Here is a 72,089-nt window from a genome sequence, read left to right as displayed (position 1 = left end):
GGGCACTCATAGGGATGCCATCCAGTACCACAGGCAAGACTGGACGTCCTCCCACATATCTGTCGTGCCAGTTCGATGGGCCTGATGATCTTTTTCCTGGGGTTTGGCCCTCTACCCCAGGTTGTGCCAGTTTAAAGGACAGTACCTTGCCATATGTCCGGGTTGATTGCAGCGGCGGCAGATGGGTTGTCCGTCCTCGTTGTATCGGTCGCTGGGTCTTCCTCTGGCCGGTGGGGTCCTCCTTGGTCGACGCCACGGGATGTCCTCCGGTCCGGATGCCAGCTGGATCTTCCCTGGAGTGGAAACCTGTAAAGACTGCACAGTTCGGGTAAGCGCGGCAACGCTTTTAGCTAGCTCTTGGACCTGATGGTGCAGGTCTGGAGCCGGGTCATTGTTCAAAGCCTGCGCATCAGCTCCCACAGGCCCTGCCGACAAGGGTGCCGCCTCCTGGTGGTAAGTGGTAGTGGGGCGTCTGTGGGTCACAACGCCACCTGGTGCCGGTTCTCGGAGCACCCGGATGGCTCTGTCCTTGAACTGTGGAAATCCCAGATGAGGGTCCTGTAAGGCCATTGCCCGCAACTGGGTTCGGTGGGCATTGCAATATAAACCCTCTATAAATTGTTCAGTCAACAGCCTGTCCTCGTCTCCCACGCCGTCAGGGTCGGTCTGCTTAATGGCTCTCAGGGCCTCTTGTAGGTTCAGGGCATAGTCCCTTATACTCTCATGTGCCCGCTGTTTGCACCCGTAGAATCTAAGCTTGATCTCGGCTGAGGTGCGGGTATCAAAGGTGTCCCTCAGCCGGGTTAGTATCTCTGCGACAGTCCTCCTCCCAGGTGGCCAGGACTTTACCTCCCTTTGGGCTGCCCCGGTTAATTGGGCCACCAGGATGCTCACTTTTTGCTCCTCTGTGAGGGGATACACCTGGAAGAGGCTATCCAGCTTTTCTCTAAAGTCATGCAGGGTATGTGACTCCCCTGAGTACTGGGGTAGCCAGGCTGCCCCCGGAATATAGGGCATGGTGAAAGGCATGACCGCAACGGCGGTGGCGCTGGCGGGGGTTGAAGCGGTGAAGCTCTCCTCCGTATCCGACATCCTTCTCCCCCCTAGTGGACCGTGGCCTACCTTGCGATGATCCTCTTCCGTAGGCCGCGGCTCCGCAGTGGATCGTCAGGGTTGAGGACCTTCCGTCGCGCTCCTGTGACGTCGGCGTCTGCTGGGCTCCTTCCAGGACCTTACGCAACGTCCGGACGTGAGGCGGGGCTTCAGTTTCTCGCGCGCTTTCGGAGTCCACGCCCCTCTTCTTCCCGCGCGGCGTCCTCAAGATGGCGTCCAATGGCGGGAAAACTCCACCGATGGCGGGAAGGAAACGGAAGATGGCGCCGGATGGCGGGAATCTTCACCACAGGTAAGTTTGAACAGTCTTTTTCAGGCACGCAGTACCCGGTGGTTGCGGGCACGAAATCCTGCCGACTACGCCAAAAGTTGACGCACCCCTGGGCCTGTGTCGCGCAGCGTTGCGCACGCGGGAGCTTACCCGGAGCCGGATCTGTTGAGGGTTGTAGTCTCGTGGCGGTGACCCGGTCCGTGCCCAGGGAGTCAGACTAAGTGGCGCTGTATTAGCGGTAGATGTTGTACGACTACGCCACCCGTTGAATGCAGCGAAGGAGCTGCCGCTGCAGGGCAGACCGCTGAGGCCGGTGGTAGGATTGTGCAGCGTGATAGTATCACCCCCAACGGGAGGGGTATGGCCTCAGGGCAGCCGACGTGGATGATGGGGGTAGCAGGAACCACTCGGAGACGGTACGGTGTAGTTCAGGGTCTTTACTGGTGACAAAGATAGACCCTCCCGGAGTACTGGCTAGCGATTGGGGCCTGGTCAGTCCTTGAGCAGATGGGATCTCCCCTGGCCAGGCGGAGTTGTAGGCCTCCCAAACTAACTGTACTCTTCTGGCTACCTTGCTAGAGGCGGGTATAAGTAGCCCACGTCCCTGAGTGTACCGTGTGGTGCTCACCCGTATGGCCGGTGACTCGGGGCCTTCTAGTAGCTTCCGCTCCACGACGGCGGTGCTGGTCCCACGCGTGTGACCGTGCCTTCGGGTTTCTTGGCCAGAGGACCTGAAATCCCCTGCCGGTCGGTTTCTGCTGCTGGATAGGAGTTAGTCCCCACAGCCTCGGACTCCGGGTCCGGTGATAGCTTCTCAGTCAGGGCGAGCTCTGCAGCTGCCAGCCCCTGACTCCTTGTAGTACTGCTCCCACAGAGCTCCTGTTGTTTCTTCCTATGCTGCTTCTCTTCTCTGTCTCTACTTCTTCTCTACTCACTAACCCTGCCTCAGCCCTAGGTTTATATAGGGGAAGTTCTTCCCCTCCCAGGACTGGGCAGGAGGTGTGGCATGCACAGGATCCCTGACCAAGAGACCTCCCACCTGCTCTCAGACATAACATTGCCGTTACTGTGGAAACCAGACTCCTGGGGTGCCACACTTGCTTATTGTATTTTCGCTTGAGACCCAAGTCCTCTGGGGATGAATCCCAGCGCATAGGGTTCATAATGTCACTTTTGCGCAAAGAGCCTCAGGAGTGGGCCTTTTCTTTGCAACCTAGTGATACATGCTTCAGATCAGTGGATAGTTTTTGTTCTGCTTTGGGACTATTATATGATGATCCTGACCGTGTCGCGTCAGCTGAGACTGAGTTAAGACGTTTGAGACAGGGATCAAGTAATGTGGAAAAATATTGTACTCATTTCCGTCGTTGGTCTACTCAAACAGGGTGGAACGATTCTGCTCTGAAAAGTCTATTTCTTGCTGGGCTCAATGAAAGGGTTAAAGACCTGCTAATTGCTTATCCTACACCTGAAGATTTGCAACAGGCTATGCAATTAGCTATACGGGTGGATAGGAGACTGCGTGCAAGGGTTAATGAGAGCAAATCCTCTGCTATGTCAGTTTCTGGTTATGAGAATGTGTGTACTAACAGTGGTGAATCGATGGAGATTGGATCGGTGGCACCTCGCTCTCAAGAAAAAGACCATCGATTTTCTGAAGGCTTGTGTTTCTATTGCGGAAAATCTGGTCATTTGATTAAAGGCTGTGAGCTTCGTATGAAGAAAGAAAAAAAAATGGTCAGTCATGCCCATATTGCCTGTTTAAATTCCAAGGGTGTATTTTTAGCTGCTTCCACGATTGCTCAGGAAAAATTAATGGAATTTCGGGTGTTTGTTGATTGTGGATCTACTCTGAATGTAATTGATGGGGGATTCTTGGAAAGACTCAATTTAAAACCCGAACCTTTATCATCCCCCATTGCTGTGGTTTCTGTGGATGGTTCCCCTTTGAAGAATATTACTCTCAAGGTCTGTGAATTTCCTCTCACTATTAATGGTGTTCACCATGAGAAATTGGATTTGGTAGTTTTGAATAACTTGCCTTCTCCAGTAATATTGGGATTGCCCTGGTTAAAATTTCACAATCCTGTACTGGATTGGTCTACCAATGAAATTAAATCCTGGAGCCATAAATGTTATGACAAGTGTTGTAACGGGCGTATTGCAGCTTTGGATAGGGGAGAATTGCCTGTTCCTATTCAGGATTTTTGGAGAGTTTTTTCTGAGAAGGAATCGCAGGTTTTGCCTCCCCATAGAGACTATGATTGTTCTATTGAATTTGTCCCTGGAGCGACTCTTCCTAAAAGTCGTTTATTTAACCTTACTATTCCTGAGAGGAAGGCTTTGGATGAATACATACAGACAAGTTTGGCCGCCGGTCACATTAGGCCCTCTAAGTCTCCTGTGGCGGTTGGATTTTTTTTTGTAAAAAAAAAGGACGGCGGTTTACGTCCTTGTCTGGATTTTCGTGAGATTAACAAAATTACTGTACGCAATCCTTACCCACTGCCATTGATTCCTGATCTGTTTAACCAGTTAATGGGGGCCAAGTGGTTCTCTAAAATTGACCTTAAGGGGGCATACAATCTGTTGCGCATGAAGGAGGGTGACGAATGGAAGACTGCTTTTAACACTCCTGTGGGTCATTTTGAGAATCTGGTTATGCCTTTTGGTCTTACTAATGCTCCTGCATTTTTTCAGAATCTTATTAATGACATCCTTAGACCTTTGATCGGCAAAAATGTGGTTGTGTATTTGGATGACATTTTGATTTATTCGCCGGATCTGGAGTCTCATTGGCGGAGCGTACGTGAGGTATTACAATTGTTAATGGACAATTCGCTTTTTGCTAAGCTGGAGAAATGTGAGTTCGCTGTACAGAGAATTAGTTTTTTGGGTTACATTATCTCCAGCGAAGGTTTTGAGATGGACCCGGTTAAAGTTCAAGCTGTACAGGAATGGCCTAGGCCTATTGGTTTGAAATCGATACAGAGGTTTTTAGGTTTCGCCAATTATTACAGAAAATTCATAAAAAATTTTTCTAGTATTGTCAAACCTCTGACCGATCTCACCAGGAAAGGTGCTGATGCGGTTCAGTGGTCTTCTGAGGCCATTGAAGCTTTTGTGTATCTCAAGGAGAGGTTCACCTCTGCTCCCATCCTTATGCAGCCTGATGTGACTAAGCCGTTTTTGGTTGAGGTTGATGCTTCCTCTGTGGGGGTTGGCGCAGTATTGTCTCAGGATAACGGGGATGGATTACATCCCTGTGCCTTTTTTTCAAAAAAATTTTCGGAGACTGAACTGAATTACGATATTGGTAATCGGGAATTATTGGCTATTAAACTCGCATTTGAACACTGGCGCCACTTCTTGAAAGGTGCAGAATTTCCCGTTCAGGTTCTTACGGATCATAAAAATCTGATATATCTTGATGCTGCCAAGCGCCTGAATGCCCGTCAGGCTAGGTGGGCACTGTTTTTCTCGCGGTTTAATTTCTCCGTTACTTACATCCCTGGTACTAAGAATGTTAAGGCGGATGCCTTGTCTCGCAGTTTTTCTCCCATAGTCGGTGCTGAGAAAGAGGAGAACATTTTACAAGAAGGTGTTGTGATAGCTGCTTTGGACTCCGTTTTGGAAGATGAGATTCTTAAAGCACAGGAGAATGCCCCATCTAACACTCCTCATGGGAGGTTGTTTGTGCCTGGGACCTTTGGGAGAGATTTGTTTGTTGAGTGTCACGAATCTCGGTTGGCAGGTCATCCCGGAATCTCTGAGACCAAGAGACTGGTGGGTCGCAGTTTTTGGTGGCCTGGATGGCAGAAGGAAGTCATTAAGTGGGTGCGTCAATGTACTATATGTGCTAGATCTAAGTCCTCACATACTCCTGCTGCGGGGTTGCTTTGTCCTTTGGAGGTTCCCAGTGCTCCTTGGACACATTTGGCTATGGACTTTATAACTGACCTTCCCCCCTCTGAGGGTTTTACTGTCATCTGGGTGGTCGTGGACCGTTTTAGCAAGATGTGTCACTTGGTTCCCTTCGTCAAACTGCCCTGCGCTAAAACTCTCGCTAAGGCCTTTGTCAAGGAAATTGTCAGACTTCATGGCGTTCCTACTGACATTGTTTCTGATAGGGGTCCTCAGTTCGTGGCTCGTTTTTGGCGTGCCTTTTGTGACAGGTTGGGAGTTCATCTGTCGTTCTCGTCCGGATATCATCCTGAATCTAATGGCCAGACAGAAAGGAAAAACCAGGATGTTGAGCAGTTCTTGCGTTGTTTTGTGGCAGACAATCAAGAGGGGTGGTCTGAGTTTCTGCCACTTGCTGAATTTGCTCTGAACAATCATACATCTTCTTCTGCTGGTTGTTCGCCTTTTTTTTGTTGTTCTGGGAGACATCCGTCGTTTGGGTCGTTCTCCAAGTTGGGATCTGCCGTGCCTGAGGAGGAGAATTTTTCCGGTGATTTGGAGAGAGTTTGGACGGATGTGCGTGGTAATCTTCAGGAGGCCAACAGAAAATCTAAAGACTACTTTGATAGGAAACGACAGGAGGTTTTGTTCGCTGTTGGTGACATGGTTTGGTTGTCCTCTAGGAATCTGCGGTTGAGGATTCCTTCTAAGAAATTGGGTCCCAAGTTTGTAGGGCCCTTTAAGGTGCTTCAGGTTGTCAACCAATCTGCTGTTAGGTTGGAGGTTCCTACCTCCTGGAGAATTAATCCGGTATTTCATGTCTCTCTGTTAAAAAAAGCTGTTGTATCGGATGGTGACGCCTCTGCCTCTGTTCCTCCGGTGGTGGAGGACAGGGAATATGAAATTTCTCGCATCCTTAACTCTAGACGATTTAGAGGTAGTTTGCAGTATCTGGTGGCCTGGAAAGGTTTCGGACCCGAGGATAACTCTTGGGTGAGGTCAGATGATGTTTCCGCGTCCAGACTTATCAGAGCGTTTCACAGGAGATTTCCTGATAAGCCTGGTCCTAGGGGATCCGGAGGATCCTCTTAGAAGGGGGGGTACTGTTAGAACCTTGCTCTTAGGTTTTTTCCTTTGCTGGTCACATGACCTCGTTGGCCTATTTAATCCTGCTCCGCCCTTCTGGCTTTGCTGGACTTCATTGTATAACTACTTTCTAGCTAGCCTGTGCTCTGTATCTAACTCTGTTAGTTTGCTTGGTCTACGGACCTCAGTGTTCTATATATTTTGTTTGTTTGTCTGTCTGCTACTATTTCTGTTAGGAGGTGTCCCATTTTCCTCCCAGTCCTTAGTACTTGTAGGGATTCCTTCCCCACATCTATAGGTCTCCGTACAGACTAGCTTAGGACTTTAGCAGGTCTGATCGCAGGATCAGGTTCCCTGTTACATCGTAGGGATTCAGCTGAGTTCTATCGTAGGGACAGATTTCCTCTCTTTCCTTAGCTCTGGTAGCAGAACATAACAAGATCCTTGCCCGACTGGGGGTCAATACATACATGAGGGCTCAGCGTGTGTTTTCGTGGGCCTATGTGGAGACCCGACCCGCCCGGTCTCAGGCTTATGACCTCCTGCAGCTGGTAAAGAGGTGGCTCCAGCCTGAGACTTTGTCTCCAGCCCAGATAGTGGAGAGGGTGGTGGTTGACCGGCTGGTGAGGACTCTGCCAGCCGCTATCCAACGTTGGGTGGGGCAAGAGGACCCCGGCACATTCGACCAGGTGGTCAGCCTGATCGAGCGCTACTCGGCCACTCAGGACTTTATCCTGGACTCTGACCCCTCGCGGCTGTCACGCCAATCCCTGCCACCCCAGGAGTCTGGAAAGGGGTCGCATCCCTCTGCTGGGGACAGTCAGCACCGTACCCGTGCTGAAGGGGAACCTCGGAGTGAGAGTGGCAGGAGACCGATTCCCTCCCAAACTGTCATAAGACCTAACAGTACCTCCACCCTTAGGTGCTGGTGGTGTCAGGGGCCGGGACATGTGGTTGCTAATTGTCCCCTGACTACGGAACCCATGGACTGCGGATATAGTCGCCGGGTCTCAATGTATGCCCAGACTGTCTGCACAGCGAGCACCGACCCCCGGGACAGTGAACTCCAACTATGCCAGGTACTGGTTAATGGGTACCCCACGGAGGCCCTCCTGGACTCAGGGAGCCTCATGACTCTGGTATATGGGTCGCTGGTGGCAGGAGACAACCCCAGTGGACAGCCAGTCGGGGTTGTGTGTATCCATGGGGATCTCCGAAAGTACCCAACTGCGGATGTAGTTTTGTCCACGCCATGTGGAGATATAAAACATGTGGTGGGGGTGGTAAAAACTCTTCCCTATGGGACTGTGTTGGGAAGAGACTTGCCCCTGTTCTGGACTCTGTGGAAAAACAAAATCCACTCTCCCCCGGTAAAATGTATTACAGGCGCTGTACCCGACGAACCTGCCGTAGGGGTGTCCAACCTAGGGACAGAGTGTGACCCCGATAGGTTTCCCTTAGAGGTGCTGGCAGGAGAGGTCGAGGAGACCCCATCGATCCCCGAGCTGGAAGTGTCCCGGGACACATTTGGGATGGCTCAGCTACAGGATCCCACCCTGACTCAGGCGCTGGAAAGGGTGGTAGAGGTAAACGGCGTAGCCCAACAGCCCGGTGCAGATACTGAATTTCCACGCATGGTAGTCAACGGTGAGTTGCTCTATAGGATAGATAAGATCAGGGACGAGGTCGTGGAACAGTTGGTGGTACCTCAGTCGTACCGTCGGGTGGTTCTAGATTTGGCACACACACACTTGCTGGGTGGACACTTAGGGGTAAAAAAGACGCAAGAACCTATCTTGAAGCGGTTCTTTTGGCCTGGGGTTTACGCGGAGTTCAAAAGGTACTGCGACTCCTGCCCCAAATGTCAGTTGACCACACCCACTGCAAGTTTCCGTAGCCCATTGGTACCCCTGCCAGTGATAGAGGTACCTTTTGAACGGATTGCAATGGACTTGGTAGGACCCATTGTAAAATCCGCCCGTGGCCACCAACATATACTGGTGGTCGTCGACTATGCCACCCGGTACCCGGAGGCTATACCACTACGCCACACCTCGGCAAAACTGATTGCACGGGAGCTGTTTGCCATGTTCTGTCACCTTGGACTACCTAAGGAGATCCTGACAGATCAGGGAACCCCTTTTATGTCCAAAGTGACAAGGAAACTGTGCAAATTGCTAAAAATTAAACAATTGCGCACCTCGGCGTACCACCCTCAAACCGACGGGCTAGTAGAACGGTTCAATAAAACCCTCAAGTCCATGTTAAAAAAAGTGGTTTCTAAGGACGGAAGGGATTGGGACATGTTGCTACCCTATTTGATGTTCGCTGTCCGTGAGGTACCCCAGGCTTCCACAGGGTTCTCTCCCTTTGAGTTATTGTACGGCAGACACCCTAGGGGTCTGTTGGACGTAGCCAAAGAGACATGGGAACAAGAGCCGACTCCACATAGGAGTATAATTGAACATGTGGCTAGTATGCAGGACCGGTCGCGGCGGTCATGCCCATCGTGAAAGAACATCTGGCAGATGCCCAGGCAGCCCAGAGACGCACATATAATAAAAGAGCCAGAGTCAGGTCTTTTAACAAGGGCGATCGGGTGTTAGTACTTGTACCCACAGCCGAGAGTAAGCTCATGTTCAAGTGGCAAGGGCCATATGAGGTTCGAGAAAAAGTGGGGGTGGTAAATTACTGGGTGTATCAGCACGGAAGGAGGAAACCTGAACAGCTTTACCATGTAAACCTGCTAAAGCCTTGGAAAGATCGAGAGTGTTTAGTTACAGACGTCACCCCGGGCATATCGCCAGAGAGTTCTCTATCTTCAGCCAGGGAAGCGTCCGAAAGGGAGGTCAGGGTAAGTGATGCCCTCACTAAACAGCAGCGACTTGAGGCTCGCTCGCTGGTGCAGCACAATACCGATGTGTTCTCAGAGCTACCGGGTAGGACTACGGTTATCCAGCATGACATTGTCACCGAACCTGGGGTAAGGGTGCGAATAAGACCGTACCGGGTACCCGAAGCCCGGAGGCAAGCCATCACGGCTGAGGTAAAACAAATGCTTCAGTTAGGCGTCATCGAGGAATCACGGAGTGAGTGGGCTAGCCCCATCGTACTGATTCCAAAACCAGACGGATCGTTACGCTTCTGTAACGATTTCCGGAAATTGAATGAAGTGTCAAAGTTTGACCTCTATCCAATGCCCAGGGTGGACTAGCTGATTGAGAGACTGGGGCAGGCCCAGTACTTTACCACGCTCAATCTCACCAAGGGTTACTGGCAGGTACCTCTCACAGATTCGGCGAAGGAAAAGACCACCTTCATAACTCCGGAGGGTCTATACCACTATGTGGTCTTACCTTTTGGGTTACATGCGGCCCCGGCTACATTCCAGAGGTTGATGGACATAGTGCTCAAGCCTCATTAGGAGTATGCATCCGCGTATCTAGATGATATTATCATCTTTAGCACCGACTGGCTGTTACGGATTCGAATGGCGGAACCTCTGTGCTGCGGTGCAAGGAGGGACCCAGAGGGGCATAACTATGTATCAATTCGGAGCGACCTAAGTTGTACGGGGGCTCAATCGACTCCGTGACCAGGAAGGGTCCGAGCAGAGGACGACCTTGTAAGGGAGAAGGTGACTCCCACGGTACAGACGGCAGGGACTGACCGGTATAGCAGATGGGCACAGTAGGCAGGCTGACGAGTGATCTGGGTGGATGGACTGGCAAACACGGCAGGCGACAGGCGGGAGCCTCTAGGTAGGCTGTCAGGTGGTCACGGCAAGTGACGGGCAGCAAATGACAGCAGGAGCCTCCAGGTAGGCACGGCAGGTAGCAGGCAGGAGCCTCCAGGTAGGCACGGCAGGTAACAAGCAGGAGCCTCCAGGTAGGCACGGTAGGTAGCGGGCCGGTGCTTCCAGGTAAGCAGGCGGGCAAAACCCATAGACAGACTGGCGGACTGAACGGAAGACAGTCTGTCGGGCTGGAGAGTAGTCAGGCTGGCGGACTGAACTGGTAGTCAGGCTGGCAGGCAGGACTAGTAGTCAGGCTAGCAGCGGGACCTGAGGGCTGAAGCAGAGGTAAGTACTCTGTGCAACAACTATTGCTTGGGAACCTCCATTTTGGAGGAGGCGCCTTATATATGGGAGGACCTCCGGCAATTGGCCGGGGACTCCTTAGGACGGCGCGTGCGGCCCCTTTAAGAGGGAGGGAGCGCGCGCCCTAAGCACAGTGCCCGGGAAGCTGCGCGCGCCGGCAGCAGCTGGAAGAGGAGCGCTGGAGGACGCCGGGCGGGGAGCGCAGCGGTGAGAGGGACAGCATCTCAGCCTGGCAGGAGGCAGAGACGCCGATGCTACAGTACCCCCCCCTTTACGCCCCCTCTTTTTTAGGCCAGAAATTTTTTTTTTAAGGAGAAGCGGGGCATGAAGGTTCTCCCTGGGTTCCCAAGTTCTCTCCTCTGGGCCAAACCGCTTACAATCCACTAGAAAAAAGGTTTTTCCTCTTACCCTCTTAGTGGCCAGAATGTTCTCTACCTCAAAAACGTCTTCAGCGGAAACCGGAGCAGGGAGAGTACCTGGATTGTTGGAAAAAGAATTAAACACAACTGGTTTGAGGAGAGATATGTGGAAGGAGTTGGGAATCCGCAAGGTGGCCGGGAGTTTTAACTTGTAGGCTGTAACATACCTGGCGGCGCCCTTGCATGGTGGTCCATCTCCCACTGTGCAAGAGCGCGCACTTGATCTCCAGTCCAGAATGTCTCTCTGGCTTCCCTCCATGCTGTCTGTTTGTGTCTGTTTCTGCTGCTTAAGGGCGGCGCCCGATCACTTCCTGCTTTTTGTACCTGCTGTGGGTCACACCCCTTGTGCATCCTCAGCCTATTGCTGTCTGTCACCTGGTATATAACCCAGCTGCGCCAATCAATCCCTGCCTGAGCATTGTGTTTCATTCAGTGTGTGCTTGCACTCTGAAGGTGCCTGGTCCCGTTCTGTGTTTCTCTTGTCTGCCTATCCTGGAGGCTGTATTTCCAGGAATGTCTGAACACGCTCCTAGCCTGTTCCTCCCGCCTTCTAGGGGCCGATTACCTAGACCCGCTCCTGTATCTTGTCTGTCCTGTCTGAACACGCTCCTAGCCTGTTCCTCCCGCCTTCTAGGGGCCGATTACCTAGACCCGCTCCTGTATCTTGTCTGTCCTGTCTGAACACGCTCCTAGCCTGTTCCTCCCGCCTTCTAGGGGCCGATTACCTAGACCCGCTCCTGTATCTTGTCTGTCCTGTCTGAACACGCTCCTTGCCTGTTCGTCCCACCTTCTAGGGGCCGATTACCTAGACCCGCTCCTGTATCTTGTCTGTCCTGTCTGAACACGCTCCTTGCCTGTTCCTCCCGCCTTCTAGGGGCCGATTACCTAGACCCGCTCCTGTATCTTGTCTGTCCTGTCTGAACACGCTCCTTGCCTGTTCGTCCCGCCTCTCTGGGGGCCGTATTCCCAGACCCGCTCCTGTATCCCGCTGCAGTGTCGGTCTCTTCCGTACACTCAGTTCCAGTCTGAACTCTCTCCTATCCTTTACCTGTTTTGCCTCTATGTCCATTCCTTTCCTTTTTCTGCAGAGTCTGAACTCGTACCTAACTCCTGCTTGTTGTCTCTGTACTCCCGTTTGTGAGTTTGTGGTCCACTCGCTACTTCACTGCAAGTACCCTGTGGGTATCTGGCTCTGCCTTTCCCTTCCTGTCTGTTCCGTGTGAACAGAGCCCTGTCTCGTCCTGCTCTGCTCTTGCTCACCGCTCCAGGCGGTCTCGTCCTGCTCTGCTCTTGCTCACCGCTCCAGGCGGTCTCGTCCTGCTCTGCTCTTGCTCACCGCTCCAGGCGGTCTCGTCCTGCTCTGCTCTTGCTCACCGCTCCAGGCGGTCTCGTCCTGCTCTGCCCTTGCTCACCGCTCCAGGCGGTCTCGTCCTGCTCTGCCCTTGCTCACCGCTCCAGGCGGTCTCGTCCTGCTCTGCCCTTGCTCACCGCTCCAGGCGGTCTCGTCCTGCTCTGCCCTTGCTCACCGCTCCAGGCGGTCTCGTCCTGCTCTGCCCTTGCTCACCGCTCCAGGCGGTCTCGTCCTACTCTGCCCTTGCTCACCGCTCCAGGCGGCCTCGTCCTGCTCTGCCCTTGCTCACCGCTCCAGGCGGTCTCGTCCTGCCCTGCTCTCGCTCACCTCTCTGGGCGGCCTCACTCTGCTGTGTTTGTCCGCCACATCTGTGGTTCTGTTCCTGAGTCCCAGTGTGTACTGGGTCCTATCCCGCCTGTGTTCCTACCTGCTAGTGCCTTCCTGTCTGCACTCTAGCCGTGCTTGCCTGTACCCCCCTGCCTGCATACCCACCTGCCTGCATACCAGTCGTGCCTGCCTATTCCCACCAGTCTGTGTGCCAGCCTAACCAGTCTGTTCCTGTATTCCCCTGTGTGGGTCAACAGCCGTGTCCAGGGTCTGTCCTGGAGTAGCACCTGGTCCCTCTGCTCGGTTCCTCCTTGGTGCACTGGCGTCGTATGCCGTCGTGCGACCCTGGTCGGATCGGGTGAATACCTAGTTACGCCCCTCCCGGCATTCACTCTCCGGCACGGTCCAGCGGAATCACACGCACACGCCGCTCAGCCCGGGCATGTGCATTACAGCATGCTCAGGCCATGGTTCCCTTTGAGCCCCACGGCCTTCGCTCTCTGAGACGTTTTCCAGCGAATACATGCATTAAAAATAAATAAATACAATTTTTTTTTCTCTAGCTGAGTTCCTGGCTAATTACGCATCCGTCCAGATGGATCTATCTGCTCTCGTTCCTGCGTATCCGCCACCTTACTATGGGGATCCAAGACAAAGTCGTGCATTTGTGGAGCAATGCATGCTACACTTCAAGTTCTACCCTCTATGTTTTCCCACCGATCGGGTTAAGGTGGCATTTATTATGTCTAACCTAGCGGGTGATTCCTTGGAATGGATCAACCCCCTATGGGAAACACAGGATCCTATCGTCCTGGACATAATGGCCTTCCTGGTGGCCTTTCTAATGGTCTTCGATGATCCTAACCCGGAGGCTCCTGCTGAAGCTTCACTTCCCAATATCCCGGAGCAGCCCCGATGGGTAATGTGTGTGGGTAGCGCAATAGTCCTCCAGCCCAATGAGACTACTGCCCACCCAGAATCCTCACAGGGTGACTACGCTCTCCGGAATACTTCTCCCAACCTCAAGAGGCAGTCCAGACGTGCTAGACGTAGAGGCAAGCCGTCACGCCAGGGTCTGTCCTCCCTGAGACCTCCTGACCCCAACCTTGAAGTCCCTACTGAAGCTTCATCTCCCTGTATCCCGGAGAAGCCCCAACGGGTAATGTGCGTGGGTAGTGCACCAGTTCTCCTGCCCGAAGAGACTACTGCCCATCCAGACTCCACACAGGAGAACTTCCTGCACCCGGCATCAGATGCTTCACCCACTTTAACCGGTGTGCATGTCCAAGGATGCTCCGAAGCTGTGATTACCTCAGAGTCTGTGCACCTCTACTACCTGGCGGAGGACCCCCAGTTGCCTCCTGAATCCTCCGGGATACCACTCGATGACAAATGGAGAGAGACTTCTCTACACCTGGTACTCGATACTTTGTCCGCTCCGTCCTGTGAGCCTGACAAAGGGTACCCCAAAGTGGTAGTTACCTCCGAGTCTCTACACCCCTCCGACCAGACGGAGGACCTCCAGTTGTCTCCAGAACCCTTCGGGGTGCTACCTGGTAGCGAAAGGACAGAGACTCTCCTATACTCTGTACCTGATACCTCGCTCGCTTCGTCCAGTGAGTCCAACCTAGTGTACTCTGAAGCAGAGGTTACCCATGAGTCTCTACACCCCTCCGACCAGGCGGAGGACCTCCAGTTGTCTCCAGAACCCTTCAGGGTGCTACCTGGTAGCGAAAGGACAGAGACTCTTCTATACTCTGTACCTGATACCTCGCTCGCTTCGTCCAGTGAGTCCAACCTAGTGTACTCTGAAGCAGGGGTTACCCATGAGTCTCTACACCCCTCCGACCAGGCGGAGGACCTCCAGTTGTCTCCGGAACCCTTCAGGGTGCTACCTGGTAGCGAAAGGACAGAGACTCTCCTATACTCTGTACCTGATACCTCGCTCGCTTCGTCCAGTGAGTCCAACCTAGTGTACTCTGAAGCAGAGGTTACCCATGAGTCTCTACACCCCTCTGACCAGGCGGAGGACCTCCAGTTGTCTCCAGAACCCTTCGGGGTGCTACTTGGTAGCGAAAGGACAGAGACTCTCCTATACTCTGTACCTGATACCTCGCTCGCTTCGTCCAGTAAGTCCAACCTAGTGTACTCCGAAGCAGAGGTTACTCCCGAGTCTCTACACCCCTCCGACCCGGCGGAGGACCTCCAGTTGTCTCCAGAACCCTTCGGGGTGCCACCTGGTGGTGAATGGACAGAGACTTTCCTATACTCGGTACCCGATACCTCGCCTGCTTCGTCCAGTGAGTCCGACCTAGTGTACTCTGAAGCAGATGTTTTCTCCGAGCCTCTGCACTCTTCTGACCCGGCGGAGGACCTCAAGTTGTTTTCTGAATCCTCCGGGGTACCACCAGATAACAAAGAGACAGTGATTTTTCCTCATCCTGTACCTGATAACCCGTCTATTTCTTCCTGTGAGCTTGACAAGATGTACCTCAAAGCAGAGTTTACCCCCAAGTCTCTGCTCCCCTCCAACCCGGTGGAGGACTTCCAGTTGTCTCCTGTACCCTCTGGGGTGCCACCTGAAAATATGTGGAGAGAGACTTCCTTGTGTGCTGTTCCTGGTACTCCACCCGTTTCGTCTGTTGCTGAGGATGGCTGGATAGGAGGTAGCATCCTAGCTAACCAGATGAGACCAGTTTTTCCTGTGGACAGTGGGAGTGATCTCCTTGAAGTGAAGGATTGGCCCTCGAATTCCCTGCGGAAGATTCTGGCAGGCCTGAAGAAGAGGGGGTGTAAGGGGGGGGGTACTGTAACATACCTGGCGGCGTCCTTGCATGGTGGTCCATCTCCCACTGTGCAAGAGCGCGCACTTGATCTCCAGTCCAGAATGTCTCTCTGGCTTCCCTCCATGCTGTCTGTTTGTGTCTGTTTCTGCTGCTTAAGGGCGGCGCCCGATAACTTCCTGCTTTTTGTACCTGCTGTGGGTCACACCCCTTGTGCGCCCTCAGCCTATTGCTTTCTGTCACCTGGTATATAGCCCAGCTGCGCCAATCAATCCCCGCCTGAGCATTGTGTTTCATTCAGTGTGTGCTTGCACTCTGAAGGTGCCTGGTCCCGTTCTGTGTTTCTCTTGTCTGCCTATCCTGGAGGCTGTATTTCCAGGCCTGTCTGAACACGCTCCTAGCCTGTTCCTCCCGCCTTCTAGGGGCCGATTACCTAGACCCGCTCCTGTATCTTGTCTGTCCTGTCTGAACACGCTCCTAGCCTGTTCCTCCCGCCTTCTAGGGGCCGATTACCTAGACCCGCTCCTGTATCTTGTCTGTCCTGTCTGAACACGCTCCTAGCCTGTTCCTCCCGCCTTCTAGGGGCCGATTACCTAGACCCGCTCCTGTATCTTGTCTGTCCTGTCTGAACACGCTCCTTGCCTGTTCGTCCCGCCTTCTAGGGGCCGATTACCTAGACCCGCTCCTGTATCTTGTCTGTCCTGTCTGAACACGCTCCTTGCCTGTTCCTCCCGCCTTCTAGGGGCCGATTACCTAGACCCGCTCCTGTATCTTGTCTGTCCTGTCTGAACACGCTCCTTGCCTGTTCGTCCCGCCTCTCTGGGGGCCGTATTCCCAGACCCGCTCCTGTATCCCGCTGCAGTGTCGGTCTCTTCCGTACACTCAGTTCCAGTCTGAACTCTCTCCTATCCTTTACCTGTTTTGCCTCTATGTCCGTTCCTTTCCTTTTTCTGCAGAGTGTGAACTCGTACCTAACTCCTGTTTGTTGTCTCTGTACTCCCGTTTGTGAGTTTGTGGTCCACTCGCTACTTCACTGCAAGTACCCTGTGGGTATCTGGCTCTGCCTTTCCCTTCAGGTCTGTTCCGTGTGAACAGAGCCCTGTCTCGTCCTGCTCTGCTCTTGCTCACCACTCCAGGTGGTCTCGTCCTGCTCTGCTCTTGCTCACCGCTCCAGGCGGTCTCATCCTGCTCTGCTCTTGCTCACCGCTCCAGGCGGTCTCGTCCTGCTCTGCTCTTGCTCACCGCTCCAGGCGGTCTCGTCCTGCTCTGCCCTTGCTCACCGCTCCAGGCGGTCTCGTCCTGCTCTGCCCTTGCTCACCGCTCCAGGCGGTCTCGTCCTGCTCTGCCCTTGCTCACCGCTCCAGGCGGTCTCGTCCTGCTCTGCCCTTGCTCACCGCTCCAGGCGGTCTCGTCCTGCTCTGCCCTTGCTCACCGCTCCAGGCGGTCTCGTCCTGCTCTGCCCTTGCTCACCGCTCCAGGCGGTCTCGTCCTGCTCTGCCCTTGCTCACCGCTCCAGGCGATCTCGTCCTGCTCTGCCCTTGCTCACCGCTCCAGGCGGCCTCGTCCTGCTCTGCCCTTGCTCACCGCTCCAGGCGGTCTCGTCCTGCCCTGCTCTCGCTCACCTCTCTGGGTGGCCTCACTCTGCTGTGTTTGTCCGCCACATCTGTGGTTCTGTTCCTGAGTCCCAGTGTGTACTGGGTCCTATCCCGCCTGTGTTCCTACCTGCTAGTGCCTTCCTGTCTGCACTCTAGCCGTGCTTGCCTGTACCCCCCTGCCTGCATACCCACCTGCCTGCATACCAGTCGTGCCTGCCTATTCCCACCAGTCTGTGTGCCAGCCTAACCAGTCTGTTCCTGTATTCCCTTGTGTGGGTCAACAGCCGTGTCCGGGGTCTGTCCTGGAGTAGCACCTGGTCCCTCTGCTCGGTTCCTCCTTGGTGCACTGGCGTCGTATGCCGTCGTGCGACCCTGGTCGGATCGGGTGAATACCTAGTTACGCCCCTCCCGGCATTCACTCTCCGGCACGGTCCAGCGGAATCACACGCACACGCCGCTCAGCCCGGGCGTGTGCATTACATAGGCCACTGGGTTGATTTGTTTGAGGACTTCAAATGGACCGATGAACCGAGGATCCAACTTATAGGAGGGTATTTTGAGCCGAACATGTTTGGAGGAGAGCCAAACCTTGTCTCCCGGACGGAATTGAGGCGGATCCAGACGTCTCTTGTCAGCATGTTTCTTCATCCGCTCGGAGGACTGAAGAAGTGCGGACCTAGTATTTTCCCAAATGGTGGAAAATTCGCTGACCAGAGACTCCGCAGCAGGGTTGTCCACAGAAGCGGAGACGGGAAACGGAGTCCGGGGATGTTGACCATAGACTACAAAGAACAGGGACTTGGAAGTAGATTCACTCTCATGGTTGTTGTAGGAGAACTCGGCCCATGGTAGGAGCGCCACCCAATCGGTATGGTGAGCGTTAACAAAGTGCCGGAGGTAGCTGGTAAGGATCTGGTTGATACGCTCCACTTGGCCATTGAACTGTGGATGCTAAGCGGAGGAGAAATCCAGGGTGACATCCAGCAGCTTACACATAGCTCTCTCGAACCCCTCGATCCGACACAATGTGGAGGGGTAGGCCATGGAGACCGAAGATGTGAAGGAAGAAGTCCTTAGCCAGCTCCGATGCAGACGGGAGACCAGGCAGAGGGATGAAGTGGGCTACTTTAGAAAAGCGGTCGGCGACCACCCAAATGACTGTACAACCGGCAGAAACAGGGAGATCTGTAATAAAGTCCATAGCAATGTGCTGCCACGGGGCAGCAGGTACGGGAAGAGGCAGGAGGTGACCGGCTGGAAGATGTCTAGGAACTTTGTTGCGGGCACAGGACAAACAGGTCGAGACGAAGTCTACCACATCCTTGCGCAGAGTAGGCCACCAGTAATGCCGGGCAATAAGCAGGAAGGTCTTCTTCTGACCGGCATGGCCGGCTAGTTTAGATGAATGACCCCAGTGAAGAATCTTCTCCCGATCTGGAACCGCTACAAACGTCTTACCGGGTGGGAGACCAGTCAGAGCCAAGGGGGCCATACTCATCACTTTGGAGGGGTCGATGATGTGCATAGGCTCCTCCTCTAGATCGGAGGACAGGAAGGATTGGGACAAGGCGTCAGCATTAATATTCTTGTCCGCCGGGCGGAAATGTAGGATAAAGTCGAAGCGAGCGAAGAACAAAGACCACCGGGCCTGACGCGGATTAAGTCTTTGGGCATTCTGGAGATATGCTAGGTTTTTGTGATCAGTATAGATCATCACCAGGTATAGAGCCCCTTCAAGCAAGTAACGCCACTCCTCCAGCGCCAATGGGATGGCAAGTAGTTCTCGGACTCCTATGGAGTAGTTGCGCTCACTTTGGAGGGGTCGATGATGTGCATAGGCTCCTCCTCTAGATCGGAGGACAGGAAGGATTGGGACAAGGCGTCAGCATTAATATTCTTGTCCGCCGGGCGGAAATGTAGGATAAAGTCGAAGCGAGCGAAGAACAAAGACCACCGGGCCTGACGCGGATTAAGTCTTTGGGCATTCTGGAGATATGCTAGGTTTTTGTGATCAGTATAGATCATCACCGGGTATAGAGCCCCTTCAAGCAAGTAACGCCACTCCTCCAGCGCCAATGGGATGGCAAGTAGTTCTCGGACTCCTATGGAGTAGTTGCGCTCAGACGAGGAGAAGAGTTTGGAGAAGAAGCCGCAGGTTACCATTCTCCCGGATGAAGATTTTTGGGTGAGCACCGCTCCGGCTCCGGAGGAGGAAGCATCAATCTCCAGGAAGAACTGTTTGTTGCAGTCCGGACGGTGCAGCACTGGGGCAGAGGAGAAGGCTTGTTTTAAGGAAAGAAACGCCTCTTCGGCTTCGGGCAGCCATTCCTTGGGATTTGCTCCCTTACGGGTGAGCGCAGAGATGGGAGCAGTCCGGGAAGAGAAGTTCGGGATGAAGAGACGGTAGTAGTTGGCGAAGCCCAGGAATCGCTGAATCGCCTTCAACCCCTCCGGTCGGGGCCACTTTAAGACAGCAGAGAGCTTCTCGGGGGCCATTTGTAGACCTGTCTGGGAGATAATATAGCCCAGGAATGGAAGGGAGGTCTGCTCGAAGAGGCACTTCTCAAATTTGGCATAGAGGTGATTCTGCCTGAGCCTAAGCAGAACCTGACGAACTTCCCTCCGGTGTGTGGGAAGGTCCGGAGAGAAGACCAAGATGTCGTCCAGGTACACCACCACGTAGGAATATAGAAGGTCACGTAAGATGTCATTTACTAATTCTTGGAAGACGGCGGGAGCATTGCAGAGACCGAAGGGCATCACACGGTATTCATAGTGACCGTCCCGGGTATTTAATGCCATCTTCCACTCATCTTCTTGATGGATCCGGACCAGGTTATATGCCCCACGTAGATCCAGCTTGGTAAAGATCTTAGTGCCCTTAAGGTGGTCAAACAACTCGGAAATGAGCGGCAGGGGGTATTTTGTTTTTGACCGTGATTTGGTTGAGTCCTCTATAGTCAATACAGGGGCATTGTGAACCATCCTTCTTCTTGACGAAGAAGAATCCGGCTCCAGCCGGGGAGGTAGATTTCCGGATGAATCCCCCCTAGCCAGATTCTCCTCAATGTACTCAGACATGGCCCGGGTTTCAGCCGACGACAACGGGTAAATACGCCCACGGGGTGGAGTGGCACCGGGTACCAGGTTGATTGGGCAATCATATGGCCTATGAGGTGGCTGTGTCTCTGCTTCCTTTTTGTCGAAGACATCTGCATAGGACCCGTAAGGTGCCGGTAAACCGGGTAGATTAGCCGGGGTGGGTGGAGGACGAACCGAGCGGACCTGGACCAGGCAGGTCTTATGGCAATCCTGCCCCCAACGGAGTATTTCACCGGATAGCCAATTCAGCACAGGTTCATGTCTCTGAAGCCAGGGAAGACCTAGCAATAGGGAGTGAGAGAGTCCGGGAAGCACATGGAAAGAGATCCTCTCAGAGTGTAGCATTCCCACCTGCAGGGTAATAGGTTCTGTGATGAGCAGGATGGTCACCGGAAGGAGTCTTCCATCCACGGAGGCGACTGCCAATTGTTCAGCCAGGGGTTTGGTGGGAATTTGATATCTCTCTACCAGGGACTGGGAAATGAGGTGCCCAGCAGCTCCGGAATCCAGATGTGCAATTTCAAAGTAGTGGTTCTCTCCCCAAGAGATAGAGACAGACAAAGTCAGGGATGGAGAGGATTTACTTTTGCCTAGGATGACCTCTCCGAGCGGACCTAGACACTGGAGTTTCCCGGCTTCACCGGGCAGGAACGGATGAAGTGCTCCTTACTGCCACAGTAGAAACAGCCTCCCTAGGTTCAGCTAGTTTCTAGGCGAGACTTGACCATCTTGGTCTGGTCAATCTGCATAGGTTCGGTCGAGCGTGCCCGGGGAATTGCTGGTTGTGAAGCCGGTTTCTGAAAAACAGGAGCAAGACGAGGAAATCTTGTCTCCCGGGCAACCTCCTTGGTTTGTTCTTGGAAACGGATGTCAATCCGGGTAGCTAGTGACACCAGGTCATCCTGGGTGGTAGGAAGGTCCCGACCAGCTAACTCGTCCTTAATCCAACCGGAAAGACCCTCCCAGAAAATGGACACCAGAGCCTCGTTGTCCCAGGCAAGCTCAGAAGCGAGGGTACTGAACCGTATGGCATATTGGCCCACGGTGAGACTCCCTTGGTGGAGACGTAGCAGAGAGGAGGCAGAAGAGGATTTTCGTCCTGGTTCATCGAAGAATCTCCGGAAAGCAGCGAGGAAAGATGATAGATCGGACACCATGGGATCCCCTCTCTCCCACAGGGGATTTAGCCATGCCAGTGCTTCTCCGGTGAGGTGAGACATGACGAACGCCACCTTGGCCCGGTCGGAGGGAAACTGATGTGCCAAAAATTCAAAGTGCAGCGTGCACTGGTTCAGAAAGCCCCGACATGAGACGGGGTCACCTCTAAAACGAGGAGGTGCAGAAAGCCGGGGGCCTGGGTTGGATGCCGTGGTATTGGTGGGCAGCGGCGCTGCCGGAGCGGGAGTCGCACGACTTGGGGCGGACACAAGTGGGATAGACAGCGTGTCCAGGCGGGAGTTGACATTCCGCAGAAAGTTCAGGATGGTTTCCTGTTGGGATCTCTGACGAGAAACCTCCTGGTACAGGTCAGAGAGCGAAGGAGCTTGGGGGCTACCGGGTTCCATGGCCCGAGCAAACTGTTACAGATCCGGATGGTGGAACCTCTGTGCTGCGGTGCAAGGAGGGACCCAGAGGGGGATAACTAGGTATCAACTCGGCTCAGTCGACTCCGTGACCAGGGAGGGTCCGAGCAGAGGGACCAGGTGCTACTTGTAAGGGAGCAGGTGACTCCCACGGTACAGACGGCAGGGACTGACCGGTATAGCAGATGGGCACAGCAGGCAGGCTGACGAGTGATCCGGGTGGATGGACTGGCAGACACGTCAGGCGACAGGCGCGAGCCTCTAGGTAGGCTGTCAGGTGGTCAGGGCAGGTGACAGGCAGGAGCCTCTAGGTAGGCTGTCAGGTGGTCATGGCAAGTGACGGACAGGAGCCTCCAGGTAGGCTGACAGGTGGTCACGGCAAGTGACGGGCAGGAGCCTCTAGGTAGGCTGTCAGGTGGTCACGGCAAGTGACGGGCAGGAGCCTCCAGGTAGGCTGACAGGTGGTCACAGCAAGTGACAGCAGGAGCCTCCAGGTAGGCATGGCAGGTAACAAGCAGGAGCCTCCAGTTGGCACGGTAGGTAGCGGGCAGGTGCTTCCAGGTAAGCAGGCGGGCAAAGCCCATAGACAGACTGGCGGACTGAACGGAAGACAGACTGTCGGGCTGGAGAGTAGTCAGGCTGGTGGACTGGACTGGTAGTCAGGCTGGCAGGCAAGACTAGTAGTCAGGCTAGCAGCGGGACCTGAGGGCTGAAGCAGAGGTAAGTACACTGTGCAACAACTATTGCTCGGGCACCTCCATTTTGGAGGAGGTGCCTTATATATGGGAGGACCTCTGGCAATTGGCCGGGGACTCCTTAGGACGGCGCGCGCGGCCCTTTTAAGAGGGAGGGAGTGCGCACGCACCCTAAGCACAGTGCTCGGGAAGCTGCGCGTGCCGGCAGCAGCAGGAAGAGGAGCGCTGGACGACGCCGGGCGGGGAGCGCAGCGGTGAGAGGGACGGCGTCTCTGCCTGGCAGGAGGCAGAGACGCCGATGCTACACTGGCATACGCACCTATCACAGGTACAAGCGGTGCTGGATTCTCTCAGAGCCGCGGGGTTAATGGCAAATCCAAAAAAATGTGCGATAGGGCTAGAGGAAGCCCGATATTTGGGGTATGTGATTTGCCGAGTAGTTATCAAGCCCCAAATCAATAAAGTTGAGGCCATGAAAAACTGGCCTAAACCGTCAAGTACAAAGCAGGTGAGGGAGTTCCTTGGCATCCTTGGGAATTACCGCTGGTTTATACCTAATTTTGCTGACCGATCTCTTGAAAGGAAAAAAATCGGCAATGGTTCGGTGGAACCCTCAGGCAGAAGAAGCTTTTCAGTCCATGAAGTTGGCTCTGTGTGGACAGCCGGTCCTCATCAGCCCCAACTTCAAGGAAACCTTCATTGTACAGACAGATGCCTTGGAGGTAGGCCTAGGGGCGGTATTGTCACAAAAAGTGAATGGTGAAGAGCACTCGGTCACCTACTTGAGTAGAAAACTTGTCCCGGCAGAGAGAAACTATAGCGTGGTAGAGAAGGAGTGTTTGGCTATTAAGTGGGCCTTGGAATCACTACGTTATTATTTACTCGGGCGTCAGTTCCGCTTGGTGACGGACCACTCACCCTTGGTATGGATGAGGAATGCCAAGGAGAGGAATGCTCGAGTCACCAGGTGGTTCCTGTCACTGCAAAATTTCAGTTTCCCTGTAGAACATCACCCTGGGAAGTTGCAAGCAAACGCGGATGCCCTGTCCCGGGCACACCCTGTATGGTGGCAAATGTTCAACCCCACAAGTTTGAACAGAGGGGGGGGGATATGTGAGGCAGTGACCAGGATCGTATACGAGGGATGTTATATATCCCCCAGAATGTGTACAAAGACCTATTAAATCCATTGGAGTGCATTGCAGTCACAGACGCAGCTGCTGCTGCGGCTGCGCCTGACAGATGCAGAGGCTTCCCAGGCGTGGGTTCAGCCACCCTCAATCCTGCTGAGCTTCCCTGCTATGCTCCTAGAAGGTTCCAACACTGAACAACACTATTCCTTAATGCAGGGTTTTTAAAGGACCTTTGGCAAGAGCCACTGGAAAACCCAGGTTGGAGGGAGGAGGCCACCCCACTGCCTTCCTGTAGCCTCCTCCAAGAAATGAAGGCCCTGCCGGGTTTTACTTAGTCTGCCTTAGCCAGATAGCCTGACCTGGTCAATACTCACCTTCATTCCGGCATTGCAGCCGCAGCTGTGTCTGTGACTACAATGCACTCCAATGGGTTTAATAGGTCTCTGTACACATTCTGGGGGATATATACTGTCCCTCGTATACGATCCCATTCACTGCCTCACAACATATATGTATCTATGTCTAATATGTTTGTATTGAAGTGTTTAATATGTGATGTATATGTATTTGTGTGCATATGTGTATGTGATGCCCGTATATTTATCTGTGGGTACATCCATGTATTCAGATATGCAGGGCCGGCGCTGGGACCCAGGATCATCAGAGGGGCCCACTCGCTGTCGAGGCCCAGGCCGCTTCCCCAGCATCTGTGCAGGACCGCCGGCACTTCACCTGACATGGCCATGCGCTGTTCGGCTGTGTCTGCTAGTAATGACGCAGCAGGGGCGACACTGTGCCTATAATTGTGCATGTGTCGCCCCTGCCTCGTCATTACTACCAGACACAGCCACACAGTGCACTGCGCGCGGCCATGTCTGGAGAAGTGCCGGCAATCAAGCAGCGCCAGTGGTACTACACAGATGCCGTGGAAGAGGCCCAGGCCCCAGCGGCGAGGGGGCCCCTCTGATGGTCCCGGGCCATGTTTGTGACACACCGGCGGCTCTGCACTGACACATGCCTGAGGAGCTGCTGGACAGGACACAGGCCAGGGGCAGGTGAGTGAGGCTTGTTTCCAGCTTCCCCAAACCCCATATTAAAAATAATTCTAATGTGAGTGTGTGAGTATATGTGTATGACTGTTTATATATATTTAGGTCTGTTTTATGTGTTTTTAAGAATCTGTTCAAATATGTACATTTTCCTGTATGCACATGTCTGCATATTGTATGTGTGCATATCTGTGTACCATGTGCATGTATGCCTGCTTACCATGTGCATGCATGTCTGTGTACTGTGTGTGTTTGCATGTCTGCGTACTGTGCGTGTGCGTGCATGTCTGCGTACTGTGCGCATGTCTACGTACTGTCCGTGTGCACATGTCTGCGTACTGTGCGTGTGCGCGCATGTCTGCGTACTGTGCGTGTGCGCGCATGTGTGCCTACTTTACGTGTGTGCATGTCTGTATACTGTGCGTATGTGTGCATGTCGGCATACTGTGCGTGTGCGCATTTCTGTGTACTGTGCATTCATGCATGTCTGCATACTGTGCGTGTGCGCATGTCTGCGTACTGTGTGTGTGCACATGTGTGCATACTGTGTGTGCACGTGCATGTGTGCGTACTGTGTGTGTGCACGTGCATGTCTGTGTACTGTGTGTGTGCATGTCTGCATACTGTGCGTATGTGTGCATGTCTGCGTAATGTGTGTGTGTGTGCATGTCTGCGTACTGTGCGTTCATGCATGTCTGCGTACTGTGCGTTCATGCATGTCTACGTACTGTGCGTTCATATGTCTGCATACTGTGTGTGCGCGTGCATGTCTGAGTACTGTGTGTGTGCGCGTGCATGTCTGTGAACTGTGTGTGTGTGCATGTCTGCATACTGTGCGTATGTGTGCATGTCTGCGTAATGTGTGTGCATGTCTGCATAGTGTGTGCGCGAAGATGTCTGCGTACTGTGTGTGTGCGCGTGCATGTCTGCGTACTGTGTGTGTATGTGCGTGTGCATGTCTGTGTGCTGTGTGTGTGTGTGCATGTTTGCATATGTGAATGGTGAGGGGGCAGGCTGGGCCCTTTGTTGTATACCTACAGTGGGGAAAAAAGTATTTAGTCAGCCACCAATTGTGCAAGTTCTCCCACTTAAGATGACAGAGGCCAGTAATTGACATCATAAGTAGACCTCAACTATGAGAGACAAAATGAGAAAACAAATCCTGAAAATCACATTGTCTGATTTGAAAAGAAATTTTTTTCAAATTTTGGTGGAAAATAAGTATTTGGTCAATTACAAAAGTTCATCTCAATACTTTGTTATATATCCTTTGTTGGCAATGACAGAGGTCAAACGTTTTCTGTAAGTCTTCACAAGGTTGGCACACACTGCATGGAGGAATGGGCCAACATACCAGCAACAGTGTGTGCGCCATGTGACACTCTCTCTCCCATCATTCCTCCTCTGCGTCTGACGCAGTGGCGTGATGACGAGCCACGCTGTGTCAGACAGTGGAGCTGGCAGCTGCTGAGGTGATGAGAGGAGACGCGCTGCAGAGACTGAAGCAGCGGGGGAACGAGGAGCGGTAAGTATGTATTTATTTATTTTTAAATCAGTGAGTACTGATAATACTGCAGGACTGGGGCCGCATTTTACCCTATGGTGGGGGGAGGCTGCATTTTACCCTATGGTTGGGGCCGCATTTTTAACCTATACGTACAGGACCAAGAGGAGTGCAATATATTGTGTGGAGGACCATGGCGAGTGCATTATACTGTGTGGAGGACCATGGCGAGTGCATTACACTGTGTGGAGGACCATGGCGAGTGCATTATACTGTGTGGAGGACCATGGCGAGTGCATTATACTGTGTGGAGGACCATGGCGAGTATATTATACTGTGTGGAGGACCATGGGGAGTGCATGATACTGCGTACGGAATCATGGGGAGTGCATTATACTGCGTACAGGACCATGGTGAGTGCATTATACTGTGTGGAGGACCATGGCGAGTGCATTACACTGTGGAGGACCATGGCGAGTGTATTATACTTTGTGGAGGACCATGGCGAGTGTATTATACTGTGTGGAGGACCATGGCGAGTGCATTATACTGTGTGGAGGACCATGGCGAGTGCATTATACTGTGTGGAGGACCATGGCGAGTCCATTATACTGTGTGGAGGGCCATGGAAAGTGAATTATACTGTGTAAAGGGCCATGGGGAGTGCATTATACTGCGCACGGGACCATGGGGAGTGCATTATACTGCGTACAGGACCATGGGGAGTGCATTATACTGTGTGGAGGACTATGGCGAGTATCTTATACTGTGTGGAGGACCATGGCGAGTGCATTATACTTTGTGGCATTTGTGCAGTAATGGCTTTCTTCTGGCGACTTGACTATGCAGTCCATTTTTCTTCAAGTGCCTCCTTATTGTGCATCTTGAAAGAGCCACACCGCTAGATTTCTGAGAGTCCTGAATTTCAGCTGATGTTATTTGTGTGTTTTTCTTTGCATCCCAAACAATTTTCCTGGCTGTTGTGGCCAAAATTTTTGTTAGTCTACCTGACCGTGGTTTGGTTTTTACTGAGCCCCTGATTTTCCATTTGTTAATCACAGTTTGAACGCTTCTGACGGGCATTATCAATTCCTTGGATATTTTTTTGTATCCCTTTCCTATGTTATACAGTTCCAACTACTAGTGTTGAGCGAGCATGCTCGACACTGCTCGGTACTCGCCCGAGCATCTCGCTACTCGGGATGTTCAGCGAGCACCGAGCATTTCCGGGTTACTCGGGCGGGAGCTCGGGTCTCCGCCCTGCACGTTTGGCGCTCTTTACAGAGCCAATGAACATGCAGGGATTGCCAGCCAGTCACTGTAATGCCGCAGCCATGTTGTTTGTGGGCATTACAGTGATTGGCTGGCCGCACAGCGTCACCTTGAGTATTTAAAACCAGGCGCCGCCATCTTGGACACAGTCGCCCGGGATCAGACAGTGTAGGGAGAGTACTACTGAGTTAGGGAGAGATATATAGTGCGAAATATTTAGTGTAGGGTCTCTAAAGGCTGCCAAATCAAACAAACAGTCCTTCTCAGGACTAATATCCATCCCAGATATCAGGCAGGCAGGCTGTATAGGAGACGCAGTGGTTATACCAACAAACAGTGCATTACAGTCCTGTGTGCTCCTGCTGGTCAAATTGCTAGACTTATCCCCCGGTCCCAGGGGCCAGGAAAAATCCTTTTTTTTTTATCTAAATCCTGAATTTTTTTTTTCTCAGTCAGACTGTACAAATACGCGTCTTATTAACCTTTTGGTATTCCCCCCCCCCCCCAAAAAAAAAAAAATTGAGTGTGTCTGTGACTGTTCAGACACCAATATATCTGTTTAAAATATTCTGGTGTAGGCCAGATGACTAGAAGTTTGGTTTTTCAGTTCCACGGTTCAAATCTCTGTATTATCCAGCTTTTGGTCTTTTTTACATAAAAAAAACAGTAATAATGTCTCCCTGACTGTTCACACACAAATATATCTGTTTAAAATATTCTGGTGCAGGCCAGATAACTAGAAGTTTGGTTTTGCAGTTCCACGGTTCAAATCTCACTGTTATCCTGCTTTTGGCCTTTTTTACATAAAAAAAAAAGTAATAGTGTCTCCCTGACTGTTCACACACAAATATATCTGTTTAAAATATTCTGGTGTAGGCCAGATATCTAGAAGTTTGTTTTTGCAGTTCCACGGTTCAAATCTCAGTATTATCCAGCTTTTGGCCTTTTTTACATAAAAAAAAAACAGTAATAGTGTCTCCCTGACTGTTCAGACACAAATATATCTGTTTAAAATATTCTGGTGTAGCCCAGATAACTAGAAGTTTGGTTTTGCAGTTCTACGGTTCAAATCTCAGTATTATCTAGCTTTTGGCATTTTTTCCATAAAATAAACAGTAATAGTGTCTCCCTGACTGTTCAGACACAAATATATCTGCTTAAAATATTCTGGTGTAGGCCAGATAACTAGAAGTTTGGTTTTGCAGTTCCACGGTTCATATCTCTGTATTATCCAGCTTTTGGCCTTTTTTCCTGTAAAAAAAAATGGGGCCGCATTTTACCCTATGGTGGGGGCTGCATTTTTACCCTATGGGGGGCTGCATTATACTGCATACAGGACCATGAGGAGTGCAATATACTGTGTGGAGGATCATGGCGAGTGCATTATATTGTGTGGAGGACCATGGCGAGTGCATTATACTGTGTGGAGGACCATGGCGACTGCATTATACTGTGTGGAGGACCATGGCGAGTGCATAATACTGTGTGGAGGACCATGGGGAGTGCATTATACTGCGTACGGAATCATGGGGAGTGCATTATACTGCGTACAGGACCATGGTGAGTGCATTATACTGTGTGAAGGACCATGGCGAGTGCATTATACTGTGGAGGACCATGGCGAGTGCATTATACTTTGTGGAGGACCATGGCGAGTGTATTATACTGTGTGGAGGGCCATGGAAAGTGCATTATACTGTGTGGAGGACCATAGGGAGTGCATTATACTGCGTACGGGACCATGGGGAGTGCATTATACTGCGTACAGGATCATGGGGAGTGCATTATTACTGTGTGGGGGATTATGGCGAGTATCTTATACTGTGTGGAGGACCATAGCGAGTGCATTATGCTTTGTGGCATTTGCGCAGTAATGGCTTTCTTCTGGCGACTCGACCAGGCAGTCCATTTTTCTTCAAGTGCCTCCTTACTGTGCATCTTGAAACAGCCACACCGCTATATTTCTGAGAGTCCTGAATTTCAGCTGATGTTATTTGTGGGTTTTTCTTTGCATCCCAAACAATTTTCCTGGCAGTTGTGGCCGAAATTTTTGTTAGTCTACCTGACCGTGGTTTGGTTTTTACTGAGCCCCTGATTTTCCATTTGTTAATTACAGTTTGAACGCTTCTGACTGGCATTATCAATTCCTTGGATATTTTTTTGTATCCCTTTCCTATGTTATACAGTTCCAACTACTAGTGTTGAGCGAACATGCTCGACACTGCTCGGTACTCGCCCGAGCATCTCGCTAGTCGGGATGTTCAGCGAGCACCGAGCATTTCTGTGTTACTCGGGCGGGAGCTCGGGTCTCCGCCCTGCATGTTTGGCGCTCTTTACAGAGCCAATGAACATGCAGGGATTGCCAGCCAGTCACTGTAATGCCGCAGCCATGTTGTTTGTGGGCATTACAGTGATTGGCTGGCCGCACAGCGTCACCTTGAGTATTTAAAACCGGGCGCCGCCATCTTGGACACAGTCGCCCGGGATCAGACAGTGTAGGGAGAGTACTGCTGAGTTAGGGAGAGATATACTGTATAGTGCGAAATAGTTAGTGTAGGGTCTCTAAAGGCTGCCAAATCAAACAAACAGTCCTTCTCAGGACTAATATCCATCCCAGATATCAGGCAGGCAGGCAGGCTGTATAGGAGACGCAGTGGTCATACCAACAAACAGTGCATTACAGTCCTGTGTGCTCCTGCTGGTCAAATTGCTAGACTTATCCCCCGGTCTCAGGGGCCAGGAAAAATCCTTTTTTTTTCATCTAAATCCTGTATTTTTTTTTTCCTCAGTCAGACTGTACAAATATGCGTCTTATTAACCTTTTGGTATTTCCCTACCCTCCAAAAAAAAAAAATGAGTGTGTCTGTAACTGTTCAGATACCAATATATCTGTTTAAAATATTCTGGTGTAGGCCAGAGAAATAGAACTGTGGTTTTCCTCTTCCACGGTTATAATCTCCTATTTATTACCCTTTTTCCATTGATAGTGCAAGTGTAAGCTATTTTACTTCATTTACAATGGGCAAGGCGCGTGGCAAGGGACGTGGAACTGGACATTCTGGTGATGGTGCGTGTAGAGGACGGGGCCGTGGCCAAGGTGAAAATGTGCCACAACCAACAGCCACATCTCGCTCCGACGTCTTGACCGAATTACTATGGAAGCACACTACAACACCAGTATTGCGAACTGATCAGTGTGAACAGGTTATTAATTGGATAGCAGATAATACTTCCAGTTACCTGGGCACCACCACCTCCGGTCTGTCTTCCACATGGTCAAGTTTTAGTAGCCGTGAGTCTCGACCGCATACTCCTCCTCACCCTGATGCTCCTTCCTCCCACCATGCCGAGTGTCGCCAGACAGCAACTGATCCCACACTTGGACACTCTGAAGAGCTGTTCACTGGTCCATTTCCAGATTTGTGCCCCCCGCCTGTTCCGCTTGAAGTGGTGGAAGAGGAGATCCCATGTAGCGATGCCCAAATATTTGAACAGCCACGGTCACAGGAAGTCGACGCTGGCAATTTGTCACAAGAGGTAGATGATGACGAGACACAATTGCCAGGAAGTGAGGAGGAGGATCGTGGTGTGCAAGTGGAAGAGGAGGAGGTGGTGGATGATCTAGTAACTGACCCAACGTGGCAGGAGGACACACAGAGCGAGGCCAGCAGCACACAGGGGGAGGGAGGCAAAGTACCCCAACAGGCAGGAAGAATAAGTGTGGTGGCCGCAGACAGAAGGCGGGCAACACCAACACGAGGGACGTTGCCAGTACAACCTGTAGGTCTTCAAGAGTCTGGAATTTTTTTTTAAAGACTCTGCTGATAACCCTAAAAGGCCATTTGTACCACCTGCCATTCCAGGTTCAGCAGGGGTGACAAAACTACCAGCCTGACCACCACCAGCATGATCAGGCACATGTCAGCAAAGCACCCGACTTTGTGGGTCAAACCCCAGGGTCCACGACCAGTGTCAGCGGGTGTCACCACTGCTTCTTCCACTGTTGCGAGTGTAAGAGAACCCCCTGTTGTGCGTGCAAGGCAATCCCCTGTCCATACTGCATGCAAAGATGCCCCCTCCTCTCAGTCTTCACTTGTTATGGCAGTTTCTCAAGAAACAGCATCAACGTCCACGTTCACGTCCCACCGCAGCGTTCAATTGTCCATATCCCAGACCTTTGAACGAAAGCGCAAATTCGCAACACCCCACAGGCCACAGTCCTAAATTCGCACATTTCACGACTGCTTGCGTTGGAAATGCTGCCTTTTGAGCTGGTGGAGACGAAATCCTTCCGCAACCTCGGTACTCGGCCCCCAGCCGACACTATTTTGCCCGGTGTGCCATCCCCGCACTACACAAGCACGTGTCCCAAAACATCTGCTGTGCCCTCAACAACGCAGTTACTAGGAGAGTCCACCTGACAACGGACAAGTGGACAAGTGCTTGTGGCCAGGGACGGTACATCGCCCTGACGGCACACTGGGAAACATAGTGGAAGCCAGGACCCAGTCGGACTTTGGGACGGAACACATCCTCCCCACACCGAGGATTGCGGGCTTTATGTCAGTCAGAGTTGCCCCCACAGTGTACAGCTCCTGCGCATCATCCTCCTCTTCCTCCTCATGTTCAGCCTCCATCTCAGATATCACCACATCAGTTACAAGCTGGAAGCACTGCAGTACTGAAACAAGCGGCAACAGGCGGTGCTGAAACATGCTGGCTCATGTGCTTAACCTCGTGGTTCAGCGGTTTCTTAAATTGTACCCGAGTTGCCAGATCTGCTCGTCAAAGTACGCCGCCTGTCAGGTCATTTTCGGAAGTCGGCTACAGCTTCCGCCGCCCTTGCTGTGTTGCAGCAGCGTTTGCAGCTTCCGGCACACCGACTGGTGTGTTATGTCCCCACACATTGGAACTCTACCCTCCACATGTTGCAAAGGATTTGTGAGCAGAAGAGAGCAGTTGTGGAGTACCAGCTGCAACAAGGCCATCGATATTCAGGTCAGACTCCACACATAAGACCTCAGGAGTGGACCTGGATGTCTGACATATGTACCATCCTGACAAACTTTGAGGAGTCCACCAAGATGGTGAGTGGCGATGACGCCATCATTAGCGTCAGCATCCCACTTGTCTGTCTTTTGAAACGCTCTCTGCAGAGTATTAAAGAGGAGGTATTGCAGCTAGAGTATGATGAGATGGATCAAGAAGCCGTAGCGGGCGATTACACACAGCCCAGCCTCATCTCATCCCAACGTGCATTGGGGGACAATGAGGGAGAGGAGGAGGATGAGGAAGAACAGGAGCTAGTATCATGCGCTGTAGACGGTAGTACCTGTACAACTGTCATACCGTTGGTTCAGCGTGGGTGGCCTGAAGACAGGGGGGAGGAGGAGGAGGAGAGCATGGTCAGTCATCATCTTGGTGAGGACATGGAAGTCTTGCCCATTACCAGTCTGGCACGCATGGCTGACTTTATGTTACGCTGCCTTAACCGTGACCCTCGTGTTGTCAAAATGTTGGGTGACAGTCATTACTGGTTGGTGACACTTTTAGACCCCCGCTACAAGGAGAACTTTCACTCTCTTATTCCTGAGGTGGAGAGGTATACAAAAATGGGGAAGTACCAGAAGGCCCTTGCTGCAGAACTGTTAAATTCCCATCTGAACACGCTAGCGGCAGAGGTCACAGTTCGTTGCCCAACCAAGGCGTACAAGCGAGAGAGAGGCAACTCCAATACAGCAGAGGCAGGGGAACTCTGTCAACGTTCTGGGACAGTTTTCTTAGACCCGCCCAGCTTACAGGCCCTGAGGCGAGGGGTACTCTCACAAGGAGTGGAAAGTTTCAAAAGATGGTGAGGGAGTACCTTGCCGACCGTACCAGCATCCTCCGTGATTCCTCTGTGCCTTTTAATTATTGGGTATCCAAGCTGGACACTTGGAATGAACTCGCTCTGTACGCCTTGGAGGTCCTGGCCTGCCCTGACGCTAGCGTGTTATCGGAGCGTGTTTTTAGTGCCGCTGGGGGAATTATAACTAATAAGCGCACTCGCCTGTCAACTGACAATGCTGACAAGCTGACCCTTATCAAAATGAACAAGGGCTGGATTGGGCCAGACTTCTCATCACCACCAAATGACAGCAGAGTAACATAAAGTCAAATCCACTGTGTTATTTCGGGAGGTGTATTCCCATGCACCTCTTCACACCCACACATTGGCATACGCTTCCTCATTTCGGCTGTATTTTGCTCTTCTCCTTATCCACAGCCTCTACCACCACTATACCACCAGGGTGACCTTGGTCCGTGTTGCCAGCATTGCAAGTTCCTCCGTCCTGATTTTTGGCAGCTTTTGCTTGGAAGGCATAGGCAAAGACTATGGGAGACCCACTCCCCAATAATGGGAATAATGTTTTTAAGATACTGTTCTGCATGGCTCTTCCAAGGGGCATTTAAACCGTCTTGTTAAGCTACTGCAACCTCCACGTCTCTTCCAAGGGGCATTAAAACCGTCTTGTTAAGCTACTGTGACCTCCACCATTCTTCCAAGGGGCATTAAAACCATCTTGTTAAGCTACTGCGACCTCCACCACTTCTCCAAGGGGCATTAAAACTGTCATGTTAAGCTACTGCGACCTCCACCACTTTTCCAAGGGGCATTGATATTGCCTTTTTATTCCACTGCGAACTCCACGTCTCTTCCAAGGGGCATTAAAACCGTCTTGTTAAGCTACTGCGACCTCCACCACTTCTCCAGGGGGCATTAAAACTGTCTTGCTAAGCTACTGCGACCTCCACCACTTTTCCAAGGGGCATTGATATTGCCTTTTTATTCCACTGCGACCTGCACCATTCTTCCAACGGGCATTGCATTCCCTCCTAATTTTAGTCAGCTTTTGCTTTTCAATGCATAGGCGAACACTAAGGGAGACCCACTCCCCAATAATGGGTAGAAGGTTTTTAGTATGCTGTAATCCACGTCTGTTTCAAGGGGCATTGCAGTTCCTCATAATTTTTGGAAAGCCTTCCATTCACTGCTTAGGCCAACAGTGCACAGGAGACACAGTTGCTATAAATGGAAAAAACGGTTTAGTTAAGGCCCTCTGACCTCCATGTCACTTCCAAGGGGCATTGGAGTGCCTCGAAATTTTTGGTAGGCATTGCACTCACTGTATGCCCTTTAACTGTGTAGCTGAACCGCTCCTTTGGGACAGAAACATATCCTACAAGGCATGTGTGGTTTACTGGCCTGATATTGATGTGAATGGTCCCTGCTCCTCCTGCTCTTTCTCCTTTGCCTCCACCTCATCCATCATTCATCATCTGAAGCTTTGTTTTAACGGGAGTCATAGAACTGGGATAGTAGCAGGAAAACATCCAGCAATCCTCGGAGGAGGTAGGACATGCGCCAAAACGCTGACCACCTCAGGCCTAGCCGCTACTACATACATGCACTTGCCTTCCAAGAAAACAAAGCAGATGCTAACTTGTATCATCATCATCGTGCTCCTCATCTTGGCACTCTCAACTCCCCTGATGGAGAAGCCAGGGCCCACCGGAGGAGTCTAGTTCTCTGGTGGGCTCGTGCAATGCTGCCCTAAAGCAGGCTGGGCTAAGAAAACTGTGTGGGGGGGATGTTCCAATGAGAAATGGGGGAGGCTGAGGATCGTTTATGGACACCCGGCCGCCCCCAGGTGGCTGGGGAGCGTGTGTGGACACCCGGCCGCGGGGCAGCTGGGGACCGAGTATGGACACCTGGCCGCCCCCTGGCGGCTGAGGACTTAGCGTGGACACCTGGCCGCCGGGCGGCTGGGGACTGAGTATGGATACCTCGCTGCCGAAGCAGCCATGAGGTAGTGGCCAGCTTCGGCCTCCTCCAAACTAAAAGGCTGCATTTCAAGTGCAAGCTAGCAGTATGGTATTGCAGCCTGGGGGTGGGTGGGTGGCAGGCTGCATACATTGCAAGGAATGGGGGAGGTACAATTGAACACTCCCCTCGGACAAGGACTTGCACGGGGATAGTTGCAAGTCTGCATCTTCTGATGCAGAAAGGATCACTTCTGATGAGCACACTTTTAGGCAGTGACCTGGGTGTCAGAGATGCTTCCAGGGTCTTCCCCATGCTGTTCCCATGTCTTTTCAGCACTGTATGCATGTGTCACACAGCACATGGCCAGATAAGATTGTAAAATGTTAAAATGACATTTCCTGGTGAATGCATTTGTCACGGTTGAAAGCAATACAAAAGTGCAAAAACGCATAAAAAATGCTACTTGTGAACAAAGCCCAAGGTGTGGAGGAGTATTTTTGTTTTTGGTTATTTATTTTACCTTATGCACAAGTCTTTACCCTGGAAAGGAAGTTCCTTAACATATTTCACAGGAAAGCACTTTCAGTTTAGTTTTTGAACGTTTTCTTGTGAGCCCGTAAAAGTGGCTTAATACCTCTGACCACGTTGTTGACAGCAGTGACCTGGGGGTCAGAAATGCTTCCTGGGGCGATGCCCATGCTGTCCCCATGTCTTTTGAGCACTGTCACTATCGGGCACTTGTTAGGCTTTTAAAAGACTGCTGGGGGTGCAACCGCAAAAATGCTCGGGTCTCCCATAGACTAACATTGGGCTCGTTGCTTGGGTCGAGCACCCGAGTATCACGGCGAGCTCGGCCTGAGCTTCGAGCACTCAAGCATTTTAGTGCTCGCTCAACACTATTGGATATCCAAAGACTATGGGAGATCCACTCCCCAATAATGCGAATAATGTTTTTAATGTGCTGTACTGCATGGCTCTTGTAAGGGGCATGAAAACCGTCTTGTTAAACCACTCTGACCTCCACGTCTCTTCCAAGGGGCATTAAAACCGTCTTGTTAAACCACTCTGACCTCCACGTCTCTTTCAAGGGGCATTAAAACCATCTTGTTAAGTTACTGTGATCTCCACGTCTCTTCCAAGGGGCATTAAAACCGTCTTGTTAAGCTACTGTGACCTCCACGTCTCTTCCAAGGGGCATTGATATTGTCTTTTTATTCCAGTGCGACCTCCACCACTTTTCCAAGGGGCATTAAAACCGTCTTGTTAAGCTTCTGCAACCTCCACGTCTCTTCCAAGGGGCATTAAAACCGTCTTGTTAAGCTACTGCGACCTCCACCACTCTTCCAAGGGGCATTAAAACCATCTTGTTAAGCTACTGCGACCTCCACCACTCTTCCAAGGGGCACTGATATTGTCTTTTTCTTCCACTGTGACCTCCACGTCTCTTCCAAGGGGCATTAAAACCATCTTGCTAAGCTACTACGACCTCCACCACTCTTCCAAGGGGCATTAAAACCGTCTTGTTAAGCTACTGCGACCTCCACCACTCTTCCAAGGGGCATTGATATTGTTTTTTTATTCCACTGTGACCTCCACGTCTCTTCCAAGGGGCATTAAAACCATCTTGTTAAGCTACTGCGACCTCCACCACTCTTCCAAGGGGCATTGATATTGTCTTTTATTCCACTGCGACCTCCACCACTCTTCTAAGGGGCGTTATTACCGTCATGTATTTGGAAGTCGCCTTGCTACACTCATCAGGAGAGCTTTAAACTAGAACAATGTGGGAAGGGAAGCAAAAGGCCAGAAAAAGATATACAGCTGACAAATACTATTGAGATCTCTGCTACTGGAAGTGGAAAGGAAGAACAAAGGCAAAAAAAATTAAATAATAAAAATATGGGAGGAAGAGAAACCAATCACAAACTAAAATGTTTTTATACAAATGCACAAAGCATGGGCAACAAACAAGGAGAATTGGAACTAATAACGCAGGAAAAGGAATATGATGTCATTGGAATCACTGAAACTTGGTGGGACGATACACATGATTGGAATAAAAGGCTAAAAGGATACAACTTATTTGCAAGAAACAGACTTGATAAACGAAGAGGAGGTGTCGCATTGTATGTTAGAAAAGCGTATATCTGCACAGAGATTGAAGCAGAGACTGGGAGTTCTGTGGAAACTGTTTGGGTAAGAATACAAGGAGAGAACAATGGAAAGGACACCATTGTAGGCATTTATTACAGGCCACCTGGGCAAGCTGAAGATATGGATGAACTCTTTATGTATCAAATGACCAAGTTCTCCAAAAAATATGACATAGTGGTCATGGGAGATTTCAACTATCCAGACATTTGTTGGGAATCTCTCTCAAGTAAAACTAACAGGTCAAGCAAATTCTTATCCTCTCTTGCTGACAACTTTATCTTCCAAAAGGTAGGGGAGAAAACAAGGGGATCTGCTACTTTGGATCTAATCCTTATAAACAGGGATGAAATGGTTGAGGAGGTAAAAGTGGCTGGGACCCTAGGAGGCAGCGATCATGCTATTATAGAATTTTGGATAACTAGAGGAGGAAGACATGTGAAGACTCAAACTTCAAGGTTAGATTTCAGAAAGGCTGATTTTAAGCGACTCGGAAAGAGAATAGGAGGGATACAATGGCTGGATGTCCTTAAGGACAAAAATGTCCTGGAAGGATGGGAAATTTTTAAAAATGAGATTCTCAAAGCGCAATCGTTAACAATCCCGAAAAGTAGGAAGAATGGGAAGCATTTAAGGAAACCAGGATGGATGAACACATGCTAAAAAGAAAGAAAGAAATGTTTATCAAATGGAAAGAGGGAGGCATATCTAAAGAAGATTATAATGCAGTCTGCAGATCCTGTAGGGCACAATCAGGTTAGCTAAAGCTGACAATGAATTAAGGCTTGCAAGAAATGTCAAAAGCAATAAAAAAGGATTTTGGGGGTATGTCAAAAGTAAAAGAAAAGTCAAAGATGCTATAGGATTTTTGCAGGATGATAATGGTGAAATGGTAAGAAAGGATGTTGAGAAGGCCAAACTTTTTAATTCCTATTTTGCATCTGTTTTCTCTCAGAAAGAAAATGTAACATCAACTGATCTTCACTGTCCTATTAAAGGATTAGAAGAATCCAAGTTATATGTAAACAGAGAGATTGTGAGGGAATATTTAGCTAACATAAATGAGTTCAAGTCTCCAGGTCCAGATGAATTACACCCCAGAGTACTGAAGGAGATCGTAGAAGAAATTTTAGAACCACTCTCCATAATCTTTGTAAAATTCTTGGAGAACAAGAGAAGTCCCAGAAGACAGGAGAAGAGCAAATGTTGTTCCTATCTTCAACAAGGGGAAGAAGGTGGACCCAGGGAACTATAGGCCGGTGAGTCTGACTTCTATACCAGGAAAGATCTTTGAACAAATTATTAAACAACATGTATGTAAGTACCTGGATAAGAATGAAGTGATTAACCAGAGTCAGCATGGGTTTGTAACTAACAAGTCATGTCAGACTAACTTAGTTTCCTTCTATGACAGAATCACTGACTGGGTGGATCAGGGAAATGCTGTAGATATAGTATATCTTGACTTTAGCAAAGCATTTGACAAAGAATCTCACACCATCCTTATTGAAAAAATGACCAAGTATGGAATGGACAAGGCAACTGTTAGGTGGATTCATAACTGGCTTAGTGATCGGACTCAAAGAGTGGTCGTAAATGGCTTCACATCCAGTTGGATGAATGTCTCAAGTGGGGTACCAAAGGGCTCTGTCCTGGGACCTGTATTGTTCAACATCTTTATCAATGATTTAGATGAAGGAATTGAGGGTAAACTGATTAAATTTGCTGATGACACAAAGCTACGAGGGATAGCTAATAGTGTTAAGCGAGCATGCTCAACACTGCTCGGTACTCGCCCGAGCATCACGCTACTCGGGATGTTCGGCGAGCACCGAGCATTTCCGGGTTACTCGGGCGGGAGCTCGGGTCTCCGCCCTGCATGTTTGGCACTCTTTACAGAGCCAATGAACATGCAGGGATTGCCAGCCAGTCACTGTAATGCCGCAGCCATGTTGTTTGTGGGCATTACAGTGATTGGCTGGCCGCACAGCATCACATCGAGTATTTAAAACCGGGCGCCGCCATCTTGGACACAGTCGCTCTGGATCAGACAGTGTAGGGACAGCGCTGCTGATTTAGGGAGAGATATATCCTGCGAAATAGTTAGTGTAGGGTCTGTAAACGCTGCCAGATCAAACAAACAGTCCTTCTCAGGACTAATATCCATCCCAGATATCAGGCAGGCAGGCAGGCAGGGTGTATAGGATACGCAGTGGTTATACCAGCAAACGCTGCACTACAGTCCTGTGTGCTCCTGTTGCTGAAATTGCTGGACTTAGCTCCAGGCCTCGGGGGCCAGGAAAAATCCTTTTTTTTTCATCTAAATCCTCTTTTTTTTTTCCTCCTTCACACTGCACAAATACCCGTCTTATTAACCTTTTGGTGTCCCCCAACCCCTCCAAAAAAAAAAGAAAAAAAGTGTGTCTCTGATTTTTCAGACACAAATATATCTGTTGAAAATAGTCTGGTGTAGGCTAGGGAAACAGAAGTGTGGTTTTGCAGTTCCACGGTTCAAACCTCTGTATTATCCACTTTTGGGCCATTTGTATTTAAAAAAAACTGTTTGAGTGTGTCGCTCACTGTTCAGCCGCAAATATATATATATTTAAAAAAGTCTGGTATACACCAGTAAATTATAACTGTGGTTTTGCTGTTCCACGGTAAAAAATCTCTATTATCCTGCTTTTGGCATTTTTTGCTGTAAAAAAAAATAATAGTGTCTCCTGATTGTTCAGACACAAATATATCTGTTGCAAATAGTCTGGTGTAGGCCAGATTACTAGAACTGTGGTTTTGCAGTTCCACGGGTCAAATCTCTGTATTATCCTTCTTTAGGCATTTTTTGCCGTAAAGAAAAACAGTAGTGTCTCCTGATTGTTCAGACACAAATATATTTGTTGAAAATAGTCTGGTGTAGGCCCGAGAAATACAAGTGTGGTTTTACCGTTCCACGGGTCAAATCTCTGTATTATCCTGCTTTTTTGCATTTTTTGCTGTAAAGAAAAACAGTGGTGTCTCCTGATTGTTCAGACACAAATATATCTGTTGAAAATAGTCTGGTGTAGGCTCGAGAAATACAAGTGTGGTTTTGCAGTTCCACGGGTCAAATCTCTGTATTATCCTGCTTTTTTGCATTTTTTGCCGTAAAGAAAAACAGTGGTGTCTCCTGATTGTTCAGACACAAATATATCTATTGAAAATAGTCTGGTGTAGGCCAGATTACTAGAACTGTGGTTTTGCAGTTCCACGGGTCAAATCACTGTATTATCCTTCTTTTGCCATTTTTTGCCGTAAAGAAAAACAGTAGTGTCTCCTGATTGTTCAGACACAAATATATCTGTTGAAAATAGTCTAGTGTAGGCCAGATTACTAGAAGTGTGGTTGTGCAGTTCCATGGGTCAAATCTCTGTATTATCCTTCTTTTGGCATTTTTTGCCGTAAAGAAAAACAGTAGTGTCTACTGATTGTTCAGACACAAATATATCTGTTGAAAATAGTCTGGTGTAGGCCCGAGAAATACAAGTGTGGTTTTGCAGTTCCACGGTTCAAACCTCCGTATTATCCACTTTTGGGCCATTTTTACCTAAAAAAAACAGTTTGAGTGTGTCGCTCACTGTTCAGCCGCAAATATATCTATTTAAAATTTTCTGGTATACCCCGGTAAACAATAACTGTGGTTTTGCCATTCCACGGTAAAAAATCTCTATTATTCAGCTTTTGGTATTTTTTTCGTAAAGAAAAACAGTAATAGTTTCTCCCTGATTGTTCAGATTGTTTAAAAGAGTCGGGTGTAGGCCAGAGAAATAGAACTGTGGTTTTCCTCTTCCACGGTTCTAATCTACTTTTTATTACCCTTTTTCCATTGATAGTGCGAGTGTAAGCTATTTTACTTCCTTTACAATGGGCAAGGCGCGTGGCAAGGGACGTGGAACTGGACGTTCTGGTGATGGTGCGTGCAGAGGACGGGGCCGTGGCCAAGGTGAAAATGTGCCACAACCAACAGCCACATCTTCTCGCTCCCACTTCTTGACCGAATTACTAGGGAAGCACAGAACAACACCAGTATTGCGAACTGATCAGTGTGAACAGGTTATTAATTGGATAGCAGATAATACTTCCAGTTACCTGGGCACCACCACCTCCGGTTTGTCTACCACACGGTCAACTCTTAGTAGCCGTGAGTCTCGACCGCATACTCCTCCTCATCCTGATGCTCCTTCCTCCCACCATGCCGAGTGTCGTCAGACAGCAACTGATCCCACACTTGGACACTCTGAAGAGCTGTTCACTGGTCCATTTCCAGATTTATGCCCCTCGCCTGCTCCGCTTGAAGTGGTGGAAGAGGAGATCCCATGTAGCGATGCCTAAATATTTGAACAGCCACGGCCACAGGAAGTCGATGCTGGCAATTTGTCACAAGAGGTGGACGATGACGAGACACAATTGCCAGGAAGTGAGGAGGAGGATCGTGGTGCGCAAGTGGAAGAGGAGGAGGTGGTGGATGATCTAGTAACTGACCCAACGTGGCAGGAGGACATGCAGAGCGAGGCCAGCAGCACACAGGGTGAGGGAGGCAGAGTACCCAAACAGGCAGGAAGAAGCAGTGTGGTGGTCGCACACAGAAGGCAGGCAACAGTTCCCCGTAACACCAACACGAGGGACGTTGCCAGTACAACCTGTAGGTCTTCTAGAGTCTGGAATTTTTTTAAAGACTCTGCTGATAACCCCAAAAAGGTCATTTGTACCACCTGCCATGCCAGCATCAGCAGGGGTGACAAAACTACCAGCCTGACCACCACCAGCATGATCAGGCACATGGCAGCAAAGCACCCGACTTTGTGGGGTGAACCCCAGGGTCCACGACCAGTGTCAGTGGGTGTCACCACTGCTTCTTCCACTGTTGTGCATGCAATAGAACCCCCTGTTGTGTGTGCAAGGCAATCCCCTGTCCATACTGCATGCAAAGATGCTCCCTCCTCTCAGTCTTCACTTGTTATGGCAGTTTCTCAAGAAACAGTATCAACATCCACGTCCACGTCCCACTGCAGCGTTCAATTCAATTGTCCATATCCCAGACCTTTGAACGAAAGCGGAAATTCGCAGCTAACGCCCCACAGGCCACAGTCCTAAATTCGCACATTTCACGACTGCTTGCGTTGGAAATGCTGCCTTTTAGGCTGGTGGAGACGGAATCCTTCCACGACCTTATGGCGGTGGCCGTCCCTCGGTACTCGGTCCCCAGCCGACACTATTTTGCCCGGTGTGCCATCCCCGCACTACACAAGCACGTGTCCCAAAACATCTGCCGTACCCTCAACAACGCAGTTACTGGGAGAGTTCACCTGACAACGGACACGTGTACAAGTGCTTGTGGCCAAGGACGGTACATCTCCCTGACAGCACACTGGGTAAACATAGTGGAAGCCGGGACCCAGTCGGACCTTGGAACGGAACACATCCTCCCCACACCAAGGATTGCGGGCCCTATGTCAGTCAGAGTTGCCCCCACAGTGTACAGCTCCTGTGCATCATCCTCCTCCTCCTCATGTTCAGCCTCCATCTCAGATATCAACAGTACACATCAGTTACAAGCTGGAAGCACTGCAGTACTGCCTCCGCCAAGCGGCAACAGGCTGTGCTGAAACTCATAAGCTTAGGTGAGAAACCTCACACTGCTTGTGAGTTGTGAACAGCTGTGAAAGAGCAGGCAGATCTGTGGCTGAGACCGCTGAACCTACATCCAGGCACGGTCGTGTGTGACAATGGCCATAACCTGGTGGCGGCTCGAAGGCGAGGTGAGATCACACACGTACCATGCCTGGCTCATGTGCATAACCTCGTGGTTCAGCGGTTTCTTTACTCATACCCCGAGTTGCCAGATCTGCTCGTCAAAGTACGCCGCCTGTCAGCTCATTTTCGCAAGTCAGCTACAGCTTCCGCTGCCCTTGCTGTGTTGCAGCAGCGGTTGCAGCTTCCGTCACACCGACTGGTGTGTGATGTCCCCACACATTGGAACTCTACCCTCCACATGTTGCAAAGGATTTGTGAGCAGAAGAGAGCAGTTGTGGAGTACCAGCTGCAACAAGGCCGTCGATATTCAGGTCAGACTCCACACAAGACCTCAGGAGTGGACCTGGATGTCTGACATATATGTACCATCTTGACAAACTTTGAGGAGTCCACCCAGATGGTGAGTGGCGATGACGCCATCATTAGCGTCAGCATTCCACTTGTCTGTCTTTTGCAATGCTCTCTGCAGAGAATTAAAGAGGAGGCATTGCAGCCAGAGTATGATGAGATGGATCAAGAAGCCGTAGCCACACAGCCCAGCCTCATCTCATCCCAACGTGCATTGGGGGACAATGAGGGAGAGGAGGAGGAGGAAGAACAGGAGCTTGTATCATGCGCTGTAGACGGTAGTACCTGTACAACTGTCATACCGTCGGTTCAGCGTGGGTGGCCTGAGGACAGGGGGGAGGAGGAGGAGGAGAGCATGGTCAGTCGTCATCTTGGTGAGGACACGGAAGTCTTGCCCATTACCAGTCTGGCACGCATGGCTGACTTTATGTTACGCTGCCTTAACCGTGACCCTCGCGTTGACAAAATGTTGGGTGACAGTCATTACAGGTTGGTGACACTTTTAGACCCCCGCTACAAGGAGAACTTTCACTCTCTTATTCCTGAGGTGGAGAGGTCTACAAAAATGGGGCAGTACCAGAAGGCCCTTGCTGCAGAACTGTTAAAAAAATTCCCATCTGAACACGCTAGCGGCAGAGGTCACAGTTCGTTGACCAACCAAGGCGTACAAGCGAGAGAGAGGCAACTCCAATCCAGGAGAGGCAGGGGAACACTGTCAACGTTCTGGGACAGTTTTCTTAGACCCGCCCAGCTTACAGGCTCTGAGGTGCGGGGTACTCTCACAAGGAGTGGAAAGTTTCAAAAGAAGGTGAGGGAGTACCTTGCCGACCGTACCAGCGTCCTCCGTGATTCCTCTGTGCCTTTTAATTATTGGGTATCCAAGCTGGAGACTTGGAATGAACTCGCTCTGTACGCCTTGGATGTCCTGGCCTGCCCTGCCGCTAGCGTGTTATCGGAGCGTGTTTTTAGTGCCGCTGGGGGAATTATAACTAATAAGCGCACTTGCCTGTCAATTGACAATGCTGACAAGCTGACCCTTATCAAAATGAACAAGGACTGGATTGGGCCAGACTTCTCATCACCTCCAAATGACAGCAGAGTAACATAAAGTCAAATCCACTGTGTTATTTCGGGAGGTGTATTCACATGTACTCTGTAGCGTCGGCGTCCCTGCCCTCTGCTAGGCAGGGACGCTGTTCCCCTCACCTCTATGCTCCGAGCCCGGCGTCCCCCTCCCGCTCTGCTGGCAGCGCGCGCTCCTTCCCGGCCACTGTGCTTAGGGCGCGCCCGCGCGCTCCCTCCCTCTTAAAGGGGCCGCGCGCGCCGTCCTAAGGAGTCCCCGGCCAATGGCCGGAGGACTTCACCATATATAAGGCACCTCCTCCAAAATGGAGGTGCCCGAGCAATGTTGTTGCACTCTTCACTACTCTGCTTCAGCCCTCAGGTCCCGTTGCCAGTTACCTGCCAGTTACCTGCCTGATTCCTGCCAGAGTCCTGCCAGTTTGCTGTCTGTTTCCTGCCTGATATTCCTGCTACCTGCTTGCTAGCCTGAGGTCCGACGGTCTGCCTTCCTACTCCTGTCAGTCTGTCTATGGACCAGCTTGCCCGCTCACCTGGGAGCGCTCCTCTGCTACCTGCCTGCTAGCCTGCCTGGAGGCTCCGCCGTCACATGCTGTGACCACCTGCTATTCCAGAGACTCTTACCCGCTCACCTGGGAGCGCCCCTCGGCTACCTGCCTGCTTGCCTACCTGGAGGCTCCGCCGTCACATGCTGTGACCACCTGCTATTCCAGAGACTCTCGCCTGCTCACCTGGGAGCGCTCATCTGCTACCTGCCTGCTAGCCTGCCTGGAGGCTCCGCCGTCACGTGCTGTGACCATCTGCTATTCCAGAGACTCTTGCCCGCTCACCTGGGAGCGCTCCTCCGCTACCTGCCTGCCTGCCTACCTGGAGGCTCTGCCGTCACGTGCTGTGACCACCTGCTCTTCCAGAGACTCTCGCCTGCTCACCTGGGAGCACTCACCTGTCATCCGCCTGCTAGCCTACCTGGAGGCTCAGCCGTCACAGGTCGTACCTACCCTATACTCAGAGACTGTCCCGGTCACTTGCCGTGACCTCCTGCCCGTTCACCCAGAGACTGTCCCGGTCACCTGCTGTGACTGCCTACCCGTCTTCCCTGGTCGCCACCCGCTCCCTTACAAGGACCGCCCCCTTGTATAGTAGCTCAGAGGTTCCGCCTACCAGACCCGTTACAGTTTGCTCGGGCCATGGAACCCGGTGGCACCCAAGCTCCCTCGCTCTCGGACCTCTGTCATGAACTGTCCCGTCAGAGGTCCCAACAGGAGTCCATCCTGGGTCACCTGCGGAATGTCAATTCTCGCCTGGACACTCTGACTGCTCCACCAGCAACCACCACCAATACCATAGTATCCTACCCCGGACCCCGGCTTTCTGCACCTCCTCGCTTCGGAGGCGACTCCGCCCAGGCTCGGGGCTTCATAAATCAGTGCACCCTGCCCTTTGAACTCCTGTCCCACCAGTTTAACTCCGACCGGGCCAAAATTGCCTTCATCATGTCCCATCTCACCGGGGAGGCCCTGGCCTGGCTAAATCCTCTATGGGAGAGAGGAGACCCCCTGGTGTCCGACTTGCCTGCCTTTCTCATGGCTTTCCGGAAAGTCTTCGACGAACCCGGACGGAAGACCTCATCCGCATCATCTCTGCTACGCCTCCGTCAGGGAAGTCTCACCGTGGGCCAATATGCCATACGGTTCTGTACCCTTGCCTCGGAGCTGGCCTGGGATAACGACGCTCTGGTATCCGTCTTCTGGGAGGGTCTGTCCGGCCGTATTAAAGATGAACTTGCCGGTCGGGACATTCCTACCACTCTCGATGACCTAATAACTCTTGCCACCCGGATTGACCTACGGTTCCAGGAGCGTGCCAAAGAGGTCACCCGTGAGAGAAGGTTTCCACATCTAGCTCCTACTTTTCAGAGATCCGTCTCTCCCCAGGTACACTCTCCTGAGCCTATGCAGGTCGACCAGACCAAGATGGTCAAAACCCGTCAGGACTTACGCTGTGCCGAAGGGAGCTGCTTCTACTGTGGCAGTAAGGAGCACCAGATCCGTACCTGCCCGGAGAGGTCGGGAAACGCCTGTGTCTAGGTTCGCTCAGAGAGGTCAACCTAGACAAGAATAAATCCTCTCCATCTCTGCTACTGTCAGTCTTTATTATCTGCGGGGAGAATCGTTATTTCGAACTAGCCCAACTTGACTCTGGAGCGGCCGGGAATCTTATCTCACAGTCCCTGGTAGAAAAATACCGCATTCCCACCAAACCTCTGGCTGTACCATTATCTGTCGCTGCTGTGGATGGGGGCCTCTTACCACGTCCCATCCAACTCATCACCGAATCCGTAACTCTGCAGGTGGGAATGCTGCATTCTGAAAGCATCTCTTTTCATGTTCTGCCTGGACTCTCTCACGCCCTCTTATTAGGTCTACCTTGGCTCCAGAGACATGCACCCGTGCTTGACTGGCAGACCGGAGAAGTCCTTCGCTGGAGACAGGACTGTCATAAGACTTGTTTGGTTCCTGTTCATCCCGTCCGTCCTTCTCCTACCCCAACTAATCTACCTGGACTTCCGATTCCCTATTGGTCATTTGCTGATGTCTTTAATAAAAAGGAGGCAGAGACATTACCCCCTCATAGACCATACGACTGTCCTATCGACCTGTTACCCGGTACTACTCCTCCCCGTGGGCGTATTTACCCGTTGTCCGCTGCTGAGACCCGGTCGATGTCCGAATATATTGAGGAGAATTTGGCCAGGGGATTCATCCGGAAATCTACCTCCCCGGCGGGAGCAGGCTTCTTCTTCGTAAAAAAGAAGGACGGCTCTCTCCGTTCCTGTATAGACTATAGAGGCCTTAACCAGATCACGGTGAAGAATAAGTACCCCCTTCCGCTCATTCCAGAATTATTTGATCGCCTGAGGGGGGCTAGAGTCTTCACCAAACTGGACCTCCGTGGGGCATACAACCTGGTCCGTATCCGTCAAGGGGATGAATGGAAGACTGCATTCAACACCCGGGACGGCCACTATGAATATCTGGTAATGCCCTTTGGTCTCTGTAACGCTCCTGCCGTCTTTCAAGAGTTGGTCAATGACATCTTCCGGGACCTTCTCTACTCCTGCGTTGTGGTGTACCTGGACGACATCTTGGTCTTCTCTCCGGATCTCCAGACTCACCGGAGGGACGTTCGTCAGGTCCTGCTCAGGCTCAGGCAGAACCACCTCTTCGCTAAATATGAGAAGTGCCTCTTTGAGCAGACCTCGCTTCCGTTTTTGGGCTACATTATTTCTCAGACCGGCCTACGAATGGATCCAGAGAAACTGTCTGCCATCGAGAAATGGCCCCGACCGGAGGGGTTGAAGGCCATTCAGCGATTCCTGGGCTTCGCCAACTACTACCGCCTCTTCATATCGCACTTCTCTTCCCGGACTGCCCCAATTTCCGCGCTCACCCGTAAGGGTACTAATCCCAAAGAGTGGCCGCCCGAAGCAGAGGAGGCTTTTCTTTCCTTATAACAGGCCTTCTCTTCCGCCCCGGTGCTGCATCGTCCGGACGGTAACAAGCAGTTCTTTCTGGAGGTTGACGCCTCCTCCTCTGGAGCCGGAGTTGTACTTACTCAAAAATCTTCTTCCGGGAGGATGGTAACTTGCGACTTCTTCTCCAAACTCTTCTCCTCTTCTGAACGCAATTACTCCATAGGAGACCGAGAGTTATTGGCCATCAAGCTGGCATTGGAGGAGTGGCGTTACCTACTCGAGGGGGCTCTTCATCCGGTAATAATTTACACTGACCACAAGAACTTGGCTTATCTCCAGCATGCCCAGAGACTTAATCCGCGCCAAGCCCGGTGGTCCTTGTTTTTTGCTCGCTTTGATTTTGTTCTACATTTAAGCCCGGCTGACAAGAACATCAAAGCAGACGCCTTGTCCCGATCCTTTCTGGTATCTGATCTCGAGGAAGAACCTAAACATATCATCGATCCCGCCAGAGTAATGCAGGTGGCTCCCGTGAGTCTAAATCGTCTCCCTCCCGGTAAGATGTTCGTATCGGTACCTGATCGGGAGAAGATCCTACACTGGGGTCATTCGTCTAAACTAGCTGGCCACGCCGGTCAGAAAAAGACCCTCCAGCTTATTTCCCGGCACTACTGGTGGCCTAACCTGCGCAAGGATGTAATAGACTTTGTTTCTGCCTGTGTGTCCTGTGCCCGCAACAAAGTTCCGAGACACCTGCCAGCCGGTCGCCTCCTTCCTCTGCCAGTACCTGCTGCCCCCTGGCAGCATATAGCGATGGACTTCATAACTGATCTTCCCGTCTCTGCCGGTTGTACGGTCATTTGGGTGGTCGCTGACCGCTTTTCCAAGATGGCTCACTTCATTCCCCTGCCAGGCCTCCCGTCTGCACCCGAGCTGGCTAAAGACTTTATCCGCCACATCTTCCGTCTTCATGGCCTGCCCCGTCACATCGTGTCGGATCGTGGGGTACAGTTCACTTCTCGTTTCTGGAGAGCCACTTGTAAATTGCTAGACGTCACCCTGGACTTCTCCTCCGCTTACCACCCACAGTCTAATGGTCAAGTGGAGCGGATCAATCAGATCCTGACCAGTTACCTCTGGCACTTCGTTAATGCCCACCATTCTGACTGGGTGGATCTCCTGCCATGGGCTGAATTCTCGTACAACAATCACGAGAGCGAATCTTCCTCCAAATCCCCGTTTTTTGTAGTCTTCGGTCAGCATCCTCGGATCCCGTTTCCCGTCTCCACCTCGGTGGACAATCCGGCTGCGGAATCTCTTGTTAACAAATTTTCCTCCACATGGGAGAGTACCCGGTCCGCACTCCTTCTGTCATCCGAGCGTATGAAAAGACATGCTGACAAAAAACGTCTGGATCCTCCTCAATTCCGTCCAGGGGATAAGGTCTGGCTCTCGTCCAAGTATGTCCGGCTCAAGATTCCTTCCTATAAGTTAGGGCCTCGGTTCATCGGTCCTCTGGAGGTCATCAGTCAGATCAACCCGGTGGCCTATAAATTGAAACTCCCGGCCAACTTGCGGATCCCTAACTCCTTCCATGTATCTCTCCTCAAACCTGTGGTACTTAACTCTTTTTCCAAGTCTACAGGTACGCCTCCTGCTCCGGTTTCCGCTGAAAACGAGTTTGAGGTAGAGAACATTCTGGCCACCTAAAGGGTAAGAGGAAAAACCTTTTTTCTGGTAGATTGGAAGGGGTTTGGTCCTGAGGAGAGAACGTGGGAGCCCCGGGAGAACATCCATGCCCCTCTCATCCTTGCTAAATTTCTGTCTGGCCTAAAAAAGGGGGGGCCTAAAGGGGGGGGTACTGTAGCGTCGGCATCCCTGCCCTCTGCTAGGCAGGGACGCTGTTCCCCTCACCTCTCTGCTCCGAGCCCGGCGTCCCCCTCCCGCTCTGCTGGCAGCGCGCGCTCCTTCCCGGCCACTGTGCTTAGGGCGCGCGCGCGCTCCCTCCCTCTTGAAGGGGCCGCGTGCGCCGTCCTAAGGAGTCCCCGGCCAATGGCCGGAGGACTTCACCATATATAAGGCACCTCCTCCAAAATGGAGGTGCCCGAGCAATGTTGTTGCACTGTTCACTACTCTGCTTCAGCCCTCAGGTCCCGTTGCCAGTTACCTGCCAGTTACCTGCCTGATTCCTGCCAGTTTGCTGTCTGTTTCCTGCCTGATATTCCTGCTACCTGCTTGCTAGCCTGAGGTCCGACGGTCTGCCTTCTTACTCCTGTCAGTCTGTCTATGGACCAGCTTGCCCGCTCACCTGGGAGCGCTCCTCTGCTACCTGCCTGCTAGCCTGCCTGGAGGCTCCGCCGTCACATGCTGTGACCACCTGCTATTCCAGAGACTCTTGCCCGCTCACCTGGGAGCGCCCCTCCGCTACCTGCCTGCTTGCCTACCTGGAGGCTCCGCCGTCACATGCTGTGACCACCTGCTATTCCAGAGACTCTCGCCCGCTCACCTGGGAGCGCTCATCTGCTACCTGCCTGCTAGCCTGCCTGGAGGCTCCGCCGTCACGTGCTGTGACCATCTGCTATTCCAGAGACTCTTGCCCGCTCACCTGGGAGCGCTCCTCCGCTACCTGCCTGCCTGCTTACCTGGAGGCTCTGCCGTCACGTGCTGTGACCACCTGCTCTTCCAGAGACTCTCGCCTGCTCACCTGGAGCACTCACCTGTCATCCGCCTGCTAGCCTACCTGGAGGCTCAGCCGTCACAGGTCGTACCTACCCTATACTCAGAGACTGTCCCAGTCACTTGCCGTGACCTCCTGCCCGTTCACCCAGAGACTGTCCCGGTCACCTGCTGTGACTGCCTACCCGTCTTCCCTGGTCGCCACCCGCTCCCTTACAAGGACCGCCCCCTTGTATAGTAGCTCAGAGGTTCCGCCTACCAGACCCGTTACATACTGCTTCACACCCACACATGGGTATACGCTTCCTCATTTCAGATGTTTTATGTTCTTCTCCTTATCCTCAGCCTCCACCACCATTATACCACCAGAGTGTCCATGGTCCGTATTGCCATTATTGAAAGTTCCTCTGTCCTTATTTTGGTCAGATTTTGCTTGGAAGGCAAATGCAAAGACTGTGGGAGACCCACTCCCCAATAATGGGAATAATATTTTTAAGATGCTGTACTGTATGGCTCTTGTAAGGGGCATTAAAAGCATCTTGTTAAGCTACTGCGACCTCCACCACTTTTCCGAGGGGCATTAAAAGCGTCTTGTTAAGCTACTGTGACTAGTGTTGAGCCACCCCCGTAGTGTTCGAGTTCGGTTTGGTTCGTCGAACACCCGTATGTTCGCCGAACTGTTCGTCGAACTGTTCGTCGAACACCTTCGAACACCGTTAAAACCAATGGCAGGCAAACAAAAACACATAGAAACACATAGAGGTGTCCAAAAGCTGACAAACTGCTCAGAAGACACAACTAACACATGGAAAAGTGACAAGTACATATAGTCATGCGAAAAGAAAAGAGGTGGAGGAGTAAAAGGAGGGGGAGACACAGATATAGGCATGTCATGCCCTTCTAAAATCCAAAAAGTGAGAAGCCGACACGTTCAGTCCGCTCCTGCCCGTGCCACCTCCGTGTCGCCGGGTTTGTGCCAGAGCCGCGGTGAACCCTGACGGCCAGCCCCCCTCTCCCAATACTGGTGCCTGTCCGCTGGTGGGTCGAGCGAGCCCCCCTGTGGTGGAGGCAGCTCTAAGCTTTTTAATTTAAATTGTCTCTCTAATTTGAATGAATACACTTTAAATCCATTTACAAGGATCTATTGGAGGGCAAGTCTCATGCCAGCAGCCGCGTAATTCCAGCTCCAGTAGCGTCCACTAAAGCTGCTGCAGTTAAAAAGCTTTTATAAGGATCGAGCTCGGCTGTCCACCGCAAGGCATCCTACTGCCAGTCCCAGCCCCTATGCCTTGGGGTGCCTCCTGATGCTCTTCACTGAGTATCCCGTGGTCCCAAAGCATTTCCTTTGAAAAAATTAAGTGTCCAAACTACAGGTGTGTAGTGCCGGCGTCCCTGCCCTCTGCTAGGCAGGGACGCTGCTCCCCTCACCGCTCTGCCCCGTGCCCGGCGTCCCTCTCCCGCTCTGCTGTCAGCGCGCGCTCCTTCCCGGCGTCCTCCTCCCGCTCTGCTCTCAGCGCGCGCTCCTTCACGGCCCCTGTGCTTAGGGCGCGCACGCGCGCGCTCCCCTCCTCTTAAAGGGGCCGCGCGCGCCGTCCTAAGGAGTCCCCGGCCAATGGCCGGAGGACTTCATCATATATAAGGCACCTCCTCCAAAATGGAGGTGCCCGAGCAATGTTGTTTGCACCTGTGTCTCACCTGTGCTTCAGCCCTCAGGTCCCGTTGCCAGTCACCTGCCAGTTACCTGTCAGATTCCTGCCTGATTACTTGCTACCTGTCTGCTAGTCTGAGGTCCGACGGTCTGCCTTACTACTCCTGTCAGTCTGTCTAAGGACCAGCCTGCCCGCTCACCTGGGAGCGCACCTCAGCTACCTGCCTGCTTTCCTGAGGTCCGACGGTCTGCCTTACAACTCCGGTCAGTCTGTCTATGGACCAGCTTGCCCGCTCACCTGGGAGCACTTCTCCGTTACCTGCCTGCTTGCCAGCCCGGAGGCTCCGCTGTCACGTGCTGTGACCACCAGCTACTCCAGACTCTTGCCCGCTCACCTGGGAGCGCTTCTCCGCTACCTGCCTGCTTGCCTGCCCGGAGGCTCCGCTGTCACGTGCTGTGACCACCAGCTACTCCAGACTCTTGCCCGCTCACCTGGGAGCGCTTCTCCGCTACCTGCCTGCTTGCCTGCCCGGAGGCTCCGCTGTCACGTGCTGTGACCACCAGCTATTCCTGAGACTCTTGCCCGCTTACCTGGGAGCGCTTCTCCGTTACCTGCCTGCTTGCCTACCTGGAGGCTCCGCCGTCACGTGCTGTGACCACCTGCTATTCCAGAGACTCTCGCTTGCTCACCTGGGAGCACACATTCTTCATCTGCCTTGCTAGCCTACCTGGAGGTTCAGCCATCACAGGTCGTACCTACCCTTTATCCAGAGACTGCCCCGATCACTTGCCGTGTCCTCCTGCCCGTACACCCAGAGACTGTCCTGGTCACCTCCTGTGACTACCTGCCTGGTCGCCACCCGCTCCCTTACAAGGACCGCCCCCTTGTATTGTAGCCCAGAGGTTCCGCCTCCCAGACCCGTTACAAGGTGGTGTAGCTTGCTTAACAGCCGGGATAATCCGCTGACTAGCAGACACTGCTACTAGGCACAAAGTATTTCCTGGGCTAGGTGCAGTTAAAAATTTGTAATTAGATACTCTCGTTGGATGCTGAGAAAGCATTCCATAGAGTCTCCTGGCACGCCATATATGATTCTCTTAAAAAGCTTGGGGTAGGGGTCTAGGGGACCCTTTTATAGCCAAAATCACGGCCCTGTATCACAATACATCACCTATGCTGAAGATAAATGGAACTGTAGCACCCTGAGGGCTCGGTTGCTACAGAGGTATTGCACCTCACCCAGAGGTGTGATATCTCACTCTCAGGTAAGGATGGAGTGTGGATCAGGACCCGACACCTGCATGCATTACACCACATTGCCGTGGGGCAGGGAAACCAATATGCCTCTGAGATGGGCACGACAGTCCCTGTCCCTGGCTGGAGTGGGGGGAGGGAACACTGAGGAAGGGGAACCCTGTAGTGCAGGAGCAGGGAGGAAGCAGTTCCTGGGTGCATTGAGAAGGGAGTATAAAAGGTGGGCACCATCTTAGTTCAGTGCAGAGAAGTCTGAGCAGAAGTGGCAGGGAGCAGGGGCTCTGCATGAGCTCTGCTCCGGAGGCGGGCCTAGTAACAGAGGCCCAGGCCTGGAAGAGGGAGAAGGAAGGAAGAGGAGCGGAGAAGGCTCCAGGAACGAGGAATGAAGGGATCCCAGGGGTGCGGACGGGCGATTCGCCACCGCACGCCCGAATCCACCTGCGTGGAGGGGTCAGACCAAAGGGGGAGACCGGTCCCCAAAACTAGTGGAGGCAGGAAACGACCCTCAGCTAGAAACCGGAGGCTGTGACATTTTATGTGGCGCAGCCCCTCCCTACACCCGCTAGGAAGGCACCACATAGGGTCAGGGAAACTGGCGCCAAGTTTACCAAGAGGAGGCCCGAGGCAGCCGGACAGAAGGGTTGGTAAGAAAGGCCAGACAAAGGACACACAAAGGGGGTCCTGTGAAGCGCTCCAAAGTTATCTGGGAGTTGTCTGAGCCCCTCACCTGGTGAGCACAGTACGACGTGGGCAGCCGTTACCTGCAGATGTGGTCTGGATAATAAGAACTGTGAGTAAAGGCCCTGGACTGCATCACTGACTCCGTGTCGTTACTGCTGCTGCCCTGCACCATCACCCCCATCCTCCGCATACACTGCCCTGAGGCTATACTCCTCCCGTGGGGAGTTATGCTACGCTCTGCTGCACCCACAACACCAGCCTCAGCGGTCTGCCCTGCAGTGGCGGTTCACTCTGACCGCAATCCACGGGTGGCGTAGTCGGACATTTAAACATCAAAACCACATAAATAGTTCCGCCACTGGTTTGACCACCCTGAGCCACGGAACCGGGTCGCCGCCACGAAGACTACAACCACCAGCATCCACCAAAAAGGGTCCGGCTCCGGGTGTCCCAAGGCCCAGGGGGTGCATCAGAACATTTTCATCTGTCCCCTCTCTTATACATCCTAGTGACGGAGCACCTGCTCTCATCAATTCGCCATAACCCCAATATTAGGTGGATTGAGGTGGGAGGCACCGAGTACAAGTGCTCTCTATTTGCTGATGATGTCCTAGTATATATCACTCAATCACATATATCCATCCATGCTGTTATGGCTGAAATAGATCACTTTGTTACATGGTCAAATTTTAAAATCAATGCAGCGAAGTCTGAGGCCCTCGATGTCTCCCTCCCCAAATCCATATAGGATTCCATCCAGTCCAACTTTCCCTTTGCCTGGCCCTCACAGGGTATCAAATACTTAGGAATTCCTATTCATAGAGACCTCTCCCATCTATGTTATCTTAATTTTGGGCCCTTTATTGAACAACTCCATACAGACCACGGTTGGCAAGTTAGAACTGTAAGATTCACTACGTGAACCACTGGTGTTTTGTGGAAAAGCACATGTACACTGTGTTCCAAATTATTATGCAAAAAGTGTTTAGGAGTGATAAGGGAAGAATTTGTTTGTTTGTCAGTTAAACTCATTGATGGTGATGTGTGTCAGGGCTCTTTATATCACTGTAAGCAATTGCAGACACCTGTGCTAATTAGTTTGGCAGGTGTGTCCAATGAAAGACAAGACTACTTAAGAAGGCTGTCCCACATTATTAAGCAGCCTACATTTTCTGCCAAAATGGGAAAGAAAAAGGATGTGTCGGCTGCTGAGAAGCAACAAATTGTGGAGTGTTTAGGTCAAGGCATGACTACAATCAACATTGTGCGATGATCAGGATGAAGTGCCTTGGCAATCAAGAAGTATGTAGCCGATTCACAGTACACACGTGTGCGTGCTGATAAGGGCAAATTGAGGACTCTTTCCTACAGGCAATTACGTCAGGTTAAAAGAGCAGCGGCAAAAAAGCCTTGTCATAGCAGCAGACAAGTTTTTGAAGCTACTGGTGCCTCCAACGTCCCCCGAACAACAAGATGCAGGGTCCTTCAGAGGTTTGCAGCTGTGCATACGCCATCCTGTCGACCTCCTCTATCCACTTCACACAAGCAGAAACGGCTCCAGTGGGCTAAACATTACATGAAGACTGATTTCAAAACTGTTTTGTTCACGGATGAGTGCCGTGCAGCGCTCGATGGTCCAGATGGATGGAGTGGAGGATGGCTGGTTGATGGACACCCCACGCAAACACGGCTACAGCGCCAACAAGGAGGAGGTGGAGTAATGTTTTGGGCTGGAATCATGGGGAGAGAGATTGTCGGCCCCTTTAGGATCCCTGAAGGCGCTAAAGATGAACTCCATAATGTATGTGGATTTTCTCAAACAGCACTTCCTGCCATGGTTCAAGAAGAAGAACCGTGTATTTCACAGCAAGATCATTTTTTTGCATGATAATGCGCCATCTCATGCTGCACATAAAACATCTGCATCTCTGGCTGATATGGGCATAAAAGGGGACAAACTTATGGTGTGACCCCCATGCTTCCCTGACCTCTACCCCATTCAGAACCTCTGGATTATCATCAAAAGGAGTGTCTATGATGGCGGGAGGCAGTTCACATCTAAGCAACAGCTCTGGGAGGGTATTCTGTCCTCATGCAAAACAATTGAAGCAGAAACCATCCAAAACCTGACAAATTCAATGGACGAGAGAGTTCAGAAGCTCCTTTCGAACAAGGGGTCCTATGTGAAAATGTAACATCACCTAGAATAAAGTTTTGAGTTGAAAACTGTTTGATTTCAGTTTCTAATAACCTGCTAATGCTTATAATTTCAAAAATGACAATTTTTTTGGTCTTTATTAAAATGAAAAGGTTGATCGAAAAGTTTGGGGGATCTAAGAGTGTGGCAACCCAGTAGTCATGATTACTTCGAATTCTGACAATATGAGGGTCATGTTGCAGGTAGTGCAGCAAGAAGGCACTTATGTGTCTTGCGCATCTCGGAGCCCCAAAATTATTTTCCGGGCTAGATGCAGCTAAAAATTATTATTAATTTTAAATCTGGTGGAGCTTAGTATAGATGGCCTAATAGGATCAGTGCTGCACACTGCTACAAAGCCCAAATTATTTTCCAGCCAAGATACAGATAAACATGATTAGTAATTTTAAATCTGGTGGAGCTTATTATAGATGGCCTAATAGAATCAGTGCTGCACACTGCTACAAAGCCCAAATTATTTTCCAGCCAAGATACAGATAAACATGATTAGTAATTTGAAAGCTTAAAACGGTTGGTAGGGTGATTTTAACCAATCATCAAGCTTTTACTCTCCCCAGGATGACACAGGGGTAGAAAAGTCGTTTCGGATCCATGATTTGTTCATCTTTATGAACGTGAGTCTGTCTACATTATCAGTGGAGAGCCGCGTGCGCTTATCTGTCAGCACACCACCAGCAGCGCTGAACACACGTTCAGACAGAACGCTGGCTGCGGGGCATGACAAGATCTCCAAGGCGTAAGTGGCTAGCTCCGGCCATTTATCCAGATTGGAAGCCCAAAAAGAGCAAGGGTCCAGTGACACAGTCATGGCTTCAATGGTTACTTGGAGATACTCCTGTACCATCGTCTCTAGGCGTTGACTATGTGTCAGACTTCTTGTCTCCTGTGGCCTTGCAAATGATGGGCTAAAAAAGTGGTGAAATGATTCCGCAAAATTGATGTTACCAGCAGATACTGTGGTTCTGTTACGGTTTGAGTGCTGAACACTTGACGGTCCCACGGTTGGCAAGTTGGAACTGTGAGATTCACTATGTGCACCACTGGTGTTTTGTGGAAAAGCACATGTAAGATTCTGCAACAGTCTCTGCTGATACTCCTGCATGCGTGCATCCGTTTCTATGGCAGGAATAATTTCGGCAAATTTACTTTTGTACCGGGGATCTAACAGTGTGGCAACCCAGTAGTCAGGATTATTTCTAATTCTCACAATTCGAGGGTCATGTTGCAGGTAGTGCAGCAAGAAGGCACTCATGTGTGTTGCGCATCCAGGAGCACCAAGTCCCTGTTGTGTTGGTGGCGAGGTAACAATCATGCTTCCTTCCTCTGTCCTCTCCCCCCAACCTCGCACAACAGAAATGTGATCAAGGTCTCCCTCATCTGATGAGTCTTCCATCAGTTCGTCCTCCACTTCTTCCTGGGCTCCTGCACCTTCCTCACTAGTTTGGCTGCTACCATGCGCCCTGGTAAAACCATCTCCCCCACCCTCACATGCCTGCCGCCTTGGTGCTGCCGACCGTCTGGACCTTGCAGATGTTAGCCCTTCCGCATACAACTCCTCCTCCTCTACTTCCTCCACCTCCTCTTGTGCCACCACCTGACTCCGAATTCTGTTTAACATGTGCTCCAGCATGTAAATCACCGGAATAGTCATGCTGATAATGGCATCGTCAGCACTAAACATCTTCATCGCCATTTCAAAACTGTGTAGAAGGGTGCATAGGTCCCTGATCTGAGACCACTCCTCCAGCGTGATTTGCCCCACCTCTGGATCTCGTTGGCCCAGGCTATATGTCAGAACGTATTGCACCAGGGCTTGTCGGTGCTGCCACAGTCGCTGCAACATGTGCAGAGTTGAATTCCACCGGGTAGGCACATCGCATTTTAGCCGGTGAAGTGGCAAGCCCAACGACTTCTGTAGAGATGTAAGTCGCTGAGCTGCGGGATGCGAACGGCGGAAGTGAGCACACAGCGACCGTGCCCTCTGCAGAAGGCCATCTAGTCTGGGATAGTGGGCTAAAAATTGCTGGACAACCAGGTTCAACACGTGAGCCATACAAGGCACGTGTGTGACATTGCCCCGGCGAAGGGCCGCACCCAGGTTTGCAGCATTGTCGCACACGGCCTTCCCTGGTTTCAGGTCCAGTGGAGACAACCATTCATGAAATTGGTTCTCCAGAGATGACCACAACTCCTCAGCTGTGTGACTCACATTTCCCAGACATTTCAAAGTAAAAACCGCCTGATGACGTTGAGCCCTACTGCCAGCATAGTAAGGAGGTGTGCAGGATCCCTTCTGCGCAGTTAGAAAGCTTGTGACATGACCAGACAGGCTTTGGGTGCAGGTGGAAGACCGAGAGGAGGTTGAGGAGGCAGAAGCAGTGGAGGAACTTTGACATAAAGAGGATTGACGCACAACTCGTGGGGACGGCAAGACTTGGACAGCAGCACCTTGTCCTGCTGTCACCATAGTTACCCAGTGCCCAGTCAGCGACATGTAACGCCCCTGTCCATGCCTACTCGTCCAAGTGTCTGTGGTGAAATGCACCCTGTCACACACAGAGTTTCTCAAAGAAGCGGTGATGTTGTGTGCGACATGCTGGTGGAGCGCAGGCACACCTTTCTTTGAGAAGTAGTGCCGACTGGGCATCTGGTACTGGGGCACTGCGATGGACATAAGGTCTCGAAAATCCTCTGTGTCCACCAGGCGGAAAGGCAGCATTTCTGTAGCCAAGAGCTTGCAGATGGTGAAATTCAACCTCTTAGCTTTCTCATGGCTAGGAGGAAATGGTCTTTTACTTGTCCACATCTGAGGGACCGAGGGCTGGCTATTGTGCTTAGACGGGGTTGATAAGGGAGTCCCCGGCAAACTGCCGGTCTGTGAGGAAGATGCAGGCGGACATGTTAGGTTGCCTTGATCCAAAGGTGGTGCTATCGATGTCGGACAGCGCTCAACACCAGCTGGTGTTACCACCTCCAAAGAAAATGATGACCTGCCAATCACGCTGGCTGTTGCGGGTAAAGAGGTGGCAGGTCTGCGCCCCAAAACAGGTGTGACTGCTGTCCCCCCAGTCACAGAGGATGAAGAGGCCGCGGATGCACAAGATACGGCAGACGGTGGTTGGCCCGGCCGGCTAGGCCGCATTGTAGCACACTGAGCTTCCCACTGCAACTTATGCTTCATGTCCATGTGCCGGTTCATGCATGAAGTACTCAAACTATGTATTTTTTGGCCTCTACTTAGCTTTTGCTGACAAATGTTACAGATAACACGAGTTGGGTCATCTTTATCGATCTGAAAAAATGCCCAGGCTATGCAAGGCTTAGCACCCATGCGACCTGAAGAGCCACCATGACTTGTGGTGAGAGGCAGAGTTGTGTTTGAGGATGCAGTTGTTGACGTGCTTCCAGTACTACGTCTCTGTCCAGGAAGACGCAACCTGACCTCGTCGTCACTAGCATCTTCCTCCACCTCCTCTGCTGACCTCATCTCTTGGCTGACTGTGGGTTGACAGTAAGTGGGATCTCCAACCTCATCATCATCACCCTGTGCGTTATCACACCCGTCGTCCTCAGAGCCAACCTGTTCCTGCCCTGACAAAAAACTAAAGTTGTCGCTCCAATCAGGTATTTGAGTCTCATCATCGTCTTCCTCATTGTCTCCACCAACAGGAGTTACAGTTTGGGAATGAGGGTCTACATTATGGTCAGAACCTTCTGCGTCTGGTCCTGGATCCGACTCATAAAGATTCTGGGCATCAGTGCAGATCATTTCCTCGTCTGGATTCACAGAAGCGCTGGAGTCGACCTCTGATTCCCAGGCTATAGTATGAGTAAACAGCTCTGCAGACTCAACCATCTGTTCTACCTCATACTCAGACGGGCAGCTGGAGATTTGGGAGCTGTGAGGAAGCAAGTGCGATTGGGGTGACACCTTTGAGGACTGGAGTATTTGTGATGTTGAAGTTGATGTGGAGGAGAGCCCACTTAAAGGAGCACTTGATATCCGTTGAAGCACCTGCTGTTTTTGTGCCTCATCTGGAATTTGTAGCGATTGGCGTGGCCGTAAGAAAGGGATCTTATCACATTGTCCGCTAAAAGAAGTAGACATTTTAGTTTGGCTGGAAGATGGTCTTTCTTCTGCAGATGTTACTGTTGCTTTAACACCTACCCCACGGACACAACCTTTTTTCCCCTTCCCAACACGCCTATTCCCCTTTCCACCAGCAGCAGGCCTTTTTCCACTCATTTTGGTGGTTAAATAATTCACAACTCTGGAGTTGTTTGCACAAAAAAACAATGGATGGGAACCGAGCAGAGCTGAGTGGCCAAACTGTGGTATTAGGCCAAAACTATTGGCTGGGTTAGATGCAGAAAAAAATTATATTCGATTTGCAACCTGATGGAGGTCAGTATAGATGGACTAATAGAACAAGTCCCACACACAGCTAGAAGCCCAAATATTTTTTCAGAGGTAGATGCAGTAAAAAAATATATTCAGTTTGCAACCTGATGGAGGTCAGTATAGATGGACTAATAGAGAAAGTCCCACACACTGCTAGAAGGCCAAATATTTTTTCAGAGCTAGATGCAGAAAAAAAATTATATTCAGTTTGCAACCTGATGGAGGTCAGTATAGATGGACTAATAGAACAAGTCCCACACACAGCTAGAAGCCCAAATATTTTTTCAGAGGTAGATGCAGATAAAAATTATTTTTAATTTGCAACCTGATGGAGGTCAGTATAGATGGACTAATAGAGAAAGTCCCACACACTGCTAGAAGGCCAAATATTTTTTCAGAGCTAGATGCAGAAAAAAATTATATTCAGTTTGCAACCTGATGGAGGTCTGTATAGATGGATTAATAGAACAAGTCCCACACACAGCTAGAAGCCCAATATTTTTTCAGAAGTAGATGCAGAAAAAAAATTATTTTTAATTTGCAACCTGATGGAGGTCAGTATAGATGGACTAATAGAGAAAGTCCCACACACTGCTAGAAGGCCAAATATTTTTTCAGAGCTAAATGCAGAAAAAAATTATATTCAGTTTGCAACCTGATGGAGGTCAGTATAGATGGACTAATAGAACAAGTCCCACACACAGCTAGAAGCCCAAATATTTTTTCAGAGGTAGATGCAGACAAAAATTATTTTTAATTTGCAACCTGATGGAGGTCAGTATAGATGGACTAATAGAGAAAGTCCCACACACTGCTAGAAGGCCAAATATTTTTTCAGAGCTAGATGCAGATAAAAATTATTTTTAATTTGCAACCTGATGGAGGTCAGTATAGATGGACTAATAGAGAAAGTCCCACACACTGCTAGAAGGCCAAATATTTTTTCAGAGCTAGATGCAGAAAAAAATTATATTCAGTTTGCAACCTGATGGAGGTCAGTATAGATGGACTAATAGAACAAGTCCCACACACAGCTAGAAGCCCAAATATTTTTTCAGAGGTAGATGCAGATAAAAATTATTTTTAATTTGCAACCTGATGGAGGTCAGTATAGATGGACTAATAGAGAAAGTCACACACACTGCTAGAAGGCCAAATATTTTTTCAGAGCTAGATGCAGATAAAAATTATTTTTAATTTGCAACCTGATGGAGGTCAGTATAGATGGACTAATAGAGAAAGTCCCACACACTGCTAGAAGGCCAAATATTTTTTCAGAGCTAGATGCAGAAAAAAATTATATTCAGTTTGCAACCTGATGGAGGTCTGTATAGATGGATTAATAGAACAAGTCCCACACACAGCTAGAAGCCCAAATATTTTTTCAGAGGTAGATGCAGAAAAAAATATATTCAGTTTGCAACCTGATGGAGGTCTGTATAGATGGATTAATAGAACAAGTCCCACACACAGCTAGAAGCCCAATATTTTTTCAGAGGTAGATGCAGAAAAAATATATATTCAGTTTGCAACCTGATGGAGGTCAGTATAGATGGACTAATAGAGAAAGTCCCACACACTGCTAGAAGGCCAAATATTTTTTCAGAGCTAGATGCAGAAAAAATTTATATTCAGTTTGCAACCTGATGGAGGTCAGTATAGATGGACTAATAGAACAAGTCCCACACACAGCTAGAAGCCCAAATATTTTTTCAGAGGTAGATGCAGATAAAAATTATTTTTAATTTGCAACCTGATGGAGGTCAGTACAGATGGACTAATAGAGAAAGTCCCACACACTGCTAGAAGGCCAAATATTTTTTCAGAGCTAGATGCAGATAAAAAATATTTTTAATTTGCAACCTGATGGAGGTCAGTATAGATGGACTAATAGAGAAAGTCCCACACACTGCTAGAAGGCCAAATATTTTTTCAGAGCTAGATGCAGAAAAAAATTATATTCAGTTTGCAACCTGATGGAGGTCAGTATAGATGGACTAATAGAACAAGTCCCACACACAGCTAGAAGCCCAAATATTTTTTCAGAGGTAGATGCAGAAAAAAATTATATTCAATTTGCAACCTGATGGAGGTCAGTATAGATGGACTAATAGAATGATGCTATTGTAGCACCCTGAGGATTCGGCTGCTACAGGGGTATTGCACCTCAACCCAGAGGTGTGATATTCCACTCCCGGGTAGGGAAGGAGTGTGGAACTGAGCTCGGTAGGCTGCATGCACTACACACATCCCATTTCCGGAGGGCAGACCAACGGTACTCCCACTTAGAAATGTGCAGGTACGACCGAGTCTGTCCTTGGCTGGAGTGGGAGGGGGTTGGAACATCCCATGTAGTGTAGGGGCAGATAGGGGGTGCAGCCTGGGTAAAGATAGGAGCTCATTGGGTGCTGGTCACCTGAGCTCACACATAGAGGGTGTATATAAGGTGGGCACCAACTAAGAACAGGGTCAGATGCAGAGAACAAGTCAGCAAGCAGAGGAGAAGAGAGACCCAGAGTGAGAGAGGAGAAGAGAGACCCAGAGGGGGAAACAGAAAAGAGGACTCCAAGAACCCAACTTAAATCCCCGGGTGAAGAGTCGGCACAGGGTACCGGATCCCAAACTGGCGGGGGCAGAAAACACACCCTAGCCAGAGACCGGAGGCCATGGGCAGCATCTGCCACGGCCACCCATCACATCCGCCCCGAAGGCACACCACATGAAGGGTCAGGGAACCCAAGGCCAAGGGTGTCCCAACAGAAGGCCCGAGGGAGCTGGACCTAGGTGGATCACTGGTGGGGACGGCCAGAGAACGGGACAGAAGGAGAGCTCAGGGCCACGCTCCGGACTTGTTTGGGGGTTGGCTGGATCCAGGAACTGGTGGACGCAGCACGGCTCGGGTGGTCACTCGAAGCTGGAGTGACCAGTACAACATCTGCAGTAAGTAAACACCCTTAACTGCACAACCCGACTCTGTCTTCATTGCCGTCTGCACCGCACCACCACAACCCCCATCCTCTGCACCTGTCCCCCCTGAGGCTATACCCCTCCCGTTGGGGGTTATCTCACCAAGCTGCGCACCCACCATCAGCCTCAGCGGACCCTGCTGCAGCGGCGGCCACAGTGACCGCATCACAACGGGTGGCGTAGTCGACACAAAAGAACTCTTAATAACATCTGTAGGACTGCCACATAACACTGAGTTTGACGCCCTGGGCACGGGCCGGGTCACAGCCGCTCGGAGACTACAACCCCCCATCTGATCCGGTGCCGGGTATTCCCCTCAAAAAGGAATATGTCCCAGGGGGCGCGTCAACTTTGGCGTAGTCGGCAGGATTACGTGCCCACAACAACCAGGTACTGCGTGCCTGAAGAAAAGAACGAGTTTACCTCAAAAAGAAGTCTCCTGCCGGTTCCGGAGGGTCCCCGCCATCGGACTCCATCACAGGTCGATTCCCGCCGGTTGTCCGCCATTAACAGCTTTTTCCCGCCATCTGCAGAGTTTCCCGCCACTGGGAGACGATTCCCGCCATTTCCAAAGGTTTCCCGCCTTGGAAGAGCGGACGCCATTATGGGCGTGCCAGAGGGTGGCAAGAGGCCACCTCCCATCGTGGTCCAGGACCGAAAATGGCGCCAAAAGTGGAAACCGCCCCCACCAACAGAGACTGTGATGCTAGAGGTGTCTGTCAGCGTGAAAGAACTGCCCCTGGAGCTGACAATCACCAAGTGGCCCCGGGACCGCCCTCGAAGTGGGAGGACTGAGAAGGAGAGAGCAAAGATGGGTGTCGCTTGGAGCAGTCTGGAGCGAGCGCACCCGGAGGCAAGAAGCCTGGAGAGGAGAAGCGGAGGAGCTCACCCGGAGATGGAGAGAAAGCAGAACAGCACCGGCCCGCTGGCCAGGAGTCTGCTAGAGACCGAGGAAGGAGAGCAGAGCAGCACCGGCCCGCTGGCCAGGAGCCTGCTGGAAGAAGAGCAGAGCAGCACCGACCCGTTGGTCAGGAGCCTGCTAGAAACCACGACCCCACTAGGCCTAGTGGAGGTCCTTGCACAGCTCCCCCGAGACCGGGAGTGTGCACAGACTGCCCTGGAGGGCCTCGCACGGAGGATGGCCCGGGTACAGCGCGAGATATTGGCGGAATGGAGCCGTGAGATGGCCCAGCAGACCGAGACCTGTCAGCGGAGCACGCCACCCGAGACGAGGAGACAGACCGCCTCTGAGGATGGCGCGGGAGGACCAAAGGCCGGAGACGGCGCCGAGAAGGGAGCCGGACGCAAGGAGGCAGGTAAAGGGGACGCCTATACCCCAAGCCGGGAAACCGCCCACCTGCCCCCGCTCCCCGTCGCAGAGCCCGAAAGTCCCCCTGCTGTGCCCGTAGCCGCCATGTCACCGCTATGGACTAGGCCCCGACCGGAAGCCGCCGTAGCGACCCCTGTGACGTCACGCGCCTCGACCCGGAGCGTGACAAAGCAGGAAATACCACCAGCCTGGTCGCAAGGCCTAGTACCCCCGGGCGCCGCATCACCAACAGCGCCCCCTACCTCCGCGGAGCCTCCGGCCTGGCCGCAAGGCCAGGTAGCCCAGGGCGCCGCCGTTCTAACGGTGCCCTTCACCTTCCAGGTGCCCCAGGCCTGGCCGCAAGGCCTGGGCAACCCGGGCGCCACCACCACCGTGCCCGCGCCCGTAAAACCAAGGGTGCCACACCTGGGGGAGGACTTGTTCAGCCAGCTCACATGGCCGGACGGGCGGCCCTTCATCTGGCCCGAAGAATTCCATGAGCTGGAACGGCAGCAGAGACTAGGGCCCTTGTGTGAGCCCCTGATTCCGGCTCCGAAGCCCGTGGCACGGATCTCGCCCCCGCTTGAAGAGGCCCAATTTGAGTGGGACCCCACCGGAGAAGACCTAATGGGGTTCACTCAGGAAACCAGGGCAGCTGCAGCGGAGCGTGCTGAGTGTTGCCGACAGCAGCTCGAAGAGTTTGCAAGGGAGCGGAGAGAGAGGCGGGTCCGGGAACAGCAGGCCCAAGTACGGAGTGCCGAGCAGAAGAGCCGGACCAGGAGGGACCCCCGTGCAGCGCATTGTCCCCGCACCATCGGGACAGTGATCAAGTTCAACCAGCAGCATGGGTGGGGCTTCATCCGAGACAACAACACCCCCGGCGACGTCTTTGTCACGCGCAGAGACGTGGAGTCCCATCTGCCGGAGGGGCACAGAGGTCGTGACCTCTACATCGGAGACGAGGTCACCTTCACCCGGCACAAGTGTGCCAAAGGACCTTACGCCCTCCACGTACACCGCCTGACGGAGGAGGAGTTGCGGTGCGAGGAGGAGGAGCAAGAGGACCCGGACGGGTCTGAAGTTACAACCAGCTACAAGCAAAGAGCAGGAGGAAGACGCCGTTGAGTGCGGCAGAGCAGTAGATGTAAATAGTTACCCGACCGGGTACTAAAGAAACTGTTGCTACATATATATAGTCCCCGTTGGGACCAGCATGAGTGAACTATTTACCCGTTATTCCGTAATCCCACAGGCTGAGGACTGTGAGCAGCCATTCCCTTCCCTTTACCTGGCCGAGGACTGAGAGCGGCCAACTTCCCCTGTATATAGTTGCGCTTCCTAAGGCGCCCCCTACCGGTTTTATAGGAAAACCAGTTTTCTAGAGAGACTGTCGCACTTTACCCGGTCACACGTTGCACAGTGACCGGAGGAGGAGCCAGAGGCGACGAGAATGTTTTATTTGCTAATATATGTTGTTTTATATGTTTATGGAAAAAAAAAAAAAAAAAATGTATGTTTTTGGTGTTTTGTCTTACAGCCCGAGGACGTGCTGTGATTTACCAGGGGGGAATGTAGCACCCTGAGGATTCGGCTGCTACAGGGGTATTGCACCTCAACCCAGAGGTGTGATATTCCACTCCCGGGTAGGGAAGGAGTGTGGAACTGAGCTCGGTAGGCTGCATGCACTACACACATCCCATTTCCGGAGGGCAGACCAACGGTACTCCCACTTAGAAATGTGCAGGTACGACCGAGTCTGTCCTTGGCTGGAGTGGGAGGGGGTTGGAACATCCCATGTAGTGTAGGGGCAGATAGGGGGTGCAGCCTGGGTAAAGATAGGAGCTCATTGGGTGCTGGTCACCTGAGCTCACACATAGAGGGTGTATATAAGGTGGGCACCAACTAAGAACAGGGTCAGATGCAGAGAACAAGTCAGCAAGCAGAGGAGAAGAGAGACCCAGAGTGAGAGAGGAGAAGAGAGACCCAGAGGGGGAAACAGAAAAGAGGACTCCAAGAACCCAACTTAAATCCCCGGGTGAAGAGTCGGCACAGGGTACCGGATCCCAAACTGGCGGGGGCAGAAAACACACCCTAGCCAGAGACCGGAGGCCGTGGGCAGCATCTGCCACGGCCACCCATCACATCCGCCCCGAAGGCACACCACATGAAGGGTCAGGGAACCCAAGGCCAAGGGTGTCCCAACAGAAGGCCCGAGGGAGCTGGACCTAGGTGGATCACTGGTGGGGACGGCCAGAGAACGGGACAGAAGGAGAGCTCAGGGCCACGCTCCGGACTTGTTTGGGGGTTGGCTGGATCCAGGACCTGGTGGACGCAGCACGGCTCGGGTGGTCACTCGAAGCTGGAGTGACCAGTACAACATCTGCAGTAAGTAAACACCCTTAACTGCACAACCCGACTCTGTCTTCATTGCCGTCTGCACCGCACCACCACAACCCCCATCCTCTGCACCTGTCCCCCCTGAGGCTATACCCCTCCCGTTGGGGGTTATCTCACCAAGCTGCGCACCCACCATCAGCCTCAGCGGACCCTGCTGCAGCGGCGGCCACAGTGACCGCATCACAACGGGTGGCGTAGTCGACACAAAAGAACTCTTAATAACATCTGTAGGACTGCCACATAACACTGAGTTTGACGCCCTGGGCACGGGCCGGGTCACAGCCGCTCGGAGACTACAACCCCCCATCTGATCCGGTGCCGGGTATTCCCCTCAAAAAGGAATATGTCCCAGGGGGCGCGTCACTATGCCCAAAAGATTTTACTTCACTAGGTGCAGTAAAAAAATTGGTATTCTATACACAGGTGGTATATCTTGCAACACAGATAGGCTACTCCACTGACTAACACACTCTGCAATAGGCCAAAAAGGATTAGTTTTGCTAGATTCAGCCAAATGCTGTGAAAAAAACTTGCACAGCACTGGCACAGACCTGCCTGGCAAAAACTGATACGAACTGATGTAACCTAGTCCTGAAAAGGACTGCAATTACAATTAGTCTTTACTCCCACAATCTATCTATTTAAGAGCACAGACCTGCCTGATAAAAGTCGTAAGAAATGCTGTAACCTAGTCCTTAAAAGGACTGCAATCACAACTATTCCCTACTCCCAAGCTATCTGTAGATTTGTGCGAAAATTGGCTTGAAATTAACAAGGTATAGTGCACACAGCAACAGCGGTGCCGTCTAACACGCAGCTGCAGCAGTGAGAAAATGGTGGCGACGGGGAAAATGGCTTGGTCTTATAGGGCAAGGACATGTGACATACACTGCCAATGACACATGCCCTTGCTTGTGTGAAAAACAGCAGTTCGCTCCGTGTGTGCGCTGCTGACAGACTGCACCTCCCCACTGCAAATGCGAGAAAGAGAAAAAAAATGGAGATCTTCATTATTCCTGCAGAGATCCATCCCCTGCCCCTCCCCCCACCCCGCTGTACACTCAAACTGCGTATTAACATTAATTTTCATCATTACTGAGAAAAAATCCAGTTATGATTTTGGTGCATGAACAGTTATCGAACATAACCTCGAACAGCCGAATTTTTCTCAAATCGTTCGTGTTCGCCGAACGGCTCGAACACCGCCCAAAACAGCTCGAATTTGAGATTGGTGAACAGTTCGAGTAGAACAACGCTCATCTCTAACTGTGACTGTTATGTTCTGCTACCAGAGCTAAGGAAAGAGAGGAGATCTGTCCCTACGATAGAACTCAGCTGAATCCCTACGATGTAACAGGGAACCTGATCCTGCGATCAGACCTGCTAAAGTCCTAAGCTAGTCTGTACGGAGACCTATAGATGTGGGGAAGGAATCCCTACAAGTACTAAGGACTGGGAGGAAAATGGGACACCTCCTAACAGAAATAGTAGCAGACAGACGAACAAACAAAATATATAGAGCATAGAGGTCCGTAGACCAAGCAAACTAACAGAGTTAGATACAGAGCACAAGCTAGCTAGAAAGTAGTTATACAATGAAGTCCAGCAAAGCCAGAAGGGCGGAGCAGGATTAAATAGGCCAACAAGGTCATGTGACCAGCAAAGGAAAAAACCTAAGAGCAAGGTTCTAACAGTACCCCCCCTTCTAAGAGAATCCTCCGGATCCCCTAGGACCAGGCTTATTAGGAAATCTCCTGTGAAACGCTCTGATAAGTCTGGACGCGGAAACATCATCTGACCTCACCCAAGAGTTATCCTCGGGTCCGAAACCTTTCCAGGCCACAAGATACTGCAAACTACCTCTATACCGTCTAGAGTTAAGGATGCGAGAAATTTCATATTCCCCGTCCTCCACCACCGGAGGAACAGAGGCAGAGGCGTCACCATCCGACACAACAGCTTTTTTTAACAGAGAGACATGAAATACCGGATTAATTCTCCAGGAGGTAGGAACCTCCAACCTAACAGCAGATTGGTTGACAACCTGAAGCACCTTAAAGGGCCCTACAAACTTGGGACCCAATTTCTTAGAAGGAATCCTCAACCGCAGATTCCTAGAGGACAACCAGACCATGTCACCAACAGCGAACAAAACCTCCTGTCGTTTCCTATCAAAGTAGTCTTTAGATTTTCTGTTGGCCTCCTGAAGATTACCACGCACATCCGTCCAAACTCTCTCCAAATCACCGGAAAAATTCTCCTCCTCAGGCACGGCAGATCCCAACTTGGAGAACGACCCAAATGACGGATGTCTCCCAGAACAACAAAAAAAAGGCGAACAACCAGCAGAAGAAGATGTATGATTGTTCAGAGCAAATTCAGCAAATGGCAGAAACTCAGACCACCCCTCTTGATTGTCTGCCACAAAACAACGCAAGAACTGCTCAACATCCTGGTTTTTCCTTTCTGTCTGGCCATTAGATTCAGGATGATATCCGGACGAGAACGACAAATGAACTCCCAACCTGTCACAAAAGGCACGCCAAAAACGAGCCACGAACTGAGGACCCCTATCAGAAACAATGTCAGTAGCAACGCCATGAAGTCTGACAATTTCCTTGACAAAGGCCTTAGCGAGAGTTTTAGCGCAGGGTGTTATGCACACGCCCGGACTGACTGGCGTGTGCGTGTTTATGTAGTGATTCCACTGTGCCATGAACCGGAGAGTGCCTGGAGGGGCGTAACTAAGTATCTGCCCGATCCGACCAAGGTCGCACGACGGCATACGACGCCAGAGCACCAGGGAGGAACCGAGCAGAGGAACCAGGGTCTACTCCAGGTCAGACTCCAGACACGGCTGTTGACCCACACCGGGGAATACAGGAACAGGCAGACTAGAGCACAGGCTGGGTAGGGTCCAGTACAGACTGGGAGACAAATTCGAAACCGCAGACGCGGTAGACAGAGCTGAGCAAAGCGAAAACCGCAGACGCGGTGGACAGAGCTGAGCAAAGCGAAAACCGCAGACGCGGCGGACAGAGCTGAGCAAAGCGAAAACCGCAGACGCGGCGGACAGAGCTGAGCAAAGCGAAAACCGCAGACGCGGCGGACAGAGCTGAGCAAAGCGAAAACCGCAGACGCGGCGGACAGAGCTGAGCAAAGCGAAAACCGCAGACGCGGCGGACAGAGCTGAGCAAAGCGAAAACCGCAGACGCGGCGGACAGAGCTGAACAAAGCGAAAACCGCAGACGCGGCGGACAGAGCTGAGCAAAGCGAAAACCGCAGACGCGGCGGACAGAGCTGAGCAAAGCAAAAACCGCAGACGCGGCGGACAGAGCTGAGCAAAGCGAAAACCGCAGACGCGGCGGACAGAGCAGAGCAAAGCGAAAACCACAGACGCGGCGGACAGAGCAGAGCAAAGCGAAAACCGCAGACGCGGCGGACAGAGCAGAGCAAAGCGAAAACCGCAGACGCGGCGGACAGAGCAGAGCAAAGCGAAAACCGCAGACGGGGCGGACAAAGCAGAGCAAAGCGAAAACCGCAGACGCGGCGAACAGAGCTGAGCAAAGCGAAAACCGCAGACGCGGTGGACAGAGCTGAGCAAAACGAAAACCGCAGACGCGGTGGGAACAGGGCTCTGTTCACACGGAACAGACTAGAAGGGAAAGGCAGAACCAGATACCCACAGGGTACTTGCAGAGAAGTAGCGAGTGGACCACAAACTCACAAACGGAAGTACAGTGACAACGAGCAGGAGTTAGGTACGAGTTCAGACTCTGCAGAAAAAGGAATGGAACGGACATAGAGGCAAAACAGGTAAAGGATAGGAGAGAGTTCAGACAGGAACTGAGTGTACGGAGGAGACCGACACTGCAGCGGGATACAGGAGCGGGTCTGGGAATACGGCCCCCAGAGAGGCAGGACGAACAGGCAAGGAGCGTGTTCAGACTGGCCTGGAAATACAGCCTCCAGGAAGGCGGAACGAACAGGCAAGGAACGAGTACAGACTGCAGGTTAAGGTACACAGATAGGACACAGTACAGACACGGGAACTGATACAGCAAGGCAGGAGAGATAGACAGGACTCAGTTCAGACACGGGAACTGATACCGCAAGGCAGGAGACAAAGACAGGACTCAGTTCAGACACGGGAACTGATACCGCAAGGCAGGAGACATAGACAGGACTCAGTTCAGACACGGGAACTGATACCGCAAGGCAGGAGACAAAGAACGGGACCTGGCACCTTCAGAGTGCAAGCACACACTGAATGAAACACTATGCTCAGGCAGGGATAGATGGGAGCAGCTGAGCTATATACCAGGTGACAGACAGCAATAGGCTGAGGACGCACAAGGGGTGTGACCCACAGCAGGTACAAAAAGCAGGAAGTGATCGGGCGCCGCCCTTAAGCAGCAGAAACAGACAGACAGCAAGGAGGGAAGCCAGAAAGACATTCTGGACTGGAGATCAAGTGCGCGCTCTTGCACAGTGGGAGATGGACCACCATGCAAGGACGCCGCCAGGTATGTTACAGTACCCCCCCCCTTACGCCCCCTCTTCTTCAGGCCTGCCAGAATCTTCCGCAGGGAATTCGAGG

The sequence above is a fragment of the Phyllobates terribilis genome, unplaced genomic scaffold (assembly GCF_046119375.1).
Source record: "Phyllobates terribilis strain yellow unplaced genomic scaffold, ASM4611937v1 Scaffold_1__5_contigs__length_1240528914, whole genome shotgun sequence".
NCBI classification, from domain to species: domain Eukaryota; kingdom Metazoa; phylum Chordata; class Amphibia; order Anura; family Dendrobatidae; genus Phyllobates; species Phyllobates terribilis.
Note: the sequence above shows the minus strand (reverse complement) of the source record.